The 72089-nt window shown below is 43.1% G+C and overlaps 1 protein-coding gene across 3 annotated transcripts; it reads left to right on the forward strand.

Moving 5' to 3' along the window:
- Positions 1–1427: 1427 nt before the first annotated feature.
- On the forward strand, positions 1428–56376 carry FIE (Transducin/WD40 repeat-like superfamily protein). 3 transcript variants are annotated; one of them, XM_087387212.1, is made up of 14 exons: positions 1428–1901; positions 9472–9537; positions 9674–9796; positions 9886–9966; positions 12460–12552; positions 12649–12724; positions 13246–13325; positions 49025–49096; positions 49183–49245; positions 49397–49493; positions 54680–54743; positions 54822–54881; positions 55048–55129; positions 55738–56376. In XM_087387212.1, exons 1-13 carry the CDS (start codon positions 1719–1721, stop codon positions 55103–55105), a joined length of 1116 nt encoding a protein of 371 aa, XP_087243338.1. In that variant the 5' UTR covers positions 1428–1718; the 3' UTR covers positions 55106–55129; positions 55738–56376. The 3 variants fall into 3 exon arrangements, with proteins under 3 accessions (XP_087243338.1, XP_087243339.1, XP_087243337.1); XM_087387213.1 differs by having other exon boundaries at positions 56080–56375; XM_087387211.1 differs by having other exon boundaries at positions 1429–1901; positions 55714–56376.
- The last annotated feature ends 15713 nt before the right edge of the window (positions 56377–72089 follow it).

The raw sequence follows: 72089 nt of genomic DNA on the forward strand, positions 1-72089 counted from the left end.
GACAAGGAAACTAATGTAGCAATTAAAAATGCACTACGATAGAGCTTAGAAAGCACTGCACCAGCAAGCGAAAGAATACAAAGAGTAGAGAATGCTATATTGAACACACACAGCCGTTTACTTATCATTATCACTTCCACTGACTAGTTCCATAAGAGAATTCATTTACAACAACACAAGCGAAGCTGAAGAGTGCACGCTATTACTAAAGAGACATAAGCAACTTGAAGCAATGGAACCCACAAGGACAAGCATCTTCTTCGATGGCATTGCTAAGTACTTAAAAAGAAAAGATACCATGAAGAACTTATGTCTCGCAACACTTGAGCAACATCAAGAGGCCATAATAAAGAAAGAAAAAAGGACAAAATAATAATATTCAACAACTACAATAAGATGAAAGACCCAGAGAATCACTTTAGAGAGCTGTGCTTGTTGTCCCTTCCATTCAAAGACAAAGAACCTGCCCTGAACGATGAACTATAGACATGACATGACATGTACAACTACAATAAGGACACAATTGAAGGCAAGCATAAATCTTACAACAAAAAATGCAACAACAATATATCTCCTTCAATCGATCGAAATAATGCTTGACCATATTCCAAAATGCACTACAACATATGCAATAGGGGATTTCAACATAGATTACAACTCTAAAACACCAAACACTATGAAGTCTTACAATTCATGGACACCCAAAAAATTGCGTCAACTAATAAACACACTAACAATGATTCATTGGTCCACCATCGACCACATATGGACAAACAACGCACAATATTACGTAATCAATGGAGCAAACTTCATTCATCCACACCAGCTTATAACTGACAACATCTCAAAAAGCACACCTTCATCACCATAATAATCAATTAGGGCAGGCCTTTTGAATGAAATTCAACTTGTTAAAAAATTTTAAAATTGCCATGCAAAGGCAATGCTCATGGTTACTTGTGCTCTCTTATTTCACTGCCCAAAAAGAGTCATGGGCAGTTTCGAATGGGTGCACATTAGCTCTTCTCTTTGTGAGGGAGGAAAAAAAAAGTGAGTACCCACCCATGGGCAATCCCTTTACACACCGCTCACAACGACCACCCAATGATGGTTTTGTAATTTGCAGGACTCTGAAAACACAGGTGATTGACAGATTTGAAGGGTGCCCATTGTTGGGCAGCCCATGGAGGGGCTTGACATGAAGTCCACATTGGACTGGAAGATCTGGTCATGGGTCATGTGCGTGTAATGAGCCCGTTGTTTACAAAAATCCCGTCCTATGGTTGGGTTCACACCACTCGATGGCCATCCTCCAAAAGCTTGTGTGAAGGGTTGCCATCCTACTTGGTCAATAGGAGAGACGGGCTAGGACAGTGACACAAAAGAATTGTGTTTGGCCAATGAAGGCCGCCCACCCATGGCCAACTCCTCCAACAACAGCTGTATGATTGGCCCATTCCATCCCTTGCAATTGCTAAGCCAATCACACGCTGGTGGCAAAAATTAGCAGCCTGATGTGACGCTGGCCCAAGGCCAATTCTCCAATTCTATTTCTTCCTCCATGGGTGAGCTAGTGGTCTGAACCTACCTTATTGGCCGCCCAACCCTCACTCATACATTTTTGAATTCAGTGATTTGTGCTCTCCTGTGGTGATATTGATGCCCTGAGAAAGATATCTACTTTGAAGATCGGTGCTCTCTTTGTCGCATTATTGCTCATGTCTGTGAGGACTGGCCTCGGCACTGACCCTGTCGTCGGCGTAACCTCTGGAAATCGAAAGAAGAAAGAATTCAAGGTCTCCTGTAGACTGCAGGAGGGCAAGCGCCCCATATACGCTGTCTGTTTCAACTTTTTAGACTCTCGATACCGGAATGTGTTTGCGACTGCTGGCGGGAATCGGGTATTTGAACTTTTCGTTAACGTTGTTTGGTAGTAGTCATATAAGAGATAATGATGGAGAGAGAGAGAGAGAGAGAGAGAGAGAGAGAGAGAGAGAGATATTTTTTTCGTCCTATATGTCTTTGACTTGGCTTGGCTGCCGTTGGAAGTCTCCCTCAGCAACCTGTGTGATCCTTTGGGCTTCAGGATGACATTTTGAATTGGAAACTCAAAACGGGAAAGAAGTAGCCTCCCTCTGAAATCTTGATTTTGTTCTTCGATATGAGACAAAATATGTACAGCGTAAGATCAACATACCACAGAGGAGACATAAAGTAGGTAGAAACTGGTTCTTTCGGTAGGACTGCTTAATAGTCAGCTTGCATATGAAGGGCCTGTTGGCTGGCGGCTGCTAGACAGTGCCCGGGGCCTTCCTCCTGGCTGGAGCACTGACAGGTGCACACCTTGGGTTGTAGCTGCCCTCGGCTTTTATTGGTGCAAACTAAGTTTTGCAAACATTGTCTGAATCCCTGATTTTTGAATTAATTCCCTGATGTCAGCCGTTGGTAATGCAGAAGTTCTAGGTCGATTGGTTGCCATGGCTAGGTCCTCTTAGCATCAGAGCCATTCTAGTTCGTCAAGCCTTCTCTAACATGCAGGTGAACTAAACTAATCTCTCATTAACCCCATAGGACTATCTTAGTATTGGAGTGGATCTTAAAGGAGGCGAATCATATTTGCTAACATGCACTAGTGAAGAGTGGCGGTTGCACTGGCATCACTGGTTGCAACTGGCTCCCCACTGTTTTGTGTTTGTTGTATTGATAAATGCCAAAAGACTATAGTTACATTTGTGTTGGATGTCAATTGTCCTAACTAGGCACTACTACCCTTTAGGCCAGTTAGCCCCACCAGCCAATGTCTAGCCGTCTAGCTTCCTGATCCAAGGCAACCTCTTAGGGTAATGCTACAACACATTATTTTCTCTCTCTTAAGAAGAGCTGACGTCCTCAACAACAATATTAGAAAACCGTTTTTTGAGTTGCCTTGCATTTTCCAAGATGACATTCTTTTATGAACCATCTTTCCACTTTACCTGAATATTTTGGATTGTACACTATTCTTTCAGATCGAGAATTCTTTTTGGCTCATGTGGAACTGGTGGTTCAATTAAGTTTATGAGAATTTCTTCTCTAACCAGATTATCACTCTTTCTTTTAAGTGCTAACATGAAATATTGGCTGCACTTTGCATCCTTCTGGTGTGGCCAACTAACTCTAGTTAGCTTTGAAGTATTGTGAATGGTCCACATGACCTAGGAGACAATTTGGGACATTCACTTATCTTAAAGGTTTTAGAGGACTCATGTATTGTTAAAGAAACTCTCTCACCTTAAAATTCAAAATTTCTTTTATGTGGATTCACATGACTTTTAGCTCTGTTCTTGAGGCTTTCTTGTACAATTGAATGTGAGTTGGTTGTATATCTCCATTTATTCGTCGGATTCCAGGTGGAAGGAGCTGGAAAACTTGGCATCCTTGTTTGATGTGATGCCATGTGGCATATCGCACATTGCGTACCAATGCTAACTACTTGGTGTCATGTGCATCGATGGTGCCTTTGTAAGGAATGAGCATACATACTTGTTGAATCAATTGATGATGGTATGGCACGTTGTATTATTGGTTCCTTTTGCATATGGCAGCTCAGTGAGACGAAGTCCAAGCTGATCTGCTGGTTGTATATCTCCATATGTTCATTTAATTTGGGGTGGAAGAAGCTGGAAAAAGACTACTTTGTGTGGAAATTATCGAACAAGGTCTACCAGAAATGAATGGTGAAACTTGGCATCCTCGTATGATGTGATGACATGCGACATCTCGCACAGTGGGTACCAATGGCAATGCTCATCCTGAGGGCTATCATTGAGGAGTTGAGGTCGAGACATCAGAAAGTCTACGCTTGCTTTGTAGACTTTCGAAAGGCCTTTGACATTGTCTCATGATCCCGCCTAATCAGAAGGCTCCATAAGATGCAGATTTCAAAGATTATGAGTTGGGGGGTGAGGAGCCTATATGAGTCCATCGGAGAGAGAGTTCAGGCTCCAAGATGCCTATCGGATTGGATTGAGAGCGCGATTGGAGTGAAGTAGGGATGCCCTCTTTTATCAACTCTACATTGATGAGATCACATTCTTTTTAGGTTGCCTAGGAGATGAGGGATCACTATTGGTTGACCTAATGGTACATATACTTCTATGTGGATGACATAGTCCTCATCGTCTTCCGCAGAGTGATTGCAGAGACATCTGGAGGCCCTAGAGGTGTTCTGCAGAGAGAGGCTTGATAGTCAACCTTGGAAAAACCAAGGTTATGATCTTCAACACTTCTCGTGTATTGCTTCACCGACATAGCTTTACTTACCGAGGTCAGCCAGTGGACAGAGTGTAGTCCTACACATACCTGGGGGCAGTCTTCACAAGGCCAGTTTTCACGATGACTCATACAGCCAAAGCACAACTCACATGAGGGCGGGGTGCTTTGGCCCAACTAGAGAGACAATGCTTCTAGGCCCATTTTCAGGATCCACTGACAAAGGGCTGGCTTTTCGACACCCTAGTGAGGGTGACTACTTTGTACGCACCACCTTTTTGGGGGAGTGATCTTTTGGCGATAGAGTGGAGGAGATTTGAGCGGCTATAGGTGACTATGGGGCGAGGATGATTAGGAGTAAGTCCCAATCCCTCTCAGATAGTACAGGTTGGGTTCGCTATGACACCTCTTCAGTTTGATCCATTTTTTAGATAGTGACATTTCTCCATAGAGTTTGGGCCCTAACCCACTAGAGAGTGGAGTTGACACAATATGGTATGTAGAGAGAGGGGTTGACACAATATGGTATGCACAGATATCCACATGGTTTTCCAGTTGCAATATTCAGATGGACCAGTTCCCTTCTTTCAGTGCAGCATGGAGGCGCCACTCGAGTGGATCCCACGAGATGAGATTAACTGTATCATACGGTATACGTCTCGGACTTAGGGGGGGGACTAGGAGTTCCCTACCAAGATCTAGTTCCATCGCGGCCACTTCTTGAGAGTATCAGAGGATGGGCTCATCATCAGACCCCAGTATCTTGAGGAGAGAGGAGTCTCGCATGCACTGAGGATTGCCATTGGATACTCTCACAATGATTCACTTTCACAACCAGGTCTGTATTGGGCTCTATCTAATTGAGATGTGACGACACAGAGATACACTATTGTGACAGATCAGAGAGCAGCAGGAGGTGGCAGCACCATAGGCCATTGAGGCAAACTGAGCACAGAGGCATGTCACATGCATTTGAGTCAGCTCCAATGCACAGTGGGTTGGATGAGGAGGAGCTAGCTGATATGAGGGTTGCATGGATTAGCTTAGAGAGCCGACACGATGCTACCGATTGAGGAGCACGTGGGCTCAGGGATCTGGAAGTGCCAAGGAGGTAGTAGGACAACTTCTGGTAAGGACAGAGGACCACGGTTTGGTTGGACTCTGGATTCTTTTGTATTGCATTCTTTTACGGACGGAAATATATGTTTTGTTGGTTCTATATTTCTCTCGGAGAATTGTCTATTTATTGGCTTGCACATGTTTGTTTAATTAGACATAAGAAAAAAAGTTTTGGATTTTGTATTAAAAAACTTCTATATGAATTTCTGGGCTATCTATCAGTCTTTCATTGCAGGTACCCTTTGTTTATGTCATTTCGAACAAGCTATTGCAGGGTACTAAGCCGAGAGGTGGGGGGCGCGTGGATCGAGAAAGTATGTAGGGCGGACATCATGTGATCAGGGAGGCTCGATCCTCTAAGAGCGGTATGTGGGGATATACTAAAAAATAGATAGGTGTGATTTGCTCCTATTGGTGGTTGTGAGATGGAAAAGTCAGTAATATGTAAAGTGAAGGTAGGAGATCCCGTGAGATAGTCAGCTAAAGCTAAGCCCCCCCCCATGTGGGAAACAAGTTAATCCGCCTGAGCAGGGCCAGCAATCTAGGCCATTATTAGATGATAAGATCATGTATCCTGCCCATGTGTAGTAGAGCTTGTCCATGTAATGTGACTATGGGCCCGTCTGTTTGTTGAGACTCGAGACATCCAAACCTCGTCTATATCAGCAATCTGGTAATAAGATAGAATCATCACAAAAATCTAGAAATGGTATTTGGCGTGTATCTATTCTTGCATTGAAGTCCCCAACAAGGAGAACTTCCCCGTGGCTTGAAAAATCCATGATGTCCGAGTAGAGAGTTGTGTACCGTGAGGTATAAGCCTCCTCACGTAGGTCCTTGGCAAAATGTGAGGTCTCAAGAGGGAAGTAGCAGATTGCGATGAAGTGGTCCTCATGGGGAGGCCGTTGGATCCAAACCCATAGGAACTTGAGATGTACATCTCGTCTCTCGATGGAGATCGCCCCAGTGAGGGATGATCTATATAGTACCGGCACCCCTCCCAATCCTCAGTCTCCTCTTGTCTCTCGGATCTCATCTCGATATGCTGCCTCCCATGTGTATTCACTGACTCGGCAAAGGTGCTTTGGACTTTGGTGTGTCTCAGTGTAAAAAGCTATGTCTGCACGTATGCAAGATTCTGAGAAATTATATGGATTTGACCATAAAGTACTATTGTAGTTCGAAACAATACAAGTTAGGGTATTGGTGCTCTAAATCTCATAGACCCCGTTGGTGACCTATCAAGTGCCGCCCCTCTTGGACTACCGACAACTTCCCCTCCTTGCGGGTGACATCCTGCTGTTGTAAGTGGGAACGCCTCTCCTTTTTGCGAAGGGGAGGTTGATCATCTACACAGTGCTGCGAGTTGGCCCCGGTGTCTTTGAAGCGAATGATGAGAGGCTGCTATCATTAGGGATCTCGCCCAATGCGCTAGGCCCCCGTGCTCCTGAACTGCAAGGTGGAAGTCACAAAGGCGATCCCATCATCTATGGGAGCAGTAGCTGCCTGAGGAATGCCAACCTTATTGGCCCCTTGTTGCTGCTCCCATAATGGTGTCGGAAACGATGGCCTTCGCAGGCTCCCATTTTGCGACACTTCGGACTTTACCATGCCTCAAGCCCTCCCCTCCAAAAGAAGAGGTGCTACAAAGGTTGATTTTAAAACCAACCTTGCTACCATCGTTCCTATCAAGTCTCTCCCTTGCAAGAAGGAGAGGTGCCACCAAGGCTCAAGAGGTGCACTTTCTTTATGTATAATGTGCATTAAAGGGGTATTCAAAAAAACAATAGTTGTAATTTTTTCATGAAGAAAATGACCATATTTTCTTTATAAACTTATTGGGATTTTTAAAAATCAATTAAAAAAACCCTTCTGTAAATATATTCATATAATAAACTTTGAGCTAAAATACCCAATCATTTAAACTCACATACAACTTACGTGCTTTTAGGTGAACCTCAAACACAAAATTTGGTTTTAAAACTGACCTTTTCTATTATCTTTCATTAATAAGGCTTTCCCTTAGAAGAATGAGGGGTGCCACCAAGTTGGTTTTAAAATTGACCTAGAAATACTACACCTTACCTTAAGCCTTATGCCACCATTGTTAGTTTCAAAACTGAACTTTTTAGTAATCCTCCATCAACTAGGTCTCTCCCTTGCAAGGAGGAGATTTTTTGTATCATCCTCCATTACTAGGGACCCCCCTACAAGAAGAAGAGATGCCACCAAGGACATTTTAAAGCCAACCGTGGCTATCCTCCTCCATCAACAACGTCTACCCTTGCAAGAAGTAGAGGTGCTACCAAGGATGTGCAGGCATCTTGATCTTGCTGAGCACCACCCCCGAGCACATGGGCTACAACTCGACTCATCCATAGATCCACATGTAACTTAAGTGTTCCATACCACTTCACCCCGTTTAGAAGAGCTTTGATGTGCCACCTGTGATTTGCCATGTAGATGGCGAGAATTCTGGCTACGGTCCAAGCCCCATCCATCAGTTGAGGAGCGCTCAACTGAACTGCCACAATAGCATTGGCCCTCCCTCTATATAGAAGGAAACCTCACTATCAATAGCATGACGCTCCCTCCATATAAAGCAAGCACTATATATGAAAAAATTTCTATATATAGCAATCTTGGCTAAAAGTAGCCATCCGGCCCTTTGGTATCCCTTGACCCACGTTCACCTGCAATCTAACCCTAGGTACTTGTGCACATGGCATACTCCCCTTTCCTCAAAGAACTCACTCCTGAGTTCACCAGAAAGCCCAAAAACTCTCTTTGAAGGTGAGTCAATGCCAATAACTAAACTCTGACTATTAGTTTGAGTGTGGTATGCTTTCCATGAGACTCTAATCAAAGAGAAGCTAATGTCAAGCCACAATCTTGATAACCCATTCATGGAAAGTAAATCTCTCAATCTGAACAAATATCCAGACTTGGATATGGTAAAATCTTGGTACCTAAAGGATAATGATTCTGTCAACCCTATTTCTTGAATTCAGCCTTGGTATTCACATAAAAATATTCATCATGCTGAATACCTTTGAACTCAAAATCTAAGGTTGGTATTAAGGAATATTTGTTCTAACAACCCATCAATTGAACCCCTGGAGGTCAAATTATTGGGTTGCAATTGTACTGGAAACATAATATTTATGTCAACCCTAATTCCTGAATTACTTGGTATTCATAAAGAAAATCCAGCAACTGAATACTCTTGTAATACAAATTCTTGGGTTGAGATACATGACATATTTCCCATTGTAGAACTATCAAGTACCCATCTTTCCAAGTATCTTGCTGCAAAAGAAGCATTCTCTTAATCTATGAAAAATAAACCATGTCAAATCTTGAACACCCAGAGAGAACAATCAGGAAAAACCGGTATACCATGAGTTCTTTATTCGTGAGGAAAGAATGCGCGTGTAGCTATCAATGGGCAAAATCTGGACCAAAGATATGGTCCCATGATCCATCCTCTAATTGCCCATAGTTGAGGATAATCTATAAAAATTCAGTTGGCTATATTCAGTCAATGGTACCATTCTGGGCATGCATATAGTCAACTATCATAGGAATAACAGCCTACGTGATCAGAGATTACGGAAATATGCAATCCAAGATCTCTCAAGACAAGATCCATTATTGGATATCTTGTATTAAACTTGTGCACAATAAAATCGCTCCTATCACAGGATCATCTGGTGCTTAGGATCTCTAATCTTGGAACGCCATGATCCAATCAAGGCACTGACAGACCATCATAGTTTCAAGCATAAATAGATGTTCCTTTTCTCTGGGGGGGAAAAAGGTATGGCATTTAAAGCTTATGCTTGGGTACTGATGAGAACATAAGCGTAGCTTTGCTTACTCAGTTTTTTTCTTCTTTTTTATATTTCTCATTTACTCATAATTTTGTTAGAGTCGCTTACAAGCGTCCTTCTTTTCTTTGTTCTTTTGTTCTATTAACAAAATTTAATTTGTAAGATTGGATATATTCTACTCTTATGAAGGTATGTGACTTTTTAAGCTGTCTTGTTTTTTTTACCATGAGTGGAATGTAAAACTAAGCTTGTCGTGTTTATTGTGCAGGTGACTGTCTATCACCTGTTGGACAACAGTGGAGTTGCTGTTTTACAAACATATGTTGATGATGATGTATAAATTACTATCAAAAGTTATAACTTTTTATTTTGCTAAAGCTCCTGAGTTGAACAGATTTTGATTTGATATAAAGGCCAAATCCAGTATAACCAAAATTGGAAATTGAGCACAAGGTTCTTTCGTGCTACAGAAGGACGAAGCATTCTACACTGTAAGCTGGGCGTGTGATGATTCGGGAACTCCTTTATTGGTTGCAAGTGGGAGTAATGGTGTCATCCGGGTCATAGATGCAGGCAAAGAGAAGCTTTCCAAAGTGAGGTTTGTTTTATATTTTGTGTACAAGTAATTATACTAAGCGCATTCTTAATGTCTTTTGCAAACTAATTTTGTTTCTTGATCTAGAGTTTTGTTGGTCATGGAGATTCGATCAATGAACTCAGAACACAAGCTCTCAAGCCTACTTTGGTTGCGTCTGCCAGCAAGGTACAGGATTCCAGACCTGAGACTAGGCATCCCAGTCATTCAACTTTATGTATTCTAGAGTCTTATGGATACATCTGTTGATTGGCATCTTTTACATCTGGCAAATGGCATCGCCATCCTAGTAACGGAGTCAGACTTCTTAGGAATGACTCTTTATTTGTTTTGATTTTGAGTCACGTAATCACTAGTTTCTAAAGAAATCAGTCTATATTCTTTCTTTCTTCTCAAACAAGAACTTTTGAGGAAGGAATACAGAAAGTTCAGACCTGAAAATGGTCAGAATCTTAATCTGATTTGTCATTGCTAAACCCTCCATTTGAGGGGGGTTGTAGAGAGAATGCAGCTCGTTCTATGAATATCTAATCTGCTGCCCCAGACAAATAAAAGAAGGTTCGATCAGTAAAGTTTTGGACTGGGATGATCCCTCCACCCAGTCCAGGAGTTAGGACAGTTTGGGGGTCATGAGAGAAGAGGCACAATTTTACCTTGGAGGACACTAGCAGCAAGAACACGAATCTATGAACGCATTGGCAACCCTAAAAGCTCCTGCTCTTTTTCCGGAGGCATACACCAGTTGATTCACCGAACTCCAACAGGACTCAAGGGCTTATACTTGCAAGATGCAGGACCTACATCTACTACAGCTCGAGGGAGCTCAAGCGTAAGCTGACGGCAATGGAGCAGAAAATCGATAAGATGGAGAAAAGAAGGAAAGGAGGCAGTAGTGAAAGAAAAGATGCTTGAAACCATGGTAGGTAGAATTAGGGAGCTGAAGAACGAGAAAGGCAATGGACTTCCACTAAAATGCAATACACTGCCTACGTCACAGTTGGTTTCTACTATTAAAGCCATAATTCCTACAGAGATGAAGTCAATAACAGCAGAGATAACAGTTGAGGTGGGCACAAAAGTTAACAAAAATGACATCAAAGTATGAGATCATAGAGAATAAGGCAAGAGCCAATAATGCTTTTTTAGAATCAGGGGATTTTTTTGAAGCCGAATTTGAGACGAGCGACGACGAAGTCAGCAATTTCACAAGAAGAATACCTAACATGGATTGGGATCATGAAGACATATGCCATGTTAAGCAGAAGGTAGCACATGCTCAGCTTTCATGCGGTGGCAAAGAAGCACAAATGAAGGTCTTGAGAAAGACTAACAAATTGAAAGGCAGCAAGAGAACTCACTCCAAACGAATGAAGCAAAAAGCCGCGAAACTTAACATATTTCTGAGCTCCTACGGAGATGCTATACACACTCCTTATGTAATCGTTACTTTTTCCCCCCATAGATCAAGTAGACGTTAATAGACCGTTCTTTCTCTCTCTTGCTCTCTCTTAGACACTTATGGACAGCAGCTTGTGCATTGATAAAGGCACATACATGGCTGAGGAGGACCATTTGCCTCAGCCTCAGCCCTCAGTAGGGCATGGTCACAACCTTTTTAAGCATTTGTATCACCAAGTTGGGCTCTCTCAACCCAAACATTCCAAGGTTTTTGGGATCTCCCATTTTTATGTCAAGAACTCAAAGTACTTGATACCAATATAACACACATCAGGCTTACTATTAGCAATGCATACAAATGGAGTACTGTTGACAGTGGAAGTCTTGCATGTGTGCTTTGAGCATATTTCTTGCTTGCTTGCCTTGGCAGTCACCAAGTGCACAGAACAGAATTGAGGCACTAGGGCTAGAGATACAGTTCACCATTGAAGGTCCTGCTCAAAATGATCATAAAGAAGCAAAACATTCTAATATGCATAGTTGGCTCTTCTTGTCATCATTAGAGCAATTGGTTCATACTGTCAATCACAAGAGAAGTTTTAGAGTAGCTTGAATTTAGGGAAAGCTTGCTTTGTAATTGGAAGGCTAAAAAATCATAAGCGGATGTATTATGATGTTATGCTTGAGACACATGATTTGCAGGTCAACCTTGGCTGATCCATGACACATGTGAGGGCCTTGGTTGACTATTCGGAGATCTGGGCATGGTTTAAAATAATCTAGATATATATTCTGGATGTGTGCAATACTATCATGTGTGTTTTTGTTGCCCAGTGTAAGCCTGGAATTCCTATCCTATCAATGTAATATGCAAATTTTCCTATCTCAATACTTAGGACAATGCATCATATGTGAAGGTAAATTTCCCATCTGACAGTGAGCTATTTCATCCTTAATTCTGTTCAAATCATTGCACAATAAATCTTGATTTAAGTTGATGACGGTATAAATATAAAAAGCTTCTCAGCTGCAAAGCCCTTGTACATTAGGTCTAGGATTTATAAATTTATGCTCATGGGCAAACTGGTGGTGTAAAATATGTAGATGGTACAAATTTATGCTGATGCATATAAACTAACGTTGTGAATAATGCAGGCGATACATGCTGTGAGCTCAAATGCTGTTACTGAATTGAAAATACATGCTGTTGAGGGTATGAATGGAATCTAGCTCAAAGTAGTAATTGCCTGTTTGAGTCTGCAGGATGAATCTGTGCGACTATGGAATGTGAATACAGGTGTTTGTATCCTTATTTTTGCTGGAGCAAATGGACATCGAAATGAAGTGCTTAGTGTGGTACGAATTGAATTTTCAAGTGTCTTGTTTGTATTTCGATAATACCTGAAATTTTTCCCTAAATAAGCTACTAAAACTTTGCCACTCTATAAACAGGATTTTCATCCCTCCAACAAGAATCTTATTGCAAGCTGTGGAATGGACAACACTGTTAAAATTTGGTGCTTGAAAGGTGGTCCACATTTGACTCCATCTGTCTATGTTCTGACAGTATTCTTATCTTAAACTACATCTGATGATACTGTTTATCAGCCTCAAGTCATCATGTAGGCTTGACGGCTTTAAGTTTGGGCGACCAATTTTCTGATCGTGAATATTCTTGCTCCTGTCCAGTTTTTAGGGGAGGCTGAAAAGTTCTTAGTCATGGACAATTGCAGTCTCTTATTTGCCTTGTTCCCACCTCGTGTTTCAAAATACTTGTATCTCCCATTCCATCTTAGGAGAGGGTTAAATATTTGAAGATTTATTGGTGGGGAATTCTAGCTAAATGATTAGTTAAATATTTGAAGATTGGATTGGGGAAGTCTACTTAAATCAATAGTGCTTCGTTTGGGATGGTACCCAAAAATCATGAGAAATAGGTTGGAAGGGCAACTTCGTAGAGGAAGCATTGTGTGCTTACTTCAGATTTGAAGCTTGTATTTTTGTAGTTGTAACTTATGGTCAGACGCTTGTTTTTACTCCACTACTCAGATTTCTGGACCTATGTGGAACTGTCATTTGATTGGAAGGATCTGCCATCAAAGTTCCCAACAAAGTACGTGCAGTTCCCTGTAAGTTTTAACTCTCACCTATTCACTCGGATTATTGATTTTAATAGGTGTACCCTCTGACTTCTGATGTATCAGTGTTTACTGCCATAGTATTGAAGTAGCAACTCAATTGTGTCGGAAAAAGGAAGCAATTTCATAGCACAAATTCCTCCCAAGTATTCTTTGAGGCCATTCTTTTCTTTGTAATGAAAAAATGTTTGAAAGATATAATAGAACTTATGATCCTTCATAGATAGCTCATACATTTTTGTTGGAGCCCTTGCATTTTGGGAGTCTCTATGAGTCAGCCTACGGGGTGATATCATTGACTGTTACGCTCTAGCCGAGGTAGCATGACCTCGGAGGAATCAGTCGACATTTCCCTTAAAGGATTTATGTTTGTAATATATTTGTTTGCACTTCATGTAAATGATCGGGAGGGAATTAATGTCAAGGTCCTAGGTGAGGGTTGATAGCACCAGACTAGGTGGATCTAAGGCTAAGGGCCTAATGCAAGAAATGTGCCTAGGGGCAATTGAAATTAAAGTATCCCAAGAGAGGGGTGAAAAGATGCATTAGGAAGGCCCTATGATGATGACATGTGGCATCTAGATCCATCTAGGGAGATGGGGCTTGTTGGAGTTAGTGAGAGAAGAGAATGCACTGTTCACGTATGTTTTAATTCGAAATTTCTCTGTCAGCTCTCACGCTTCAGCAAGGTTGGCTGGGTGGAACAATATTGGTGCTACTCTCATGATCTGTCTGTAATTAGAAGCTAGTGTGTAACATTTGGTATCAGAGCCAGGGCGAGAGGATGAGAGGGGATTCGTGATCTACGATGAAACGAAAGTTGCAGCATAGGCTACTGGTGAAAGACCTGCGAAATAGACGGTGAATTAGTACGTGAAGTGCATCGTGACGAACGGGTCTTTGATCTTTGGTGGCGGATAGCAGGCGTGGAGCACAGAGTGACACGAACGGTCGTCGAAGGACCAGATCGCAAACACGAGATGCGAGGTGGTTCGTGGGTTTAACAGAGAGTTTTGATCGACTCTCACGTAGAGATTCCAAACATACGTGAGGCTTTCGATGCGATACGTGGACTGGACGCAGAACAGCGTGGTGGCTGGACGGTCGACGAAAAAAAAAAGATCGTTAGCGTTACGTAATTAGCCCGTAGGTTGGCGAGGACAGCGTAATCTGAAGGATACGCGATACCAAGAGAGGGGATCTGGTAATCGTCAGACGGAAGAAAGGCCTCTGGAAGGCGCGGCGTCGACCAGCCAATCAAGGGGCTCGTGCAACGGACTCACAGTCGCAGCCCTCTAAGGGCACGTAAACAGCTCGTATGTTGGGACTTCTTTGGCCACCAGTTTCATTTATCTGCTGTAGTTGCGATCAGAGAGCAGGCCGTACGTGGACGCTGCAGGCTTCGGGATGTCTGCATACGTGAAAGTCCAGGGGATCAAATCGGGTAGCGGGAGTGATCAACCAGGGAGCTTTCTTTGACATCCGTCAATTCTGTGTTTTTTTCCTGATTTAGTTTTGTTGATGCTCCGCTTGCGTGAAGAGGGTTTTGTTAATAATTAGTCTGCATGAAGGTTTGATGCTATAGCAGGGACAGATTATGCTTGAGACTATGCCTGTGTGTTTCAGTCTGAGTTGACTTGCAAGAATTTCCCTAGTATAGGGAAAAGCGGGATTTGGGATATATGCCTGTATCAAATGCCTAGTTAGTGTGAATTTGGGATTGCAGGTATTCCCTAGTATAGGGATTGTGTCAGAGTGTCAGTACACTGAATTGCGTCAGTTTGTAAATACAGTTTTCTAGCGGTGTCTTTAAAAAAAAAAAAACACCCATTGACCTGAATGGAAGCAGAAGAAGGGGCTTCCAGAGGGGACCTTGGTGAGTCAGGAGTCCGGCCGACCCAGCAGGTGTCGCGCCCAGTAGCTCACACCTTATCTGGCAGGATTGCATTACTTGAGGATGCCTTGCAGCAGTTATTAGCGCAACAGTTACAGGCCAATGCAGGGCAGTCTGAACTTAGAAGAGTGATACATAGTATGTCTGCCAGACCTTCTCGAGATGAGAAAGGAAAGGCTCCAATGGAACCGGAGTCTAGTGTCCATACGGTCGAGCCTAGAAAGGCTAAAGTACCAAATATTGCCAATTACAGGCCGGAAAAGTATTCTGGTTGGATGAATGACCGTAGTTCTGATGTCATTGAGACCTGGCTACACAAATGGGACGAGGCGTTCGCCATTTGTAAAATCAGAAATGACATCAAGAAGATCCGCGAGGCCACCTACATGTTTAGTGAGGCAGCGGATCGGTGGTGGATTAAACAACAAAAAGATGGTATAGCATCCACTACTTGGGAGGGGTTTAAAAGAGAATTCAGGAAACACTTCTTACCTCCTGACGAAGCATCCCGAGCTTGGGATCAATATAGGAACCTTCGTCAGAGAAATTTGTCAGTGGCAGAATACACTGATAAGTTTCGAGAGAGCGTAATGAAGGTCGATGAACCCCTGTCTCAATCAATCCAAGTGAAGGATTTCATATTTGGATTGAATGATCGGATTAAAATGGAAGTTCGGGCTAAGTACGCGAACACGTTGGATGATGTAATAGCCATAGCCCTGAACTATGAAGATGCCAAGGACAGCAGGCCAAGTGGGTTTGCATAGGTCGGGACCCAGTATGGGTATCACAAGAAATCTGGGTTTAAGAAGAAATGGATTAGTAAAGGGAGTGGTTCTCAACCGAGTGGTCAAGCCTAGCAGGCGAAACCAGCTGAAACTCCTAAATCAAGTACCACCATTGGGGTGAAGAGGAAGGTAACACCAATGGCAGCCCGGGCTTGGTCTAAGTCTCCCTTAAACCCAGAGCAAAGAGAAAAGGCGAGGAGAGAACGCTTATGTTTTGGTTGCCTTCAGCCTCATCAGTGGAAGGATTGTCCACGTAATAAGGATCGTTGGATGGCTGAGATGGTAGTCTTAGAATGCGATGTGGAAATGGAGGGAAGTCCCAGAGCGGAAGAGATGGAGATTCAGCTAGCGAGATCTTCTCAGAGGTCAGTACCTTGTTTATTATGTGTGTCTGTGGCTAAGCTAGTAACGAGTGCACCTGATAACATCTTATCTAAGCCCGCAGCAACAGGGTATACAGCCTTTAATGATACGGAGTTAATTAAAATGAAAGGGCAAGTGGCCAATCATGATGCCATTGTGTTGTTTGACTCGGTGTCAACTCACAATGTGATTAACTCCAAGCTCGTGAAGAGGCTGAAGTTCTAGTTGGAGCTTCGTATTCAGGACTATGCTGAGAAGCTTGATTTTGAAATGACCAAGCTTGCTCATGCAGATATAGCCCTGGGTATGGCGTGGCATTCTACGAAGAATCCAGCCATTGATTGAAAAAAGCATGTATATCAATTCAAGATGAATGATGTGCTTTATGTCTTACGAGGTGAGAAAGATATACCTCAGGGACCGTTGGTTTCCGTGATGGAAATCTGAAAAGCTCAAGAAGAGTTTTTATTCCTTTGTACAGCATCGGTAGAGCCGGTTGATGATTCTTCGGCTAGCACTGATGTTGCGCAAAGTGGTGAGATGGCTAAGCTGGCTAATCTTATAGCAGAGGAGTTCTCTGACTGTTTTAGGGATGAACTACCTTATGGGTTACCTCCAGATCGGAATGCTCATCATAAGATTGAACTGATCTCGGGGGCAGAACGTGTAAATAGACCCACCTATAGAATGAGTTTTACTGAAGAGGCGGAGGTGCGTAGACAACGGAAAGAATACCTCAAGTTGGGGCAGATTCAACCAAGTTTCTCACCTTTTGCTTCGCCAGTGATATTAAAGAAGAAAAAGGATGATACGTTTCGCCTCTGTATAGATTACAGAGCATTAAATAATATCACTGTTAAGCACATGTATCCTATGGCTCGGATTGATGATTTGCTAGATGCATTACATGGAGCCGTGATTTTCAGTAAGATAGATCTTAAGTGTGGCTACCATCAGATCCGGATTAGAGCCGAGGATGTGCATAAAACCGCTTTGAGAAGCAGGTTTGGTCATTATGAGTTTTTGGTGATGCCCTTTGGACTTACCAATGCTCCTGCTACATTCGTCATGCTTATGAACGATTTACTACGTTCGTATATCGGAAAGTTTATAGTACATTTTATTGACGATATTCTAGTGTTCAGTAAAAGTATTACTGAGCATCGTGAACACTTAAGAATAGTGTTCAGTACTTTGAGGAAAGCCAGTCTTTATGTAAATAAAAAGAAAACTATACTGTGTATGGTTAGGCTTGAATATTTAGGATTCATAATTACTCCAGAGGGGGTAGAAATGGATCCAAAGAAAGTGGTCGCGATACTGACTTGGCCAATCCCTCAGAGTCTGACCGCGTTGCGATCATTCTTGGGACTTGTTCAGTTTTATAGAAGGCATATCAAAGGATATTCTGAAATAGTATCACCATTGATTGATCTGACCTCAGATAAAGTACCTTTTATATGGGGACAGAATCAACAAGAAAGTTTTAACACCATAAAACAAGCTGTGGTCACAGGACCGGTGTTAAAAATAGTTGATCCCCAGAAACCGTTGTTCCTGGAAACCGATGCAAGTGGCATTGCGGTAGGAGCAGTTCTCCTTCAAGAGGGAAGGCCAGTAGCCTTTGAAAGGAAGAAGCTTTCTTCCTCTCAAAGGAATTGGCCAACTCATGAATTGGAGTTGTATGCTGTTATCCATGCTTTGAAAACATGGAGGCATTATTTATATGGTTCAGAGTTTAATGTGGATGTGGATCATGATACTCTGAAACATTTTTGTAAACAGCTTGACTTGAGGGGCCGCCAAGCTAGGTGGGCAGAGCTCATGCAGGAGTTTAATTTAACGATTCGGTACCGAAGAGGGAAAGATAATAAGGTTGCTGATGCGTTGTCTCGCATTATGCACAATGAGTTTCACGGTATTAGAGAGTGCGAAGCTACCTGGAAATCCGTATACCAGTTGCGGAGAGTGTTCCCAGACTTTATCATCGAGGACGCTGATGCTTGAAGATGAAAGGAATGTTACGCTCTAGCCGAGGTAGCATGACCTCGGAAGAATCAGTCGACATTTCCCTTAAAGGATCTATGTTTGTAATATATATGTTTGCGCTTCATGTAAATGATCGGGATGTTTGTAATATATTTGTTTGCGCTTCATCTAAATGATCAGGAGGGAATTAATGTCAAGGTCCTAGGTGAGGGTTGATAGCACCAGACTAGGTGGATCTAAGGCTAAGGGCCTAATGCAAGAAATGTGCCTAGGGGCAATTGAAATTAAAGTATCCCAAGAGAGGGGTGAAAAGATGCATTAGGAAGGCCCTATGATGATGACATGTGGCATCTAGATCCATCTAGGGAGATGGGGCTTGTTGGAGTTAGTGAGAGAAGAGAATGGATTGTTCACGTATGTTTTAATTCTCTGTCAGCTCTCACGCTTCAGCAAGGTTGGCTGGGTGGAACAATATTGGTGCTACTCTCGTGATCTGTCTGTAATTAGAAGCTAGTGTGTAACATTGACCCATGGAGGACCATGGACAATGAGGAAACTAGCGAGAGAGCTTAATGCCTTACTGCCTAATGCGTTTTGTTGTTGTTTTTTAAGGGAAAAAAATTGAACCTCTATTAAGTATGACCGAAATGCATAGAATCAGGATAAAATCCTATGCAACCCTCATAAATCAAGTAGACAAAGAGTGAGGCTGTCGTAACCAATTTGGTGGGTGGAAGTGCCATGAAGGCTTTGTAATAGTGGATGTGAATAGAGTGTCTCTTAGATTGCATGACATACGTTTCCATAACTTTTACATCCGCCCTAGGGAAATACAAACAACATAACACATCAGTGGCCACCTTGCATCACTCCACATTCTTATGAGTCTATAACTTTTACACCTGCCATAGGGAAAAAATAAAATGTTCGAGGGGAGGGACTTATTATTGTTTTTCTTTAAAGGACTAGTGGCTTACCTGCGAAGCCATGACGTAGGGGAAAGAGTGGGCGCAATGGTATGTTGCTCTAAAAGCTATGAAGGCATGGAAGGGCGTTGAGAGGTCTAAGAGGTGAGAAAAGAGGCAGTGATAAGCATGCATGTAGCAGTGGGGTCAATGAGGAGGGAAGTATAAATAGGGTAAGGGTAGTCGGGGGAGCAGGGTAGTCGGGATGGGACAAGAGGTGCAACGTAGTTGGGGAGAAACAACATAGTATAGTAGTGTGAGCTTGGGCCTTCATAACCTCGAATTAAGGACCGACCGTCACTGATCCATAGAGTTAAGGTGTGAAATGGCCATTAGATGCCCCATGCACGTTAAAATCACCTTGGATGGACTTTTCTATTATATCCTTGTTCATAAGGTGCAGAGTTACTGACAGTTATACGGAAGGTAACCCATGAGGATGGCTATGAACACAAGAGGAATATTGCCTTAGTCTTTGCATCAAAATTCAGCTTTTGAGCCTGAAGCTGGCTGACAATAATATTGAATTCATTCAAGTGAGAAGCAATGGATACCCCTTTCTTCATCTGCAGCTCAAACAACTTCTTCATGAGGTAAACTTTATTAGAGGCAGTTTCCTTCTCATAAGTGGCACATAATTTATTCCACAAATCTTCCGTAGTCTCCTCATTTACTATTGTGAGATAAACTAACTCTGCAAGATGAAGTCTAATAGTAGACTTTGCTAATGCATCCAACTCATTCCAATCATCCTTAGACATAGCTGTAAGCTTAGCTGCAATTCGTAAATGAATTATGTGTAATTTAATGACATTTGGGTCTTTGTGTGGCCTTGACATCTTCTACTTCCTTGCTCCATTGACTTTTAATCCATATGTGTATTTGTATTTGGGGCAGCTTGGGCACCGGGTGCACATCATTGTATCTGAAAATTAATCATTGGTTTTGCCTCAGCTAAGATTGCAGTGGCAATGTCCAAGTTTGTGTGCAGCTGTTGAACAAGAGCAATATGCTCTGAGTATGGAAGGCAAGATTAGATCAACACAAAAGATGATCCACTGTACTAGACAGATTCGGGAGAGATTCTAAAAAAGATTCCATAAAGGTGGAGATCCATCAAGATGTTTCAGCAAGATGTTACATCCTTGCTATGAATAACTCGGAACAAACGTTCTCTTACCCGAAAAAGAAAAACAAGCTGAAGATATGAAGGCACTCCTCTTTCTTGTTATAGAAAGAAGCTCGAAAACAAAAGTTCGACAGAAATAGTAACAAGGCCATTCTTGCGAAAGCCAACAGTAAGCTTGCCAAGGATAAGCCTCAATTTGATGGAGAATCCAAGAAGATAAGCCGGGATATTGTATGAAGTGCTCCTATTGTGAGAAGCTTGGACACTTTGCAAAGGATTGTCGAAAGAAGCAGCCCGCGACTAGAAAAATAAGGATTTTGACAAGTTAAAGAGAGACCAAATCAAAGGCGACCGGTGTCATCACAGAGGAACTCTTCCTAGTCAAGATTACTGAAGAGTGTTCACCACATGCAGTGACAGATGGAGGAGATGATTGGTGCGCCGATAGGAGAGCCTCAAGCACTTGTCAAAGACAAAGTAATGATTTAAGAACTTGGCTGGTGTTTGTGAGATCATCCGTTACAGTGGTGGGGGGCATTTGAAGCTGCCCAAGCAATGGTATTGGGAGTGTTCTATTCACAAGTATGGGTGAGGATAAGTTATTGACAATGTATTGTATATACTTGATCTATGTAAAATAATGCTTTCTATAAGTCGATTGGCTAATAGCAAGATGAGTGTCATTGATCATTCATTTTCCTTAATTGTACTCCTCAGGTGATTAATCATGTGAAGCACATGACAGTGGCCAAGAGTATATGGGAGCATCTGACGTCCATGTATAATCGAAACTCTTCCATGAAGAGGGTTTCCGGATCCCAAGAAGTCTTCATTGATGCGGGACCACATCAACTGAGGAACGAGAAGCACTCAAGGCATCCTGTACATGTAACCGATTGGCCAGAAAGGTCATTATTGGCGGCAGTGTCCCCAAAGGAACGTTGATGGGCCCAGTAACCGGTTGGCTAATAGTCTTATTGTTGTGACGACGTATACTCCAGCCTTCTAGTAGCATGGGGCAGGCATTGCCAGCAGGCTTTTGTGAGAAGTGCAACGGAAATGAACGGAAGAGAAAGAGAGATAGCATGCCTCACACACACACCACACTAAGAAGGAGAGAAAAGAGAGAGAGGAGCAGGAGAACTGCAAGTGATCTCTAGAGAAAACCCTGCTACAACCAGGGGAAAACCTTGGAACCAACGGGATGCTCGAGAGCTGAGACAAAGAGCTCAATTACCAAGGGAACGGGAGCACAAGGGAGTGGATGAACTGCTCCACTACCTTGCTCCTCAAGTGCAAGTGTGGGCTGGCTCTGTTGGAATTATCGCCATAATTCATGGCAGTGACCAATGTATAGTCAATAAGTGAGTTAGGGGCACTTTTCCCTCATTAGAGGTTTTTTCCCCTAACTACAGTAAGGATCCATAACTACGGTTAGTGGATAGGTTTAGGTTTTGTCACTTGGACAAAATGTTCACCTCTTGTATATTTTCTTATCTCTTCTATTCAGCACGTTTGTGGCTTGCTCTCTATCTCTCCTTTTGCTTTCATTTGGTATCAGATCATCAAGCTTTTGGACCTGCTTGAGCTCAAGCTCCCGGACCTGGTTGCGCCGACCTACACACCCAGCTACCATATATCTCCATCACCCGCTGGAAAAAGGATGTCGTGGTATTGGTGAGATTGTACGTACAACCACAGATGGCACAAATTTTAGAGCTTTATGTACCTGGAATCAAGAAGAATTTGCTTTCAGTGTCCTCTCTTAATAAAAGAGGATTTCAGGTTTTCTGTGAAGATAACAAGTGTGCAGTCTAAGATAGAGAAGATGATTATGCCTTAAGACTATCTGACACACTGTTTCGTGGTCTTTTTCAGCTTGATGTTTTTGAGAAAAGATCAGATGATGCACTTGCAGTTTCTACTCCCACTACTGCTATGTAGAATGAGGAGTTATGGCATGCTAGATATTGGCATATGAGTTATGGCAGCTTAAAGACACTTCAAAAACATTCTATGGTTGATGCTTTGCCTCCTTTGGAGTCACCTCCTCCTCATGCCTGTGAAGGGTACATACTTGGAAAGATGCATAGGTTTCCCTTCAAGAAAGATGGTGCAGTACGAATTGTTCGGAAATTACAGTTCATTCATAATGAGGTCTGTGGTCCCATGAGGACTCTTGCATTGGGTGGTTATCTCTATTATGTCACATTTATTGATGACTACTCAAACTACACTTGGGTCTATGGTTTAAGAAAAAATTAGATGTGTTTAAGCATTTTTGACACTTTGTGGCAAAGGTTGAGAATGACACAGGCCACACGGTTCATATTCTACGCACCGATAGAGGGGGGGAGTATATGTCTCATGAATTTGAGCCTTATTTGAAAGAGAAGGGCATCACATATAAGCTTATAGTGCGGTTTACCCCTCAGCAAAATGGCAAAGCTGAGGGGAAGAATAGAACTCTCATGGAGATGGATAGATGCATGCTCACAAGCAAAAATTGTCTCACAGGTTTTTGGCTTGAGGGTCTCATGTGTGCCAACTATGTTTTGAATCGGGCTCCCACTAAGGCTTTGAAAACAAAGATTCCTTATGAAGTTTGGCATGGGAGAAAGTCTTCAGTGGAACATTTTCGTGTCTTTGGATGTGTTGCATGTGTCTGTTGAGTTTCGACATAAGCTGTCAGACAAGGCACTTAAATGTATATTTGTTGGGTATGGTGCAGAGAGCAAAGGTTATCGTCTCTACAATCCTGCTTCACGCAAGGATTTTGTCGGCAAAGATGTAATCTTCTTAGAAAATTCAGCACATACACAACCTGAATTTAATGTGCTAGCTTCTTCTACATTAGATGATGTTTTTGAGGGGTTAATACCCATTGCTTTGGGTTCCGCTTGTGACATTTTTGCTGAAAATCAGAATTTACAGCAAGCTCCTCATGTTCCACATGCCCCGATTCAGCCACCGGCTGATTTAGTTCTTCCACAGGCAGTAGAAGATGCTGTTAGGCAAGAGATTACAGAAATACGTGTAGCCAAATCTGTTCCCAATTGGTTGCTCCAAACTCTCAGGGAGAGTAAGCTTGATGCTCTTTTGTCTGGCAAAACTCGTAGTATAGCAAGGCACGAAGGGGGGGCTCTTTTTGTTGAATCAGCTTATGCAGATACTCTTCGTGATGAGGAAGAGCCTGACACTTTTGAAGAAGCTAAGGACAATGTGCATTGGATGAATGCCATGCAAGATGAGTTGCAGTCCATTGAGAAAAATCAGACCCGGAATCTTGCCACCAAGCAAGAATGCCATAGGTACCAAATGGGTTTTCAAAGTAAAAAGAAAGTCAGATGGGTCCATTGACAGGTACAAGGCACGGCTGGTTGCAAAAGGCTATGCTCAGAAGAAGGGCATTGATTATGAGGAGACATTTGCTCCTACCTTTAGGATGACCACCATCAGATCAGTTATTGCTATGGCTAAACATTTTGATTGGACTGTTCATCAGTTGGATATAAAACCAACTTTTCTTAATGGAGACTTGTTGGAAGAGGTTTATGTCAAACAACCTCCTGGCTTTGAAAATTTGGGTAATGCATATAAAGTTTGTAAGCTGAATAAAGCTTTGTATGGGCTGAAATAAGCCCCACGTGCATGGTACTCCAAGATTGATGCCTTTCTAACCAGCAAGGGGCTTCATTACAGTCCAACTGAAAGTACCCTCTAAATCAAGAAGGATGGGGGGGATATTTGGGTCACCATTCTTTATGTAGATGACATGCTGCTCACAGGGTCACATGAAGAAAAAATTGCAGATTTCAAACTTGAATTAAAAGCTACATTTGACATGTCAGATTTGGGCATGTTACATTTTTATTTGGGGATCCAGTTTATACAAGAGAGACGTGGCATTATTATGTCTCAATCCAAGTATGTGCAAAAGCTCTTGGATCGGTTTGACATGCAAGTTTGCAAGCCTCCAGCCACTCCCATGGAGCAGGGGCTGAAGCTTACTATGTATGATGCAGGTGAATCACACTCTACAGCCAGGCTGTTGAATGCCTCATTTATTTGTGCAATACATGGCCGATATTCAGTTTGCAGTATCTCAGGTGAGCATGTATATGCACAGCCAAAGACAACACATTGGCAAGCTGTAAAACGCATCTTCAGGTACTCAAAGTCATATGGTTTGATGTTTCCCAAGGGGAGTTACTTGCAGATGCATGCTTACAGTGACTCAGATTGGGTTGGAGATTATGACACTAGGCAGTGCACAAGTGGTAATTGTTTCTTTTTGGGACATGCTTGCATTTCTTGGCTAAGTAAAGAAACAATCTACTGTGGCTACTTCCTCATGTGAAGCTGAGTACAGGGCAACTTTCACAGCCATAGTTGAGTGCTTATTTGCTGATCTTTACCTATCATTGGAGGGTCCTTCTCCAATTCTCAATGATAGTCAGAGTGCTATAGCAGTTGCAAAGAATCCTGTGTTTCATGCTCGCATGAAGCACATTGAGGTTCATTATCACTATGTCAGAGAGAAGTTGTTGTTAAATTACACGGCGCAACGGAACAGAAACTGAACAAAGAATAGAGAGTATACAGCAAACTGGAAAGGAACAAAAATTTCCTTCAATATTGATGTAGTACAGATCATGGCTCCGTCCACCCGTGCGCTCCCACAGTGGAGCTTAGATGGGGATCTAGACAAATACTAGGTGAAGAGCTACTAGCTGGAAGATCTAATACAATGGATTGGGAAGGTCGCCTCTTTATAGCTATGAGGGTGGTAGTCGGATCAACGTAGTCGGTGGAGCCAACCAGTCAACCTAGTTGGTGAAGCCAACTAGTCGTCCATGGAATATTTAAGGAATATTCCATATACCTTCGCCTTAGGGGCTCTCGTCCGTGAACCCCCACCAAGGGGGTCGTTGGTCTCCCTAGGACTCCCTAGTTGGGGGCCAGCTAGCCCCCAGATCCCAGCGAGAGCAAGGGGCTCCCACACAATCAAGACAATGTGCCTCGTTGTGCTACTAGCTTACCTACCCTGCCTAGCCCATAGGCTAGACTCACATAGATCACCTTTCTACCATCAACGGTCTCATTGATAGACCTCATCTGACATGCAAGTCAGGATCCATCCAGTGTCCCGGGCTCACACATGGCTTCTCCTCATATGGGGGCCTTATAATTTGAGCACCTTGGACCACTGCTGGTTACCAGGAGGGTGGGGCATTGAGCATATCTAACAGTTGCATGCAGGGGAGATCAGTATGATCTATGTCTCCACACATGACAATGTTGCATAGATCTTCACCAAAGCACTTCCACGTGAGAAGTTTGAGGCATTTTGCAATGCCTTGAACTTATCTCCTTTTGGTGATTGATCTTTTCCTTGTACATCATCACATTGGCACTGTAAGGGGGTGTTGGAATTATCGCCATAATTCATGGCAGTGACCAATGCATAGTCAATGAGTGAGTTAGGGACACTTTTTCCTCATTTGAGGTCTCTCCCCTAACCACAGTTAGAATCCCTAACTACGGTTATTAGATAGGTTTAGGTTTTGTCACTTGGACAAAACCTTAACCTTTTGTATGTTTTTTTATCTCTTCTATTTAGCACGTTTGTGGCTTGCTCTCTATCTCTTCTTTTGCTTTTAGGCTCTACTCCTCTACCAAGCACGGCACTGAAGTAATGAATGCTCATGTGAGGGGGGGCTATATATAGCTCCCTAGCCTCCTAGTCGGCTAGCATAGGGCAGGGCTTACCAACTTGTTGATATGGCCGACCCACAGCCCTAGGGGGCCGACTCAAACAATCCCCTATATAGGGTTGTTCAAGGCCCTAGTGCATGGGCCAGCCAGCGGACAAAGAGGGCTCTAGGGCTGACTGCTCCTAGCCCTCCACCGGGGTTTGCACCAGCCTATATGAAGGGGCTGTGCCCCCTCTGCCCCTCTAGCCGACATGCACATCGGGGAGCCGGGCTCCCTAGGGGCCTTCACACAGCCCTAGAAGGGGTTCAAGGACACTCCTAAAAGGGAGTCTCTCCTCAGCATTGATCAGGCTGCCACTACCCTAGACTACCCTCACAAGGGGGGCGGGCACATCCACAACATAGGCCCTCACTTTCTACGCTAGCCTCACTCATTGGGCGGGCACACCCACAAGCAAGGCCCTCTCTCTACTTGACATCAGAAGATGTTGACCTCTAATACCCTTCTCAGCTCCTGGATGGAACAGAGACGCCAGGGAGCTAGGTGTGCCGTTGGAACAACTGGAGGAATCATACTCCACCATTGAAGACCGCCACAGATACTGTCGAAGAAGCCCCCTCGTGGCATGAACCACCTTAGCACGATCACTAGAAATTTGAAACTGTTGCTCCCAGGCCGCAGGTGCTAGGTACGCTCCTCTGATTTGGTAATGATACACTGGGTCATCGGGTACAACAATCCAATTGTTGGTCTCGGTACATGACTCCAACAGAGGATCGTGGAACAATAATCCAACTGATACTGCCACCGGTGCAAGGTCTGCTGCAAGAGGACTGCTCCTAAACACTACTAAGTTTAGTAGAATTTGCAGGAAAGTTAAAGTAGTGTAGTATCTTATGTTTAGGAAAAAGGTAAGGGAGGAAGATCATGGGCTGGATCTTCAAGAGGGACTTGTGAGGGGCTGCACAAGGAAAGGAGGAAGTCAATCCTTTTTAGAATTCAGCAGAGTATTGAACTCTTGCTGTATATTCTATTTCAGTAATGAAGTACAAGTCATGAATGAATATGCCAAGTACAACAAGAGCCCTTATATAGGTATGGCCCAGGGAAGTACAAAGCAGTATTGCTTATGGGATTACCTCCTAGGATGCCATGTGGCAACTTATGGTATCCCCTAAAGAAAGGGAAAAAAACACTTACAAGCCAATAAAGGCCTTTCCAGTAACTTTAGCCTAGGTTTAGCCTAGGTAAAAAGTAGCCCTCTGTTACCATCCTCCCTCCTCAAATAGAAATTTGTCCTCAAATTTAAAAAGGATGTAACCTGGACATACAATGCTCCTTGTAAACCTGAATAGCTCAATTCTGGTCATATCAGCTGAACAATGAAGTTTCTCAGTCAAATACCTCCCTGTAGGCATGCTGATCTGTAAATGGATCGTATAATATTCCCGAGAAATCAAGCAACCGGGTGGAAGAGCTAAGATGTCCAATATAATAGATCTGATCATATAATCCAGTGAGAGACATGCTGATCTGAGAGGATAGTGAATGCTGGCTGCAACATGTCCATATATGCCATATAGCAAGAGAAAATCAGATCTGCTCATAAGGATGCAATTTTGGCCATAGAATTCAGCTAAGCAATTGAGGGTACTGCTCCACAATTGTAGATGGCTGCCAAGAAGACTCCTCATCAGGTAGACCTCTCCATTTGATAAGATATTCCATGTAGGACTTGTTCCTCAACACATGATCTCTAAATCCAAGGATCTTCTCAGGTATATACTCAATCTGGCCCTCTTCATCCATAGGAGGTAGCTCTTCCATAACTTGCTCCTTAGGCCCCAAATACTTCTTGAGAAGTGATACATGGAATACTTGGTGTATTCTAGAGGATGATGGAAGCTCCAACTCATAAGCCACTTCCCCAACTTTCCTCAAAACCTTGTAAGGTCCATAATACCTATGAGCAAGTTTAACATTGGTATTACCTTTCAAAGAAGCATGCCTGGACTTACGTAATCTGAGAAACACATAATCCCCTTCTTCAAAATGAAGATCTCTCCTATGCTCATTAGCATAATCCTTCATCCTTGCTTGGGCCCTTACGGTATTATCTTTACATTGCTGTAATAGAGCAGTCATGTGAGCCAAGTCATCCTTGGCTTGCTGGCTGGTCAATGCTTGATCAATAATGGTTGATGGAACATGAGCTTTACAGCCAAACATGGCTTCAAAAGGGCTCATACCAATTGAAGTGTGCTTGGTGGTATTATAACAAAACTCGACTAGATGCAACCATTGGTCCCACGATGCTTGGGTCTCAAAGCAAAAATGCCTTTGATACTCTTCCAACCAGCGGTTAACCCTCTCTGTTTGTCCATCAGTTTGAGGGTGATCTGCTGTACTTGGGGTAAGAAGTGTTTCCATAGAACTGAAAAGCTCTTGCCAAAAATGCCCCATGAACTTAGCATCACGATCACTCACAATTTCCTGAGGGAGTCCATGTAATTTTAAACACATTCTCCATGAATTGCTTAGCCACCTTGGAAGCTGTAAATTGTGTCTTAGTAGCAATGAAGTGGGCAGCTTTAGTAAGTCTATCAATAACCACAAAGATGCTGTTCCAACCCTTAGAGGTCACTGGTAGACCTGTAATAAAGTCCATGCTGATATGTGTCGATTTACCTTGAGGTATAGGCAGAGGTTGTAGTAGTGTTGGAAAGGTCACCTCCCCATTTGTAAGCCCCCAAATGAGGAGAGCATGGGGGAGGGAGACCTAGGGCAAGGTATGCCCAGAGAAAGGGGACAGCCATTGTACGGATCCGTACGGGCTGCTGCAGGGCAGTGTACGGAAGGTGTGCAGGGTGCGCCAAGGTCCGGACAAGGGCTGAATAGAGGCGGAACAGTAGCAGCATGGAGTCGCACTGTTGCAGCAGGTATTGGGCAGGTCTATGGCCTCCAAGCAGGGCTGGCAGGTGGTGGGGTAAGCAGTCCAAAGGGGCTGGGCCCTGCATGGAACAAAGGGCCAGCAAAGGGCCCTAAATAGGGCTGGATAGGTGTAAACAACTTTATCTATAGCCTGAATCTCTTTCCCCGCTATCTCGTTAGATCAATCACGGGCGATGGCATTTGGTTGTTCCACCCAGCCAAATTCTCATGGATAGCAGCTCGTCACATCTATTCGTTATTTTTTTTCATGCTTATCCATGAGACCCTCATTTCCCTAGATAGTTCTCCTTGCCAAATGTCATCAATTTAGCCTCTCCACTTGGTGCACCTTTTTTACCCCTCTCTTGGGGCACATTAAAACCCACTTGCCCCTTGGCATTATTACACATTTAGGTGCACCTAGGCCTTAGCACTCAGAACTACCTAGTCAATGCCATTCCACCCTCACCTAGGACCTTGGCAGTTACTTCTCTTGACCATTTCAATTACACACATTAACTATTACAAAAGTTGGTCATCTAAGAGAAAATGCCCACCGATCTATCCGAGGTCATGCTATCTCGGCTAGAGCATAACATTCCTTCCCTCTTCAAGCATCAGCGTCCTCGATGATGAAATCTGGGAACACTCTCCGTAACTGGTATACGGATTCCCAGGTAGCTTCCGATAGAGGCTGACCATGCCATGCAACCAACACCGTGGGTATCTTCCGATTTCGTATTTGCATTGTTCCTCGGTCCAGGATTCTTGTTGGCTTGCGCCTTGCAATATCCTCTATCTCCTGAAACAAAACCACACCTTCGATTAGTGAGTCACCTGTATGCAAAAATTTCTTTAAGCGCGAAACATGAAAAACCGGGTGCACCTTACACCCCTGTGGCAATTCTAATTTATAGGCTACACTGCCTATTCTCTTTAGAATTAACCACGGCCCACAGTATCGAGGTGATAACTTAGCACACTCTCCTGAAGTCAACGACTTCGAGTGCGAAGGAACTCTGAGAAAAACTTTTTCTCCTTCTTTAAATACTCTTATAGACCGATTTTCATCCGCATATACCTTGGCCCTATCCATAGCCTGGCGGATATTAGCTCTCGCAAGCGCTAGCATCTCCTGCATCTGAACTACAAAGTTCGCGGCACTAGGCACTTTCTGAGGTACTCCAACTATAGTTGGATTGGCTGGTCTATAACCATAGTTCAGCTCAAACGGACTGAACCCGGTAGATGAATGTTTTCTATCATTGTAGGCAAACTCCAACAATGGCAACCACTTGTCCCATGTATGTTGCCTCAATGACACATATGCCCTCAGCATATCCTCTAAAGTTTGGTTGACTCTCCGTCTGACCATCCGTCTCAGGATGATCCCTACTACTCATTCCCAACTCAGTCCTTAGTGTCTCAAATACCGCTGTCCAAAAATGACCGGTAAATCTGACATCTCTGTCTGACACTATGGATCTAGGCAATCCATGCAGACGAAATATGTGTCTAATGAACAAATCCGCCACCTGCGGGGCACTAACAGACTCTCTAGTCTGAATGAAGTGAGCCATCTTGGTTAGACGATCGACCACCACAAGGATAGAATTATACCCTCCTTGTGTTGCAGGTAGCCCTACAATAAAGTCCATGGAAATGCTCTCCCACTTACTTAGTGGTATTTCCAAGGGCTGTAAAAGTCCGGGTGGCTTCACCCGCTCGGCCTTACTTACCTGACACGAGAAACACCGTGTCACATATTCATGAATATGCTTTTTCATCTTTGGTCAAAAGAAATCTCGCTTCACGAGATCATATGTCTTCTCGACACCTGGATGTCCCGCACACGGGCTATCATGGCATTGTCGAATGACTCTCTGCCTGAGATCATTCTGACAAGGTACTACAACCTTGCCATTTCTAACTAGCATACCATCCCTTATGGTATATCTTGCATAAGTTTGGCCTTTTCTGGATGCCAGGTCATCCTTTTTATTTTCCCCGGGTTTTAACACATGAGCCTTAGGCCATAAGCTCTGGACAAACTCGTCCACTGTTTGAGTTTCTCTTATCTCGATCATTAGAGCACTCTCTAATACTGTGAAACTCAGGTTGTGCATAATGCGAGACAACGCATCAGCCACCTTATTATCTTTTCCTCTTCGGTACCGAATCGTCAAATTAAACTCCTGCATGAGCTCTGCCCACCTAGCTTGGCGGCCCCTTAAGTCAGGCTGTTTACAAAAATGTTTCAGAGTATCATGATCCACATCCACATAAAACTCTGAACCATATAAATGCCTCCATGTTTTCAAAGCATGGATGACAGCATACAACTCTAATTCATGAGTTTGCCAATTCCTTTGAGAGGGAGAAAGCTTCTTGCTTTCAAAGGCTACTGGCCTTCCCTCTTGAAGGAGGACTGCTGCTCCTACCGCAATGCCACTTGCATCGGTTTCTAGGAACAACGGTTTCTGGGGATCAACTATTTTTAACACCGGTCCTGAGACCAGAGCTTGTTTTATGGTGTTAAAACTTTCCTGTTGATTCTGTCCCAAAATAAAAGGTACTTTATCTGAGGTCAGATCAGTCAATGGCGATACTATTCTGGAATATCCTTTGATATGCCTTCTATAAAACTGGACAAATCCCAAGAATGATCGCAACGCGGTCAGACTCTGAGGGATTGACCAAGTTAGTATCGCAGCCACTTTCTTCGGATCCATTTCTACCCCCTGTGGAGTAATTATGAACCCTAAGTATTCAAGCCTAACCATACACAGTATAGTTTTCTTTTTATTTACATAGAGACTGGCTTTCCTCAAAGTACTGAACACTACTCTTAAGTGTTCACGATGTTCAGTAATACTTTTACTGAATATCAGGATATCGTCAATGAAATGTACTACGAACTTTCCGATATACGGACGTAGTAAATCGTTCATAAGCATGACGAAGGTCGCTGGAGCATTGGTAAGTCCGAAGGGCATTACCAAAAACTCATAATGACCAAACTTGCTCCTGAAAGCGGTTTTATGCACATCCTCGGCTCTAATCCGGATCTGATGGTAGCCACACTTAAGATCTATCTTACTGAAAATCACGGCTCCATGTAATGCATCTAGCAAATCATCAATCCGAGCCATCGGATACCTGTGCTTAACAGTGATATTATTCAATGCTCTGTAATCTATACAGAGGCGAAACGTATCATCCTTTTTCTTCTTTAATATCACTGGCGAAGCAAAAGGTGAGAAACTTGGTTGAATCTGCCCCAACTTGAGGTATTCTTCCAGTTGTCTACGCACCTCCGCCTCTTCAGCAAAACTCATTCTATAGGGAGGTCTATTTACAGGTTCTGCCCTCGGGATCAGTTCAATCTTATGCTGAACTTTCCGCTCTGGAGGTAACCCATAAGGTAGTTTATCCCTAAAACATTCAGAGAACTCCTCTGTTATAAGATTAGCCAGCTTGGCCATCTCACCACTTTGCGTAACATCAATGCTAGCCGAAGAATCATCCACCGGCTCTACCGATGCTGTGCAAAGGAATAAAAACTCTACTTGAGCCTTTCTGATTTCCATCACGGAAACCAACGGTCCCTGAGGTATATCTTTTTCACCTCGCAAGACATAAAGCACATCATTCATCTTGAATTGATATACGTGCTTTTTCCAATCAATGGCTGGATTCTTCTTAGAATGCCACGCCATTCCCAGGGCTATATCTGCATGAGCAAGCTTGGTCATTTCAAAATCAAGCTTCTCAGCATAGTCCTGAATCCGAAGCTCCAACTGGGTAACCCTTTGGTCCCATACTTCAGTTGAACTTCCATCTGCCATCCTGACTGTATACGCATAGTCAGATGGACTTGTCTTTAATTTCAGCCTCTTCATGAGCTTGGAGTTAATCACATTGTGAGTTGACGCCGAGTCAAACAACCCAATGACATCATAACTGGCCACTTGCCCTTTCATTTTAATTAACTCTGTATCATTAAAGGCCGTATACCCCGTTGCTGTGGGCTTAGATAGGATGTTATCAGGTGCACTCGTCACTAACTTAGCAGCAGATACACATAACAAACAAGGTACTAATCTCTGAGAAGGTCCCGCCAGTTGCATATGCATATGTACCGCATTGGGACTCTCCTGCATTTCTACGTCGCATTCAGATATTATCATATTAGCCGTGCGACGGTCTTTATTCAGTGGACAATCCTTCCACTGATGTCGCTGAAGGCAGCCGAAGCACAATCCTTCTTTTCTAGCTTTCTCTTTTTGTTCAGGGGTCAACGAGGACTTTGACCAAGCCCGGGCTGCCATTGGAGTTATTTTCCTTTTCACCCCAACGGTGGTACTTGTTTTTACTGGTCCCTCAACCGGCTTCACCTGCTTGGTTTGGCCACTTGGCTGCGAGACACTTGTCTTTGAAACCCATTTCCTCGGAAATCCCTCTTTTTTCGGGTACTCATACTGAGTCCCTGCCTGCTCAAATCCACCAGATCTGCCTCTGGCATCCTCATAATTCAGGGCTACTGCTATAGATTCATCTAATGTAGTCACATATTTAGCCCAAACTTCCATTTTGATTTTGTCGTTCAGTCCATAGATATAGTCTTTTAACTGAACCGACATAGGGAGAGGGTCTGTTATTTTCATGACACATTCCCTGAATTTGTCAGTGTACTCTGCCACTGACAGACTCCTCTGACGAAATTTCTATAAGCATCCCAAGCGCGGGATTCTTCATCAGGTGGGAGAAAGTGTTTCTTGAATTCAGCTTTAAACCCTTCCCAGGTGGTTGGAGCAACTTGATCCTTCTGTTGCTTTATCCACCATCTGTCCGCTGCCTCAATAAACAGGTGTGTGGCCTCGCGGATTTTCTTTAGATCGGATCTAATTTCACAAATGGCGAAGGCTTCTTCCCACTTGTGTAACCAAACCTCGATCACATCAAAGCTGCGCTCGGTCATCCGACCAGCGTACTTCTCCGGTCTATAATTAGCGATATTAGGCACTTTGACCCTTGCGCGCTCTAAGGAATGTATACTGGGCTCTGGCTCTGCTGGAGCTTTGCCCTTATCAATTCTAGACGGTCTAGCCGACAAGGCTTGCACCATCTCCCTGATCTCATTTTGACCAGCATTCACTTGAAGCTGCTGGTTCATAATCTGTTGTAAAGCATCCTCTAATATCGAAATCCTACCAATCAAAGTAGGTGCTGCATGATGTGACCTCTGTTGTGTAGACAGCACTCTAGACTCACTAGGATTCACCCTAGAATCTTGTCCTTCTGCCTCCATAGTTTCAAAAGGGAAAATAGTTTTTTTTTTTTTCAGTCTTTTCTAAAACCCAAATAACCAATATATACACCCTTCACTTCTGTTCTACTTTCCTGGTTTTTTTTCTTTTCGACGGTGCATAAATAACAGGACCTATGAAAAACAAAAAAACTGCATGGAAAGAAAGGGCTCCCTGATTTCTCCTCTTCAAACGATTCGACGGATCACGTCACCTCTGTGCTGTCTAAAGTGATACCAAATGTTAGGCTCAGCCTAAGCTTTTCTCTCTCCTATGCTCTCAGCAAAGTCACACAGGTGCTGGCATCAATTTGAATTATGCACGTCGCAATTCTGCTCAGTGGTTGATCTCTTCAATAGCGGTTACTACAGCATAAAGCTCATGATGAAGTAATCAGACGTTGCGGAGCCAAGGCTGGCGTTGCCTCACGAGAGAAACTGGACAGCCCAGTGGGTGGAGGTCCAAGCCCGAAATGATGGCTCAGCAATAGACCTGCATCTCCAATCCCAGCATGGCTATGGTGCCGAGGATTCGTCTCCACCTTCTGCACCTTGACATTTATCGCCATCGCACAGTTACCCATGCATTTGCACGGTCCTGCCTCCACTTCAGAGTCGCCCTTTATTTGCGCACGCAGGGATGCCAGCAGTTGCTCCGAGCCTGCTTTCTTACACTTCCAACTCCCTGCTCGGCTACTGATTGCTCGACGATTCACTCTTCTTGTCGACGTCTGCTCCTTGACCCGTCACCTGCGACTGTTTTTCCACGCTAACAGCCCGTCGCATGTTAGTCGCGTCACCTTGTTCATCGTGAACAGATAGTCAAGTTCCCCATGCTACTCCTGTTTAGCAGAAAGCGGTCCCGATTCTGCTTCGCCTCAAAACTCGAAATCTTCCACCTCCTTGGACTGCTTATCCCCTCGACCAGTCGCGATTTCAAGATCTTGAAATCGATTCTTCTCTGCCCACAACTACAGCCACGCTTCTTTCTCACGATCGTGATTCGTTTTTCCCAAATGGCTCTGATACCAAATGTAAACAACTTTATCTATAGCCTGAATCTCTTTCCCCGCTATCTTGTTAGATCAATCACGGGCGATGGCATTCGGTTGTTCCACCTAGCCAAATTCTCATGGATAGCAGCTCGTCACATCTATTCGTTATTTTTTTTCATGCTTATCCATGAGACCCTCATTTCCCTAGATAGTTCTCCTTGCCAAATGTCATCAATTTAGCCTATCCACTTGGTGCACCTTTTTTACCCCTCTCTTGGGGCACATTAAAACCCACTTGCCCCTTGGCATTATTACACATTTAGGTGCACCTAGGCCTTAGCACTCAGAACTACCTAGTCAATGCCATTCCACCCTCACCTAGGACCTTGGCAGTTACTTCTCTTGACCATTTCAATTACGCACATTAACTATTACAAAAGTTGGTCATCTAAGAGAAATTGCCCACCGATCTATCCGAGGTCATGCTATCTCGGCTAGAGCATAACAATAGGCAAGGCAGCCAACCAGCCAACCAACTGGTCGGTTGGTTCGGGCTGCTACAGACCAGCCAGTTTGCCCAATTAGGGCTGGCTGGTCGGTTGGTTTTGGAGGGCCTTGTGCCCTATATAAGGAGGGCCTTTGTGCCCTCATAACTGATTCTCTGGAGCAGTCAACCACCAGCAGATTGAAACAGTAGGAGGACCTTCCTTGGGCCTACATCCAGGAGGTGAAGGAGGCACATAGAAGCTGCAGACAAAGCTGCGAAAGGGCTGCCTACCTAGGCTGATCTACAAGTAGTAAGGGGGAGAACCATTCTGGACAGAAAGTCTATAGACGCTCGAGGTGGACCACGCGGGCTCAAGTCTAGAGATAACTGGCAGATAGGAGAAGTACCCTGTGGTAAGATCAGAGGACCATACCATTGGTGGGACTCTGGATCTATCTCTTTTGTATTGTATCCTTAGCTTTGGACGGAAATATATTATTTTGGTGGTTTCTCTATCTGGTTGGTTCATTGTCTATTGATGAGTCTGCACATCTATTCTATGCACATAAGTTGAAGAAGTTTGTGATTCCACACCCCACACCACACTGTGTGAGCTCTTGGGCATTACTATCAGTCTTCCGCTGTGCATACCCTGTGTTGGGTCATTTCTAACAAGGTTGTAGTAGACCAGCTGGTCTCAGATTCAACTCCCTGTTTTGTTGACAGGGCTTACAGCTTTGAAACATCCTTCCAAATCCCCTTCCAGTAAAAACTCTGTTTTAGCTTATCATACATCTTGTTGAGGCCTATATGCCCAGCCATAGGAGATGAGTGAAATTCCTGCAAGATTAGCAGCTTATAGGAGGAATTTTCAGTAAGAAGTATTCTGTCATACCACAAGAGCCCATTGTGCAACTTGAAATTGGGATATTGCTGACAGTTGGGATCTTGCAAGTCTTGGAACATAGCAGCTGCTTGAGGATCATTGAGATACTCTTCTTGAATGCCATGGATCCAATCTTTATAAACCTCAGTAATAGATGACAAAGTACAAGCCCATATCCTGGAAAGAGAATCTGCCACAATATTTTCTTTGCCCATCTTGTAATCTATGTCAAAGTCATAGTTTTGCACAATGGATAGCCATCTCCTTTGCTTGGGTGATAGAGAAGACTGAGATAGAAAATATCTGAGAGTCTTATGATCAGTCTTGACCTTGAAATGGCTGCCATAAATGTGGTGGTGCCACTTTTTGATTGCATGAAGTATTGCCAACATCTCTTGGTCATAAATGTGGAAACTTGACTCCTTGTCATCCAATTTCTAACTTTCAAAGGCAATAACTCCATGACTCTGCTTTAGGACAGCTCCAATGCCCCTTCCACTAGCATCAGCCTCAATTATAAAAGGTTGAGAGAAATCAGGACATATGACCATTGGAAAGCATTCTTTTTGAGAAGATCAGTGAGAGGAGCTGCCAATTTGGCAAAATGCCTTATAAACCTTCTATAAAATGATGCTAGACCAAGGAACCCTCTCAGCTGGGTGATATTCTGAGGTATAGGCCAATCCTTTACACACTTTAACTTGCTGGGATCCACCTTAATGCCACTACTGCTGACAATATGGCCCAAATATTCCACTTCTTCAGCCATGAAAGTGCATTTACTTGATTTGGCATACAACTGGTGTGTCCTCAATACTTCCAATACTTGTTGGACATGCAATAAATGCTCTTCTTTTGTTTTTTTGTAGATCAATATATCATCAAAGAATACCAGCACAAATTTATAGAGGAAAGGCTGCAATACCTTGTTCATTAGGGCCTGGAAAGTTACAGGTGCATTGGTTAAACCAAATGCCATCACTTTGAATTGATAAAGCCCACGTTCAGTCCTGAAGGCAGTTTTATGTTCATCTCCCTCCTTCATCCTTATTTGATGATAGCCTGACCTTAAGTCAATCTTTGTGAAGTACTTTGCCCCTCTAAGCTCATCCAGTAGATCATCAATTCTAGGGATAGGAAACCTATTCTTAATTGTCATTTTGTTCAAATCCATGTAATCAATACACATTCTAAATAAGCCGTCCTTCTGCTTAACCAATAACACAGGAGAGGCAAAGGGTGACTGAGTCTGTGTAATAAATTCCTTGCCAAGGAGTTCCTTTATTTGCCTTGCCACCTCTTCCCTTTCAGCTCTAGAAAGTCTGTACGGAGCTTTGTTGATTGGCTTAGATCCTGGCTCCAACACAATTGCATGATCCACATCTCTCATGGGAGGAAGATGGTTGGGGAGATCAGCAAATACATCAGAGTATTGCTGTAATAGGGACTGCATGTCTTTGCATGTCTTTATCCTCCACCAACAACCCATTATCCTCTTGAGACTTGGTCAACTGAATAGCATAGACTCCACAAACACTTTTGAGGTCTCTGGCCATTCTTCTTGCAGAAATTAAGGACAATTTAGGAGATTGGTGACCCATCAAAGTGATGTGCTTACCTTCATGCATAAACTTCATATACAGCCTGTTAAGGTTCATAGAGAATTCTCCCAAGGTTCTCAACCATTCACAACCAGGGACAATGTCAATAGGTCCCATTCCAAGACAAATAGATCTCCATGAAAAGTATAGTCTTGAGAAAGTTGCACTTGAGCAGCCTGACAATATTGCTTACTGTGGGAATGCTGACCATTAGCCACCTCAACTTTGATCCCATGATCCAAAGTGGATGGGCATAACCTCACTGTTTGAAGTGTCTTTGCATTAATGAAGTTATGAGTGCTCCCATTTTCAACCAAAATGTGGACTGCTGTGTTATTGATTGTCCCTTTTAACCTAAGGGTTTGAGAGCCCTTGCAGCTCATAAAAACATCATGAGATATGCTGTACACAATTGATTGTGTATCTCAATACACTTTATCATCATCAACAGCATCATTTTCATCAGAATTTTTGATCTCATCCTCATAACCTTCAACAACTTCAATGTTACATTGTTTCAGTGTATTTGAGCACCTTGGCAAACTATCATCCGTAAGCATGGTGTCAAACATGGATAACCCATGTGGATCAAAGGGAAAGGTGGTCCCGAACTATGATCCTCATCATCATCAAGGCCTTCATTAACACAGTCCTGATATTCATGAAATTCAGATTCTGCTGCAGAAGTATTAGGAGATAAATCCTCATCAATCTCTAGAATCAAGCTCAACTTTGCTTCTGTTTTTGCTTTGCACACATTCCTATGTTCAGGGGTCCACTTCTCACCACAAAGGTAGCACAATTTCTTCTTCTTCCTGTCATCAATAATTGCTTAACCAACTTGTTTCTTTTATCACCTAGATCATCCTTTGGAGTGGGTTTAAAGGATGGCTTTACATCTGTAGCCTTGTAAGCCCTAGGCTGTCCCATGCCACTACCATACACTGTGGGGAACCTAGAAATAGAAGAAGTTGTAGCAAGTGCAGGAAGTTTGTTTTCATCATTGGAAACCCCTTTGACCATAGGCTTAGTTCCAAAGTGACCAATACCCAAAGTCTTCTCCTTTCCATTGTATTTGGGTTCATAAAGCTCTGCCAACTGCATGGCCTTCGTAAGAGAATTGGGCTTTTGAGCTACAACATCTGAAGCAATACTAGGGTGCAGACCATGGATGAACTTGAGCATTCTAACTCTTTCATCAATACCATGAACAAATAGAGTCAATTTTCAAAATTGTTTGATATAAATTTTCACTGATCCTTGCTGAGTAAGATCATACCACTTACAAATATATTGATCTCTAGTAAAAGGAGATATAAAAGTTTTAAGCATTTGAGCCTTGAATTCATCCCAAGCATTAAAAGTTAACCCTTCTTGCTGTAGATGCCTCCACCAAGAGTGGGCATAATCTTCCAGATGAAGAACAGCAAATCTGATTTTACCTTGATCACCCTTTGGATATAGAAGGAAGTAGTCGTCCATCTTGCTTAGCCATTCCTCCAATTCCTCAGGAGAGGTAGAATCACCTTTGAACTTAGGAAGTATAATCTTGTCTTTCATATCTTTGTCTTCATGAACAGGTCCTTTTGGTTCAATAGATTTAACTATTTGTATATATTGCTGGAATGTCATTGCTGCCCTAAGGTCTGATGGTAGCAACTTATATTCATGGAATTTTCGGCACAACTCTTCAGCTGCTGAACTGTTATTATTAGGAATCTTACCATGTGCTGAATCCTTATCCATATGAGCTGTAACTCCACTAGAGTGATAGGTCCTTCGGGCAAAAGCCATAAAACCAACCGGTTCAGTTACATGTATAGGATCATCATCATCATTATCTGAACTTGAGTCTCCATCAATTTAGGGATCCACAGGTCTCTTCCCATCATAAATTTGGCTTCTCTTTAACTGGTCAAACCTTTTATTAAAAGTGGCAGACATGTTCTGCATCTTTTGGTCCATCTTCTGATTATTGGTCTTAATCTCATTAGTTAACTCCTTGAATATATGTAGCATTGGGTCCATACAACTCTTTATGATCTGCCCTTGGTTAAGGGATGCTTGTACTTGAGGAGTTGCTGCTAAATCCCCTTGAACATTGCCAACATGAGGATCATTGGGCTTGCAGGTCAACTTTCAGAGAGAAAACTTGAAATTTCCCACTTGATTAGGCGATCCTTATGCCAAGACTGAACTAAAGAGCCAATTAGGAGTAGAAATTCGTAACATTACACTTGGATGGCGAGAAATTGCTAGACTTTTGGCAAATGACAATCCTGCGCTAGCTGTTGCAACTGATTTTCAAAATTCTCAGTAACAAAAAACCAGATCACTATCACACTTTGTCAGTTGCATTCATGGAGCTAGGCGACCATCTGCACTAAAGCTGACCCGAAATGGAGCTGTACATCTGAAGTTCGCAGCAGTTCCTCCAAGCCAGCCAGTTGAAATAGCTCATAACTCCTCCAAATAGTCTCGGATTACCACCAGACTTACGGAGCAGCCTTATGAGATTAGTGCGAACAGATCAAGCCAAGAACGCCTTAGTTTGGTGCAGGAAAACAAAGATCGTTGCTTTCTTCAGTCTCTTGCGCCAGAGAGAAAATTCACTTCAATGTTGACTAAATACTCCACCATTTTAGGATTCTCACACATAGAAATGCTCAGGGAAGCAAGGGCTTTCCACTGATGGAAGAAGCCCCAAATTCTGAGCAGTTTGAAAATCAGGGTTTCTCAGAGCCTGCCATGTGGCAGCTCACAACAGAGAGCACTTCTGGCGCTGAATTTTTACACAGAGGTAGGCCCTAGGCTCAAGAGTAGACGCTCCAAATTTCAAAATAATTGGATAAAGAATTTCCCACAAATTCCCACGAAAAAGGCTCTGATACCAATGCAACAGGACTTCTCCTAACTAACAGTAAACACTACTAAGTTTAGTAGAATTTGCAGGAAAGTTAAAGTAGTGTAGTACCTTATGTTTATGAAAAAGGTAAGGGAGGAAGATCATGGGCTGGATCTTCAATAGGGACTTGTGAGGGGTTGCACAAGGACAGGAGGAAGTCAATCCTTTTTAGAATTCAGCTGAGTATTGAACTCTTGCTGTATATTCTATTTCAGTAATGAAGTACAAGCCATGAATGAATATGCCAAGTACAACTAGAGCCCTTATATAGGTATGGCCCAGGGGAGTACAAAGCAGTATTGCTAATGGGATTACCTCCTAGGATGCCACGTGGCAACTTATGGTATCCCCTAAAGAAAGGGAAAAAAACACTTACAAGCCAATAAAGGCCTTTCCACTAACTTTAGCCTAGGTAAAAAGTAGCCCTCTGTTACATCTGCTTCCCTCCATGGGCACCTATATCACAGAGTGAGATAGCCCCCTCTCAAGTCCAAACTGGTACACTGTTGCCAAATCAGTGCTCCAATGACAACGGGCATATAACAGCTCACAAGGATCAATCAACTATGTCTGGATACCCGCATTGGCAATATGTTGACGCATCCGGATCTCCAGCAACATCAGACAATAGCTGTAGCAGAACACTAGGAGACCCCCTTTGGATCTGCCAGGTCATAACGTCTAAACAAAATAGAAACCGGTAACATACTACCACCTGAGTCAGTGGGACCAACTCCTCGTGGCTTGAGGTCCTGCCTGAAAGCGTGCCTCGATAAATGACTCCGTGCTTGGTGCACCTGAGTGGCATGTCTTGCTGCCACAAACAAGCAAGCAATCCTCCATCTGGATTCCAAAAGCCTGTTGGCAGCGCCTACCAAGTGTACTAAAAGGCTGGAGTATACGTGGTCACAGCAGTAACACTATTGGTCATTTGGTTACTGGACCCCTCAAAGTTCCTTTGGGTACACTAACGCCAATAATCCATCAAGCACACTAGCTCCACCGTTAGAACCAATCTCAACTCGGCAACAAAATCAATCTCCACAACCTTGTGAGATGCCAAATATTAGCAGAATAGAGTATCATCCGAGCAACCAATTCACTCTGGTCTAGGTCCTATACAGCTCTGCGGACACTAGTTACAGATTGAAGGGTGCAAGGTAGACATCATCTTTGCGGGCATACAATCCACTCTTCAGCCATGTTTTCAGCAGTACTCAACCTACACCTTTCTGGTCACATCGTTTGCACGTACAGGATGCCTTCAGAGCTTCTCGTTTCTCAGCTGTCAACTGCTTTCTACCTGTCTGATCAGCTGTCAAAGCCTGAGGCTGACTCTCATAGGTACGATCGACGAAGCACTCCTTTTGGTCAAGCACCATGGGGACCAATTCCTCCCAGGTCAACTCATTCACCCTACCACTGGTGATCAAGAATGAATAGAAGGCCCCGTACTAAGAGGATAATTGGTATAGTAGAGTAATGGCCATATCCTATGATAAAATTTGCTTCCTCGCTTGGAGGATCTCTCGTTGAAGTTCTTGTAACTTGTTGATGTGGTCCCGCATCGATGAAGACTTCTTGGGATCTAACAACCTCTTCTGGACCTTCAGTGAAACCCTCTTAATGGGAGATGTTCGGTTATACATGGATACCAAATGCTCCCATATACTTTTGGCAACAGTTATGTGCTTAACGGGGTTAATCATATGAGGAGTACAGTTAAGAAATATAAATGATCTCACCCTTGCATTGACACGGTCCCACAGCTGGGGCAGAGTCTTGGCCTCCTTCTGTGCTAGGATGCCAAGGTCTTGTGCAAGGGGATCTGGCTGGGCAATACTTATCAAGACGAAATTGTCAGGTTGTATGATTGTAACACGCACTCCATCATCACCCACCAAACGCTGTAATTGAGCCCATCCTGTTGCCGGTCAACTGGGAACGTGGGCAACACTTGAATTCTAGTCTTCAAGAAAGCTTGCTGGTAGGGCCTGCCAAGTGTACTAAAAGGCTGGAGGATACGTGGTCGTAGTAGTAACACTATTGGCCATTTGGTTACCGGACACCTCAACGTTCCTTTGGGGACACTAACGCCAATAATGACCTTTCTGGCCACATCGCTTGCACGTACGGGATGCCTTCAGAGCTTCTCGTTCTTTAGTTGTCAACTGCTTTTTACCTAGCTATCAAAGCCTCAGGCTGACTCTCATAGGTACGATCGACGAAGCGCTCCTCGTGGTCAAGCACCATGGGGACCGATTCCTCCTAGGTCAACTCATTCATCCTACCACTGGTGATCAAGGACGAATAGAAGACCCCATACTGAGAGGATAACTGGGACAGTAGAGTTATGGCCATGTCCTTGGATGATGTCTGCTTCCCTGCTTGGAGGATCTCTAGCTGAAGTTCTTGTAACTTGTTGATGTGGTTCCGCATCGATGAAGACTTCTTGGGATCCAACAACCGCATCTGGACTTCCTGGGAAACCCTCTTCATGGGAGAGGTTCGATTACACATGGACGTCAGATGCTCCCATATACTCTTGGCCACTATCATGTGCTTCACGTGATTAATCACCTGAGGAGTACAATTAAGGAAAATGAATGATCTTACCCTTGCATTGTCACGGTCCCAAAACTGAGACAGAGTCTCGGCCTCCTGTGCCAGGATGCCAAGGTTCTAAGCAAGGGGATCTGGTCGGGCAACACCGATCAAGATGAAATCTGCCAAATCGTATGATTGTAACGCAAACTCCATCATCACCCTCCAGACGCCATAATTGAGCCCATCCAACTTTTGGTCAATCGGGAACGTGGGCAACACTGGAATTTTTTGTCTTGTTCTCAGCCATCTCGGACAAAGTCGCCATGTCGGAGTGAAGAGGAAGCTGAACTGCACGAGAAGGTGGATGGGATAGAAGGGAACGGAGGGTTGAAGAAAGGAGAAGGCTCAAGAAGAGGATGAAGGGGCTGACAGCCCAATGTACCTTCACTCCTCGCTTTCCGTCCCTCGGGAACACTTCCTCTCTGATCTGAAAACACCCTTCAAAGTCACCCTTTGCTGGTCACCTGAACAGTCCACTCCTTGCACATGCTCCTCCTCAAAGACACCTCCGAACAGCACCCTAATCCTCCTCTCTGTGTGTTGGCTCAACACTCCCTCCGCTCCTCGGGTCTCAAGCCAACCGTGGATTTGATACCATGTGAGAAGTGCAGCGGAAATGAACGGAGAAGAGAGAGAGAGAGAGAGAGAGAGAGAGAGAGAGAGAGAGAGAGAGAGAGCACGCCTCACACACACACCACACTGAGAAGGAGAGAAAGGCACAGGAGAACTGCAAGTTATCTCTGGAGAAAACCCTGCTACAACTGGGGGAAAACCTCGGAACCAACGGGCTGCTCGAGAGCTCAGACAAACAGCTCAACAACCAAGAGAACGGGAGCACAAGGGAGTGGATGAACTGCTCCACTTGCTCCTCAAGTGCAACTGTGGGTTGGCTCTGCTCCTCTGCCAAGCACCACACTGAAGTAATGAATGCTCATGTGGGGGGGGCCTATAACCCCCCAGCCTCCTAGTCAGCTAGCATAGGGTAGGGCCGACCAGCGTGCTGATATGGCCGACCCACAGCCCTAGGGGGCAGACTCAAACAGCCCCCTATGCTCCACTTGCTCCTCAAGTGCAACTGTGGGTTGGCTCTGCTCCTCTGCCAAGCACCACACTGAAGTAATGAATGCTCATGTGGGGGGAGCCTATAACCCCCCAGCCTCCTAGTCAGCTAGCATAGGGTAGGGCCGACCTGCGTGCTGATATGGCCGACCCACAGCCCTAGGGGGCAGACTCAAACAGCCCCCTATATTGGGCTGCACAAGGCCCTAATGCATGGGCCGGCCAGCTGACAAGCAAGGCTAGGGCGGGATCTGCACCAGCCTATATAAAGGGGCTGTGCTCTCTGCCCTCCAGCTGACCTGCACATCAGGGAGTCGACTCCCTCAGGCGCCTCCACACAGCCGTAGAAGGCGCTCAAGGACGGCGCTAAAAGGGAGCCTCTCCTCAGCACTGATCAGGCTGCGACTATCCTAGACTATCCTCACAAGGCGGGCGGGCACGCCCACAACATAGGCACTCTCTCTATGCTAGCCTTACAAGGCGGGCACACCCACAAGCAAGGCCCTCTCTCTAGGTGACATCAGGAGATGTTGACCTCTAACAGCTTTTTCGGATCCAGAGGGAGGATTGCTTGCTTGTTTGTGGCAGCAGCACCTGCCGATCAGGTGCAATGGGAAGGGAGTCATTTATAGAGGCAGGACCTCGAGCCACGAGGAGTTGTTCCTGTTGACTCAGGTGTCAGTATTTTACTAGTTTGTATTTTGTTTGGACTTCATGACCTGGCAGATCTAGAGGGGGTCTCCTAGTGTTCTGCTGCAACTCTTGTCTAATGTTGTTGGAGATCCGAATGGGTCAGCAGATTGCCGGTGTGGAAATCCAGACACAATTGATTGATCCTTGTGAGCTGTTATAAGCCCGTTATCATTGGAGCACTGAAGTTCGTCGATCTGGTGACCGTGTACCAGTTTGGACTTGCGAGGGGGCTATCTAGCTTTGTGATACAAGTGCCCATGCAAGGAAGTAGACCTTGCTCTGGTGTTAGTATTAGTTGGATTATTGTTCCAGTACCTTTTGTTGGAGTCATGTACCAACAGTACCAACAGTCAGTTTGTTGTACCAGATGACCTAGTGTACCCGTTACCAGACCAGAGGAGTGTACCTAGCACTTGTGGCCTAGGAGGAATAGCTCCAGGTTTCGAGTGATTGTGTTGAGGCGGTTTGCGCCAAGAGGGGACTTCTTCGATAGTACCTGTGGCTGTCTTCAACGGTGGAGTATCACACGATGGATTCCTCTAGTTGTTCCAATGGCACACCTAGCTCCCTGATGTCTTTGTTCCATCAAGAGATGAGAGCGGGTGTTAGAGGTCAACATCTCCTGATGTCACCTAGAGAGAGAGGTCCTTGCTTGTGGGTGTGCCCACCTAGTGAGTGAGGCTAGTGTGATGAGTGAGGGCCTGTGTTGTGGGTGTGCCTGCCCCCCGTGAGGGTAGTCTAGGGTAGATTGGTCACCATGTGTCTGCCCATACTTGGAGTGTGGCAGCCTTATGTAAGGCTGCAGGCAGTGGCATCCTGGTCAGGGTTGAGGGCATAGTTACTAGGGAACGGGAACGTTCCGGAAATTTGGGTGTCGGAACGGGAACGTTCAGGGAAGGGGGAAACGGGAACCGGAACGCCACGTCATACACGACACGTCATCATATGACATAAAACTATGTTAGAAAATGAAAGAAACTTGTTAAACTTTCTATATAAGCTCTAAAATACTCATTTAAAACTTTCAAAGAGCCTTTTTTTGGGGGGGGGGCCGTTCCGGTTCCGGTCTGCGTCCTGGAACGGCGTTCCTGGCATTCCGGATGTTGGAACGCCGTTCCTTGGTAACTATGGTTGAGGGGCAGGGCAGTCGGCCATGTAGGCGCCTTGAAGTCAGCCCTGAGCAGCCCCTTGGAGGCCTGCCAACCATCTAGGGCAGTGGTTCGGCTATATGCCCCCCTTTGGTCGGTTTTCTAGGGGGGGCTGGAGGCTATTTATATAGGGCCCCCTTCAGCCCTCATTCTCCACTCATTGGAGCAGCATAGCCAGCCCTGTAGAGCAGTTCTAGGGCAGGGTTGTGGAGCAGTTCATCCACCCCTTTGTGCTTCCACTTGGTGAGGTTGTTGAGCTGTCTAGTGGAGCTCTCGAGCAGCCCGAGGCTTTCCCCTAGTTGTAGCGGGGCTTTTGCCAGAGATCACTTGCAGTGAGGAGGAGAATTCATAGTAGGTGAGCTGAATGCATATTGCAAGAAGAACGGTGTTGGCTGTATTTTGTCCAGCACTGTTGGAGTTAGTGCTCTCTACGTGGAGTCCCACTTTCCCAGTTCCGTGGATGGATATACTGGAACTGTACTGAGTTCTTTTTGAGGCTCTACTGGCTGTTATTTTGCACATCAGTGTGTTTTATGTCGGCTCATTTACATCATACTGTTGGGTGTGTTTTGGAGAGAGTTTACATTTTTTCCACTGCGTAGAGGTGTTACAGTGAGCACTTGACTCCCCTTCTTTTTGTGAAACTCACTCAGGTCTTCCGAGGTTGGGATGACCTCATTATACTTGGCAATATATTGGTTTAAAGGGAATTTTCATTTATTTAGGAAAATCTCATAGTCTCTAGGGTTTTCTTAGCATTCTGTGGTAAGAACTCTTCGAGAAATATCTCAAAGTTAAAGAAGGTACTAAGCAGTTGGCCACTATCATGCGAATTCATCCATAATTATATGCCTTGTTACCCAAGGACAAACTTTGCTTTGGCCTTGCAACTCGGACGGGGTGAGCTTAAGTCTATGAAAATCTCAACTTCTAACAAAAGTATATAATATATTTATTTCTGTCTTTCTCCCTTATCGACTCTTTATAAGAGCTGCCTTGCTTGTAAGAGCAGAAAATGAATTGACCTCATCATGAGGCAACAAGGGCATACTATTAGGCGGGGATGTCATTATGGATATGTTTTTAAAGCTGAACTCCAGATCTAGGTAAAACATTTCACTTTCTTTCCCAAACTATTATTGTGAATAGTGAACAAAGTCATGATGGAATACATTTGACTACTAATCCTCAAATGTTTTGGTGACTGAATTTATAAGGGTTCATTCTCATCATTCTCCATCTCATCTACGCCAACGTCAGGTTCCTCTTTTCATAGAATGATGCTCCATCCCTCTAAACAGAATATCTCACTTACGATGCTTTTTTTTGTCTTACTGTGGTACCAATTGGGCCAAGGAATATGCAATTGTTTGCAGACTTCTCCCTTACCACTGTCCACATAATTTCCTGCTAAGGATGAAACTTTTAAGCTGTTTCAGTGTCACTTCCCATTTGTTTCCATTCAGGTTCCTTTGAAATGAGTACCACAGGTCTGGAAAATTGTATCAATTTAAGGGGGGTTTGGACAGCCTGTAAGAAGGCCCTCTCTTTTGCATTGTCTGATTTTGGGTGCTTACAATCGTTTTCATGTGTCCAAACTATACAAAATTTTGTATGCTGATGAACAACCCTGTGGACTATGCACAAATTGGCATCCTAAAAGCGCATCAAATGCACTTCAGATGGGAGGTGGCAGGATTGTTGTCTTTCCTTTTTCCGGCAGGACATTGGAATTAGGTGAACTTATCCTTTTCAGAAGCTTCGGACCCTGTATTACATTGGATCATGTATAACAAGATCTGTCTACTGCTTGAATGCATGCACATTCCCCTTTCTTATCCTAAAATGTGGGCCGGTTTGGAACTGCTACGCTTATTTCCAAGAAGTGTTGCTAGCTTATTTTGGCACGTATTTCAACTAGTTGATAGAGGCTCAAATGATTTAGTACAACTTCTCACATCTCCTGATGTTTCCAGGAAGCCTGTCCTTTTTGCTTTTCTTTGTTTTTATTTTTGTTTTTTTGGGGGGTTGGGGATTGGCGTAGATGCTATTAGGATGTTTTGTGCAACTTTATACTTAAAATTGGCACTCTGCATTTTTTTGTCTGAATAGCTCTTGGCAAACTTGGGCTGGTCTCCAATTTTATTTTAAGTTTCTGTTAGAGTGTGTTACGACTTTAAACTAACAGGATTCACAATCTGACTCATTGATATTTCTTCTGTAGATTTTTACTGCTGGTGTCCACTCCAATTATGTGGACTGTAACCGATGGCTTGGGGATTTTATTCTTTCAAAGGTATGAATAGTTCTTCTATCTTTTTAGCTGTGTAACAAAAGAAGGGAGCGTGATGCTGAATCTCAGAAACTGATTGTTTGATTCAGAGTGTGGATAATGAGATAGTCTTGTGGGAGCCATTGATGAAAGAGCATGGTGGAAGCAATGACGTGAGTAAAATTTTCTGTTGTGCTGTTGAATGGCAAAAGATAATTTAGAGTGGTTGGTGTTTCTTGCAGTATGAAGAATTTAAATCATGTGTTGCTGCTCATAATGCTGTGAAAGAGATCGTCCTATTGTGACACTGGGGGGTTTGTACAGGGTGCTGTTGATGTGTTACAAAAATACCCTGTTCCAGATTGTGACATTTGGTTTATCAAGTTCTCGTGTGATTTTCACTTCAATTCTTTAGCAATTGGTAAGTTCATTGCTGCAAGTCAAATACTATTTTTTTGTTTTCTCTTCTAAACTTGAGCAATATTTTTTGAAGTTCCCAGTAGTCCATTTGACCTTCTCTGCGTTTCTCCTCTTCTCCCAAAAATTAGCAGTGGTATAAACATTTCATGTTCTATTATGCAATATTGGCAAATCTTGAAAAAGGACCAAGGTATTGTCAATTGCAAACTAATCCATCTTCTTGACTTGGTGCAAAGCCTTATGAGAAGAAAGAAAGTTTATTAAATGTCTTTGAAAGACTGAAGGTTCCATGAGATTGAACAAACTCGATCGATCAGTGAGGATAGAAGAGATGATCTCGGCCGAGAATGGCTTTGATTCTGGTGAGGGCCGCTGCCATCGAGGAAGGAAATCAATAATAGAGTTCTGCTCTATTGCTCCTGAAGGCCCTTCTCTCCCCCTTTGTGTCCTTCAGGAGGTAGCTCCTCGTCTTACAAGTGCCACTGTCACTACGATAGTTTGTCTCCCCAAGTTAAATAGTAAAGAGGGACGATACGGCTACCAATTGGTCTTTTTAGCTGTGCTTGGGGTATTGGTTTTAGAGTTTTTGGCTGACTTTTGTGAAAACTGATGGGTATTGCTTTTAGAGTTTCTGACTGACTGCCTATCAAAGGCTAGCATGGTAAGGCAAGGCTTCAATAAGGAAGGTTTGTGTAGTGTAGGGAACAACTGGCTACTCCCTAGGCTAGATTTTTTTGTTTATCTTTTTGGTTGAGGGGCAGGCAAACATGCTTGTATGGTTTGGTAGCAGATTGGGTGTTGTCCCTGTCAATAGTATTGGTAATAGAAGTAGAGTTGGTTTTATGGGATGCTGCAGCTGTGGGATCAAGGGCAGCTTTAGATTTCCACAAGAGGATTTAGTCTTGCTAGGTTGTCTTTGGGATCTGGGTAGATGAAATGTAATTTTATTTCTAATAATCTCTGACAGTAACAATTGATTGATTCCAATGACCTCCCGGTTGGGCTATACCCACCCCAAGAATGGATAATGTACTCATAGGTTATAATGTTGAGTCTACACTAACATTGCAACGTGTGTCACCAATATATAGGGTCCCATATGATTTGTAGAGTTTAGATTTATAATCTGGCTCCACTTTAGTGGAGTTGTTAAGTTTCCCATAGATTGATGCAAGAATAAGTTTTTGCACCATACATGTGGTGCTATGCACCTGTTGCTCTGTCTAGGGTTTAGAGTTTTCTACATAAACTACATATTTTAAAGAGTGTGCAAGTCATCTCAGCTTTCTCAATATTTCACCAACATAATGTGCTCTCTCCGCTCTGATAGATCTCACAAATGGTATAAGAACTATTCTCCTAGGACAGTCTCGCATAAGCATGTGCGCCTGTGAATTCTTGGACGTGACTTGGAGAAGACGAATAAGTAGAAGAAGTACCATGGGCGAAACTTGTTTCGAATTGGAGGGTCACAGTTTTTTGTGGCTGCTTGGGATCTCTCCATCTCACAAGCTTGTAGTTTGAACACTTCGATACATACTCCGAGGTAGAATTATAGAAGCTGAAGCATCTTTTTCATAAGATCAATTGGGAATATTGTTGGAACATGCAATCATAATGACGGAGGAAGAAAATTACTAAAATATTCATACGGTCGGGCGAAGTTGTTCGTACATGTGACAGTACAGCCTACATTTTTCCCAAGATAGGTGGCAGGTGACAGCCTACGTTTTTCCCAAGATGCCACGTTTTGGGCGTTTTGCCGAAACGTTTCTAGGCGAAACGTTTCGGGGAGTTTCGGTGCCCCGAAATGTGTTTTTGGGTTACACTGTTTGTGATCCCCAAAGAGTTCATGAATGCGATCTTGAGCGAAGCTAGGGGACTACTTCGTTCAGGTCTGCCCCTACGAATCAACGGATGAGCACGATCCGAAAGGCTTGCAAACAAGTACCGCACAAGGAGCAGACCAGCCTGGGAACCGTGCTGACATACCTTAAGGTATGTCATAGATGGATTTGAATTTTTAGTTAGATGTTTGTCTTGTCGTTTTGTAGAAAATTGTCAAATTCCCAGTGGTCTGTTAGATTATTGATCAGGTAAGATTATGTAAGATTACTAATCTTTTTTTGCTTGGATCGTAGTATCATGAAGCACAAGAACTGTTTGGACATGCACTCAAGATTCATAGCGTTCACGGCCACCCAAGGTCTTTAGAAGGAGTGGACACGAAATGGCACTTAGCCGACTTCCTTGCATCCAGTGGGGCGATCGAGGCTCAAAAAGATCAATACTCTTGAAGAACTACCGTTGATCTAATATATAGACCTTAAGCTATCAAACTAAGAAAGTCAAGGGCACTTGCATTTTCTCTGTGCATTTGCCGATTCTCTTTCTTTTGTAAAATTGAGTCCTTGGTCTCTTAGAAGAGTTTGTATATTATATGTACATGTAGTTGCACCGTTTGCCTTGGATGTCTTGTTAATAGGGCCCATTGGTAGATGGAGGTTGTCCAGGCGGGCAGAACCCAAGCCAGAAGGAGGTGGTCTGGCAAGCTCAATCCCAAGCCCGTTAGATTCTTAGCAGCATCATTAATGAGCCCATATATAGCTAGTTCAGATAGTTCTCAATATTTCTAGGTAGTCCTAATGGTGAGGAGCTGCATCTTTGTGAGGAAGATGTTTGATTTTTAAAGCTTTCTTTCTTACTAGTGAGTATAGTTGTAGTGACATTCGATTCTAGAATCTAGAGTCTAGTGACTTATTTCTTTTGTGGTATTGCATTTAATATCTTATGTGGTAGTAAAACTCTTGTCATGTGACCCGCCTAAGTTGTAGCTTCAGCCCCATGGAGAGGAGTAGAAGGCAACATCAGTAGTTTCGGTTTCTCAGACTTGTTTTGAAGGCACCAAGGCTCCCAATGGGACCCTTGTCTAGCTTGCATTGAGCTCAAATTACTCATGGATGATATGACAAGAATCTCTCCCTAGACGCAGGATTGTATTCATAATTCTACTCTTAGTTTGACATTAGATTCTTAGGTGCGGTAGACAACTAAGATTCCCATTACATGTGTTTTCTCTCACGATGTAATTTGGATCTAGTTTCATGGGTCTCTTTGGCCTTCTGTACAAAGTGATGACCGCAAGAGAAAAAGGATGGTTCAAAGATGCACATAACTGGTTGGAAAGGTGGGATTTCTGAAGCCAAGGTTTACCCGACAAGAAAGGGGCCATTAGGGAATTTGTGCAACTGGAAGTGGTGGACACTTAGTATAGAGGATGTAAGGGGAGAATTGAGTTTTACAAGAAAGAAAGTTTACTCGACAAGAAAGGGGCCATTAGGGAATTTGTGCAACTGAAAGTGATGGACACTTTGTGTAGAAAATGTTAAGGGGAGAATTGAGTTTTACAAGAAAGAGATCAGCCCCATGTTAACATATAATGAGCAACAATATCTTAAGGCCAATATCTCCGTGTACAAGAGATAGGCTATTTGCAGATTTAGAGTCAGCTTCCGTGACTTGGAGATAGAGACCGGCAGATAGATAGATAGACACACCCAAACAGGGGTCTACATGTTTATAATTTTGTTTCATTGTCTCAGTAACTTTAGACTGAGCTGGATAGGTTTACTTACCTTAGTGCAGATTGTTGTTGCTTTTCTTGTCTAGTAGAGTTATTTCTAGAACTATTTGGACCTTGTATTTTATACTTGTTTTCTATCCGGTCCCATAGATTCTAATAGATGTTCCATGGGCAGACTTCAGTACATTGGGCTTTTAGTTGTATTGCATGCAGTGTCTAAATTTTACTACAGTAGGTTTGTAAACCATTGGGTTTGTGCATTAGCCTCTCATTAAAATCATTAGGTTTCATTAGATATAATTCTTGTATAATCCAAGTGGAATACTCCAACATTATGATCATATTTTGATCATAACAAGCGTGTAAAGCAAAAGAGCCTAATGATTATTCAACTACTATGATGGCTAGGATTGAATTGTCAATGTTGATTGTAATCATATTCAATCTCTATAGTAAATCACATTCATACCTGTGTGCAATTGGCTCATGTTAGCCACCACGGTGTCTAGGAGTGACTAAATCTAATTGTCCATCTTGATCGTCATCATATTCCAAACATTTCATTTGATGACAAGTGTAGAGTGATGAGAGCTCACCTCACACATGAGCAAGCCTTGGGACATCTAACTTCACATGAGGCACAACAGATCTTACGCCGAGTGATGCAGGGTAAGAAGCGGGCTTTCCTTATACGCAGGATGGATGAGGTGATCGGATCCTTTCGAGGCAGGGACCCTACTATTGGTTGGGGGCTCTTATTGGAGGGGAAGCCGCCTATCCCCATCATAGACCCAGATGTTGGCACACATATGCATGCTCTCTCTATGATGTCCAAGGCCAAACACCACCGATATGTCCTCTTTGCCCAGGCCCACTACGTGTCATCTGTTCACTGCACAGAATGTATGTGCTGCCCTTCTCTGACTTCATAACCGGAGATCACTAGTAGAGGCAGTTGTAGAAGAGTTGCTGCAGAAGGAGCTGCAGGAGAGGCTGCTGCTGGGCTGTGTAGAAAAGGACTGCAGAGGCAGAAGGGCCTGCTATGGGAGCTGCTGCAGAGGAGTATGCACCAACAGGAGGGGGAGGAAACTGTGCGCAAATGAGGGAGGGGGACTGTTTCTTTTATAGAATTAGGAGGGGCAGCTTACAAAATGTGGGAGAGTGCCAATTAGGCATGGTGGCTGGCTCCCTTGAAAATTGGTGGGCTTCATGGGGGCTGGAGTTCCTGTAGGGATCTTATTAAGTTGTAGAGATTTAGCTGAAAACAGATGGGGTTGAACTAGAGTGCAGACTCTCTTCCTTTTTTTTCCTTTTCCTTTTGTGTGTGTTTTTTGTTTGGGGGGGGGTCTGGGAATAAATCTGTACTATGTTTTATGTTTTTCTTCCCTTCACTTGTACAAGTGGCCATAAGTTCTGTCCTATAAACTCACGAGATGTCATGTTCCTTTTCTATTTCATAAGAGTAGAGACTCGGCATGCTGTTTTGTCTTATGTGATACTAGATGGCCTTTGTTAAATTTTCTGCTTTGTTCCCATATCGTCAGAGATATTTGGACCCATTTTTTAAATTACAGTTAAACATGTGTTCTGTTCTGTATATGCAGGGAATAGGGAGGGGAAGATTTACGTTTGGGAGCTTCAAACAAGCCCTCCTAACTTGTTGGCCAAGTGTGTGCTTCTCTTGCTTGGGTATGAAATTGAAATTCGATTGAGCGAACCTTTACTCATACAAGATCTGTTCTGCAGACTTTCTTACTCTCAATTGAAGTCTCCAATAAGACAAACCGCGATGTCTTTTGATGGAAGGTAAGCAGCTCAGAAATGAATGAAACACAACAATTGTTGATTGTTCAATCAAATTATACAGTGTAAAGAAGGGAGTGGATTTGCAATTGAAATATTTTGCACGATGCATTGTGTGAAATATCTTGCAGTGCTATGATCTTTTATACTGTTTGGATTTTGTGCGCAGTACCATACTGTGTTCTTGTGAGGATGGTAGCGTGTGGCGATGGGATGCTGTCCCATAGGACTAGCTTTGTCCGTGTACACAGGTAATTTACATGTGTAAAAGGGGGTATAACTTTTAGCTACAATCATCTGGGCTTTGTAAAATTTTTTGCAGCTGCTTTGGGTGCCATTTCAATTTACAGTCCCACTAACTGTCCCTATTCACAGACTTGGCAAGTTGTTTGTAATCAAGACATTCCCAATGATTAAAAATGCTGATTTTCAGCTGAAAGAGGGTCAACAAGAATACTTTTTATAGGATTGAGAAGCTTCCCTTTTAATAGAGCTCTCCAGTTACTGCTTTGTTTGTTATTCTTATTTTCTGGTGGTAGAATATGTGAAACCCCTCAAAGTAACCTTACCGAGTGGCCAAAGAGTGCTGATTAAGTGAGACCGACAGCCATGTATGCATCACCCTTCTGGCAAATGCACAGCTATTTGCCTAGTTCTCGTCTTAATGAGGGTGAACTGATATAAAACCACAAATAAAAACATGAAAAACATGACACTCATATTAGGACCCATCTCAGAAAATTTAGTGCCGCATTTCTTGTGAGGAAAATGAGTCATAAAATGAGATGCAATGTAGTATCGCTTTGAAGGCTGATGGTTTTATTTTATGGATAAGGGTGCTTCATCTAACGGGTCGGAGGTTTTCGATGATCAAGGGAGGATGCTTACGGAAGGCAATAGTGCACAAAATACAGGCTTAGAACGTTCCTCAACAGCATTATTTTTCTGTTACAAATTTTCTTTAGCATTACCATCCAGAACTTTGAAGCAAAGTATTGTAAAGAAGTCTGTGTAAAGAAGTCCGAACACACCAATACAGATGTGGCTCTTACATGAGGCTTACTTTAGCAGATCTTTGCAAGCAGGAAGGTTTATAGTTGTAATTTTTACACTTCTTGCTTCTGTCGTTCACTTAGCCAATGTGTTCATTTAATAAATTATATTGCCCTTTTGCATGCTTCATCTAATGGGACTTCCCGAGGTTTTCGATGATCAAGGGAGGATGCTTGCGGAAGGTAATAGTGCACAAAATACAGGCTTAGAACGTTCTTCAACAGCATTATTTTTCTGTTACAAAATTTCCATTACCATCCAGAACTTTGAAGCAAAGTATTGTAAAGAAGTCTGTGTAAAGAAGTCCGAACACACCAATACAGATGTGGCTCTTACATGAGGCTTACTTTAGCAGATCTTTACTAGCAGGAAGGTTTATAGTTGTAATTTTTACACTTCTTGCTTCTGTCATTCACTTAGCCAATGTATTCATTTAATAAATGATATTGCCCTTTTGCATGGGTCCAATTTGTGCAGAAGCAATCTTCTCACTAATTCTTTGGTTATATGAGCCTAACCAACTGGTGTGATATTTGAGAAGATGCTCCTGCTCAACTCCTCACCCCTTTTTGCCACCATTGCTAGTGTTGAGCTGCTTGGTACACCCTCCTGCCGTGGTCATTTCCTTCACCCTCCTCTCTCCCTCTTCATTCCTCTTTGTTCTCGTTGCTGTGCTATGTCACTTTGGACTCCTCCAAGTCGATTCATGTTTTGGTGTTATAGAAGCACTAGCTGAGAACAGCTTAAGTTTGGAATTGCAGGCTTCTCTGTGCAGCTGGTCTCATGGCAGGTTTTGGAGGGCAATGCTTCAGGTTGGGGTGGCCTAGAGTGAGGCCCAGTTTCCTTTTAAAAAACTTGCTCGGACTCTATGCATGATAAGTCCTCAACTTTAGAGCAAACATCCGATGGGAATAAAGCCTTATTGTCAGAGCTAGACTGATTTCAAGTTGTTGAAAGAAGCAGCGTGACTGACGATGATACATCCATGAATTGAAGAACTTTAGTTGCTCGGGTGAGACATGGTGAAGTCTAGAATGCTAATAAATGTTGAGTGTAATGCATGTAGTTTGCCATGATCGTGTAGTTATTATTATGTTGCTTTGCCTATGCCATTACAGTTTAGTAACAACACAACACAACACAACACAACAATAGTAAGTTAATATTAATATGAATAAGGAGAAGCTCGGAAAAGAAGAAAGGCATTCTTGATTGGCAAACACTTTGCATGTGCACTATATTGGGGTCCAACGCGGTAGACAAATGGTATAGTCAACATAATGACATCTTGAATGAGGAGAAGGGTAATAGAAGGAAAGACATCTTATGTACTACTATGAATGAGGAAAGGCATCCTTGACTTACAAAGACTTTTATATGTGCACTTAATTTGGCGCAAGGCCGTAGATGAACACTCTCTCTTTCAATATAGGACTTCGTCAAGTCCCTAGCGTTACTCCCTTGCTTTTCCATTACTAGATAAACTAGGCCTAAAATTGAAGGCCTAGCTTCGCATTAATTTCGAAGGGCCCCATGCAACCTAGGACTTCAATTGTAAAGATCACAAATTTTTAATGGCCTTCATATGGTGCCCAACATTAAAACTTAGATCTTTGAACTAAAATTCGAGGTTTTCATGTAGTAATCTTTTCTTATCCATCGTATACTCTCTAAACTAATGATAGAACAATTTATAAACTTTGTAAATAGTGTATCCGTAATCTTTAAATGTGATTAAATTTGCAAAAAGTCCATCGATGAGCTAAATAAAAAGCTAACTTGTTTCACATTTTCTTGAGGTAACAATAATCACTAGTGTTAAATTGATGTTCGGTCTAGTAGCTATCATAGCATACATAAGACTCTTGATCGTTGATGAACAAGGAACCTGGTCATCATGGTTCTCTCCTCATTTGATTTAGGACTATCTGTCTGACCCAGTTTTACATATGGGTCTAAGCATGGCTAGGTGACATGCTTTTTGTGCTTTATGAAAGCACATAGTACATTACTTATAGCACAAATTATGTACCTTAATATATGAAAATTTTTAAATATCAATGTTCTTCAATGAACTTACAATATTATAAGAGTCAAAAAGCACATTTTATCATTGCATTAATTTTTTAAGGTTTGAAATATGTGTCCTATACCACTAAAAGCATTATATGTCTCAACCTATCTTTCCACTGTGATAAATGGAGAACCATTCCCTATGGGGAGTAACATGGAATGAAGCACTAGAATCCAAAATCCAATCCTAGGAATATGCATCATCTGAAGTGGTAAGCAAGTCTACAGGTAGAGTAGAGATGAAGAGAATGTCATTGTGACTATTATCAGTGACTGCATTGATCGCCTCGATCTTCATTTTTTCTTTGTCCTCCCTTGGACCCTATTTCTTATTTGCACCCCAATTTGTATTATTTTTTAAATCCTTTTTCTCTATTTTTAGCTTGTAGTGTAGCAATCCTTTTTTCATGTGGCCCTTCTTGCCACAATGGTAACATTCAATGTTCCGTGCCTTGGATTTGCTACAAGACTTCCCTCTTTCTTGGGACTTCCTCGTGAATTGTGATATACCCTTTTGCACATTTAAGGCTGCATCTTGCTTGTTGCCATTCATAGACTTCTGTCTGATCTCCTCAGCCAAGAAGCTACCCACAACATCATTAAGCTTCAGTACTCCACCATGTGTAGAGTTACTGATAGCTGTACAGAAGGTATCCCATGAGGATGGCAATGAATACAAGAGGAATATTGTCTTAGTCCCTGCATCAAAATTCATCTTTTGAGCTTGAAGCTGGCTGAAAATAATATTGAATTCATTTAAGTGAGAAGCAATGGAGACCTCTTCCTTCATCTGCAGCTCAAACAACCTCTTCATGAGGTAAACTTTATTAGAGGCAGTTTCCTTCTCATAAGTGACACATAATTTCTTCCATAAATCTTTCGTAGTCTGCTTATTTACTACTGGGTGAAAGCATGTTAAGGCGGTATAGTATTTTTGTCCGTCAGCACATCTAAATCTCCACTATTAAAGCATTTCCAATGTTATTCGTAAAAATCTACAAGTTCTTGTACCACTAGTTAAACTACAAAGAGTCTTAAAAGCACATCATTTGTTTTGATTTTTGTTCAATTGTCACATAATAGCATGAATAATAGTGGTGTCCCAGACACCTCTAATTGTGCCACCTTAACATGCATAGACCCTACTATGAAATAAAATGACTTTGCAAGATGAAGTCTAATAGTAGACTTTGCTAATGCATCCAAATTATTCCAGTCATCCTCAGACATATCTGCAGGCTTAGCTTCAATTCCTTTTTAAACATGTAAGAGGATACCATGATGCAAATGAAATAAAATCCCAAATGCTAGTATCTGCAAGAGAGAAATCATACCAAATACAAGGTGCACTCAAATACGTCTGCCTTAATAAAGGACAGTGTCACCAAAACTCAAGGCTCAAAGCATCAAAATGCATCTAACTCATGTGCATATACTATGCATCCATATGAGCAAATTTGACCCAAAAGAAAATGTCAACCTGTAATGATAAAACAATGGCAAACCCAATGCCAATAAGAGCCAAATGCCTCAAGCATAAACACTATCCATGGGCATAAGCTTAGGGAGAAATCAGTTCACTCAGGCTCATAAAACTACTCAAAGGCTCCAAAACCACCCAAAAATTCATTTTTTTACTTCTAAAACTACTCAAAGTTTGAAAAAACGGCTCCAAAGACTTCCAAAACCATCAATAGGCTTCCACAAGGTTCAAATACCACCTGGGCAGCTCAAACAAGCACCCACAGGCTTCCACAAAGCTGCAAATGCCCTCACACAGCTTTATGGATGTAGAATGACCTCCAGGGCTCAGCTAGACTACCCACAAGCATCATATAGACCACCCAGGTTCTGATACTAGTTGAGAGATCTCAACAATGGAAGTGAAATGGAAGAGGGTGAGAGAGAGGGAGAGCCTGAAGAGAGCCACACAAGTTTTGGTGGGTGCAAAACACCCTAATCTTCTATGTCATCCATATATATATATGTGTGTTTGAGTATTGTACATAACTGAGGTTAAGGTATAGTGGCCTTTAACCCCCACAGAGATAATGCTAAGATTACACATGCTGAGAATATTAGTGCCGAGGATAAGTCTTGTGAATGGATAAGATACTGGCATATTGCCTGAATGTCAATAGTGGTAATCGTAGTCGAATGCCAGTCACAATCATCTTTTGGCAATTTCTTTAATATATTAGAGACAATATCCCCAAAACTTGCCAAACTGAGCATAAGAGGATATGTTTGTGTCCTTGAGTGGGATGATTCCAACATTCTCAGATCGTTCAATAGGCTCTGGATAGCACAAAAAGACAACTATCATTAGAGGATGTCCAAAGTAGAGTACGTAACATTCTCACTCTCCACTTAGTCACCATTTTGGAACCCTTGGATTTCCTATGATCCAAGGGCTCTAGAGACTTTGCTTATAGAATTGTTGATCCTTATCATATCTATGGACAACTATCGAACATGTAAAGAGAAGTCACAAAAGGCGAATTGGAAAATCTTCAAAGCACCAAAATCACAACTTATTTGAAAGAATAATATTCAAGATCCAAAAGCTGGGGGAAGAAGACTCCAAGGTGATCAAACTAGGGCTACGCCATCGTACATCAATCGGTCTAATAGGGTGTTTGAAATGAAAGGCCTTATAAGCAGCATTGAAGGAGAGTCCACAATAGTTGTGAGTGGATTTTCAGCTTCAGTAGAGACCACAGTTCGATTGCTTGTAAAGAACCATAGCTCCACAAACGTGAGGATGATGATAAAGAAGCAAAAGGAGAAACAAAATAGACGATGAGCACCTTATATATGCCACAAGCTTTGCATCCTTATGCACTCTCACATATCTACATTGCCCTATGCTCCAAGATAATTCAAGAACTACTGTGCCTAGGTGCCTATCTTTTGAGCAACCTCCTCGGAGATTGATTTCCATGACACCCATCTGGAGAAATAAGGAGATAAGATCTTGGAATACAATGTGGATAACGGTGGTGGTCACTAGAGAAAGCATAGTATAAAGCACTAGGCAGTCTATCTTCCTTTAATCCAGCTTCTTCACCCAAAACATAATTTGAGCTTTAACAAAGGAATGATGGCTAGCACTGTATTTCTACTCAAGAGTAGATGGAATCTTGAAAAGAGACTGAGGGTCATTTAATATTTCTTTGCGAGAAGAGGAATGCTTTTCCACCGCTTTCCATACATTCGGCAAGGCTGTCTTTGGGCTTTTATGTGATTGCATGGCATATTTCCTTCTATAGATTCATTTATTCCAAAATCACCAAGTGCTCAGGAGGAAGAGGACGAGGCTGATGACTTCATGGCAATCAAATTTTGAGGCTTTGTTGTTGGAATCGCCTCTACTAGTTGCCTCATCGACTGCGCTGATCTATGCTCCCAAAAGGTTCCAGGTATTCCTCTTTTCTTTATCTAATCCTTGCCCACCTAGAATCCATGATGCTACCCATGTGGTAGTCTCTCAAACCCATATCAAGGCTTATAGATGGGAGGTGACCTTCCATATTCCAACACCCCCTCTGACTGACCCATCTTAGCCCCATACCAATTCATCGATGAAGATGCTCCAGTATCTTCCTTGTTGTAGCCGTCTAGAATAGTCTAGCACCATCATAGTATTTCTCTGGCTTTTCAACCAGTGCCTCATGATCCATCACACCGAGTTCTACTTTTGCACACCACTCTAGTACATAGGTCCATATATGGGAGTGCCTAGTGGCACCACCACCAGCAGTCATGAACCCACATCTGAACTCAAGCTCTCCAACATCCCACAACTGTCCCCCTCATGATAAGTGAACAGCTTGAAGTCCTCTAGGCACCAATCTCTCAGGGTCTATTTTAACCTGTCCTTTGTCTGGCGAGGTCTACAACCAAACAACACACCCAAGACATCATATACCAAGCATGAAATCTAGTTTACCTAGACCGTCAAGCTCCAAGTGTAGTTCTATATTGTTGTCCCCCTCTAAGTCACAACAACCATCTGACCTTGAGTCCTTAGGTCCTGTCAAAGAATCCCCCTCTTCTCCAATAACACTAGCCAAGCACCACACTCAGCGATGTCCATCACCTTCATAAAGGATCCTGACTCCTCGTCTGACCAATCCTCAATGTTTGATATCCTGACAGTAACATCGGGGTCCATGTACCTAATCTTAGTAGCACATGAATTTGCCACTAAGAAACATTTCCCTACCACAGCTAAGCTGACTCCTTTGAATTTGAGCTGGCACCCTTCTTCTTCTGATTATCCTTCTTCTTTTTTCAATCTTTCATAAAATTTCTTGGCTCATCGGAGTAGAAGCACTTCTTCTTTTTCTTTCTCTTCTTCTTGTTTTCTTCATCTAAAGAGCCTGCTCCTTAATCATATTTGGGCTTTCCTTTGCCAAGATTGTCCTTGCCCTTGCCTTTCCTCCTATCTTGAGCTATTAGGGCCTTCTCATCCATATTATTACCGTGGTACTTCTTTTCCCAAGCTTCTTGCTGTGCAGCAACCAAAACGGGCTCCTCGAAAGTCACCAGCACCATCCTATGCCCTACTGTCATTGTAATCACAAAGCTACGATAGCTCCAAGGGAGCATTCCCGGCAACCCCCTTGCCATCCGGTCGAGTTCATCCTTTGACCAACTACTCCCAGTTGAGCCCACATCACCTTCATCTTGGTGATGTGTTCCTGTATCGATTCCCCTTCATCCATGCTCATGCCATACAGCTCTATGTTGGGGTCCAAGATTCTCACCTCATTGTTGAGCTCATACATATCCCTCAATGTTGTCCATGCCTTGAAAGAAGTGTCTGCCATCAAAATGTGCAATAGCACCACATTCGCCATTGTACCCACAATGATAGCCAAGGCTTTTGCATCCCAAATATGCCATGCTCTCACTATAAGATAGGGTCTGTTGGAATCAGCACCACTATCGAGGTTGATCTGGTTGGAGTAGTCACAATGGCTTGAGGTATCACCTCCATCCCCATTGCAATACCCCACGACTGCCTCAACGCCACTAAACCTTTATTTTCCATAATGGGTAGTTAGTCCCATTGAGCTTGCTTGTATCACCAAAATTTAGGATCTAGTATCTATTGTCCATGATAATGAACTGAAACAGGTAAAGAGTGTTGTACACCTGTCTAAACCCGAGCCTCCCACCTGGTACAATCCTTTGGATGCTTGCGTGATTCACCTGAGCCTTCCTCTTAGATACAATCCTTCAGACATCAAAGATGATTTCTCTGAGCAATGAATCAAAGTTGTCCTTTAGTAAGGTCCTTGACTTCAAGCTCCACTCCCTAAAACCTTCTGTTAGGGATTTGATACCATGTTAGAAAACTAAAATCCCACCAAAAGGTATCCCACAATGGAAGGTTCATAGTTTAGCTGAAGAATTACATGCACAAGTGTTTCACTATGAAATCAAGCTTCATCAAGTCTGCGTATTTTACAACATTCATTGGGCTCAGAGACAAATATAGAAGCAACACTTTATATTTCCATCCGTCCACAAACTAGACAAGATACAATACCAAAAGGTTCTCCTACCAATGCTTGGCACCTCTAGATCTTTGAGCTCACGTGCTCCACCTCAAGCTTATGTAGACTCTCTATCTTGATGTCAGCACCTTACTGCCTTGGAAGATAACCTAGGCTTCCACAAATCATGAGCTAAGTCTATATATCCCATGACCCTCCTTTACCTCTTGATTATAGGCCCAGGAAAAGGTTTTTTTCTCTCCTTTCTACCTTGTGAAGGCTACACTATTGGATATTGAAATGAGGTCTCAAGGGCCTCCTTTTATAGGGATCAATGCCTGCCAAACAATCTCATATGGCAGCCCCCTTATTGGTGGCTAACTTGTATTTCTCCCCATTGACTTTTTGGATCCATAAAACCATGGCCTCCTAGCCCTCCTTTCCATGTCAGAACCTAGCCCTTTTGATTTTCCTAACCCCAACTTCTTCCAGGGCTTGTTGCAGGCCATCATCTTGTCCACAATCTCCACTAAAGGCCTTGCCACCTAGGTGCCTGTGCCTCGGGATAACCCACGTTCTTAATACTCTCGATTCATCTCTTGTTAGGCCAGATCTAGGGTTTGATATCCCTCCCAATTTTTTGTATGGATGCACCATTTTTTATAGTCTTCTTGCCTTCCTCTAGAGCACCACTCAGCCATAGATTTGCTCTAGGAGTTTCTTCTACCAATCACCCCACCCACCGTGCTTATCTATGCTTCCAAAAGATTCTAATTATTTATATTTTCTTTGTCTGATCCTTGCACACTGGCATCCATAATGCTACTTGGTGTGGCTATCTCTTAAATCCCACGTTCATCCCCCCTCCAATGCTCTCCTCATATGGGGGCTTATAGACGGGGAGTTGACCCTCCGTATTCCAACACTTGGATCAAATTTATTTCATTGTCTTCAACTTTGGGTGGGTCTTCAAGACTTGGATCTTGAGGTGGTTCCCCAACAAAGGGTTTTATCAAGCTAATGTGGAAAGGGTTGTGGATCTTCGAGTGGGGGCTAGAAGGCTCGATCGAATTGTGACGTTGTTGATCTCCTACAACACTTTGAAGGGTCCATAATACCTGGACGAGAGTTTTAGGTATATTCTCTTTTGGCCCACCTTAGTTTTTAACTTGTTTAATTGTACATGTTTGACTTCGAAATCCCTTTATCTTTTATTGGTGAATGCTATTTGTTTTTCTTGAGCTTTTTGAATGGTTGTATGGATTGCTACATAAGCATAGTCCTCAATGTATTCATTAGCAGCAAAAATCTTTATTTTGCATTAGAGGAGTTGGTAAGGATCTTCCATAAATAATCTCAAAAGGGTTCCTTCTAGTGGAAGAATGAACGATGTTATTGTAGGAAAACTCTACAATAAGGAGATACTTTTCTCACATGGTTTATTGATCATGAACATGAATTTCAAGCAAATCCAAGAGGATACTGTGACACCAAAAAATAATATTTTCCAATCTTGATTTTGTCAATATCTAAGAGGCTTCACAAAAGCAATACTTGTGGAATAATCTTGTGGAGCCCATAAGATGATGCGATAGGAGATATGAGAACCAAGTAGCATGATGAAGAAGCTGGCGACGAGGGCGATGGCGGTAGCTAGTGTCCATTACGATTGTCTGATGATGATCGCTCATGTATTAATAATTTAGTAGTGTGGTATGTGAGTATGAGTGGAATGAATAAATACCTTGGTATGCGAATAGAGTGTTTGAAGTGAAATATTATTGGATTGTATTGGGAAAATAGAAATGATGATAGGTGTTCATCTCTTCATGTAGATCTCATTCTCATCTTCGATTTGAGATGGAAAGCTCAGGATTTTACTCTTCTTGGAGCTCAAGATATGCTCTTTTGAGTGTGCTTATATGTTTCCTTGAGTGTTCTATGAGAGATGATTTTTGAGAGATAGAGATAGAGAAAGTGAGAGCATTCACTCTTCGAGAGAGAGAAAACGAGAGTTCCTTTTGTGAGAAAGAGATTTCCGTTTCCTAGTTCGAGAGATAGAGATGCAGTTCCTTTGTATCTCTGCAATGTCTTTTTTTGTGGGATTTTAGCATTGGAAAGAGTAAGGTTCAAAGGCTTATGTTGTGAGAGTTCAGTCGAGCCAAATGCCATCAACAACAAGCGCTCATGGGTGACCTACTACGAGCAAACAGCTCTCATGCAAGACAAACAAAGTCCCGACTCTGCATAAATGTCCCGCCGACTCTGCTCCAACCTCGCCTACGACACATATGCCACAACTAGTGGCATGAGCAGCAAACGGGCAGCCTCTTCCTCCATGATCCTCAGCCTCCCGCGATGCGCAGATGACCACTACAACGTGCTTGACAACGGGCTTGATCAACCCAAATGGCACGCCAACAAAATGCTCTAGCCCTGGCTCACGACAACCACAAAGCAGTCATCATCAGAGGGGCCTCCAGTCTCTCAGCTTCTCCTGCGCCTTCAACGGAACGGCACATCACTCCATAGCATCTACACAAGAAGCACAATAGAGCTCCTGGACTGCCAACGCAACCTCCACACATCAAAACCCGACTCCATGCAAATGGATGACTCTGCAAGCGTTGCAAAAGCCTTGCCCGGCGGTAGCGATGCTCCTTCGACGACTCTCCAACGAGCCGGCCACCTTGCAACAACAGTCCCAAGACAATGACCAATCGAGCTCTCCATCAGCTCATAGCAGGGCTGGCAACAAAGCCCAAGCCTCAGCTATGCAGAACGCCTTCAAGGGATCACGGGACATCTGAAATGCCATGACCTGCATCCAAATGAACCTCCACGAAAAACCTTCCTCAAACCTCCGCATCTCCTTTCACGACGCCATCCTTGCAAACCTTCATTATCCAAGGTGACAACTTGTGAAACTTAGTTACATTGAGCACTAGTCAAGGTTATGCCACGTCGGAGATTGGATTGAATGGAATCAGGTTCACTTAACCATGGTTCGGCTCGACCAAGGTTAATCTAGTTGCCAGATGGCACCTCATTGCCACCTCATCATCACGGGCCACATCACCCTTTCTAAGCAATCCATTGCCACATTAGCCAATTGGTTCCCACCGGTGTTAGTCCCATCGGATCTATCATCGGTATACACATTCACACATCTGACACCAGTTCAGCTCTCTTGGCATTCGACAGGTCATCACTCTATGTGACACTTGGTAGAGTTATCCCTCTCTTGGATTCAGGATTGTTGCACATCTGCATGGACAAATGCCACCCATGTATATTCACATTTCTTGACTATTTTTGGCATTGGTTCCATGCCTTGTATAGCCTCTTGGCTACTCCCAACACAGGGTTTCATGTTTATGTTACAAGCTTGATCCTTGGCACACAACATTTTTCACATGACTTGGTTTTGATCATCTCACATAATTCCTCGAGTGGCAGCTCTCACACAGTGTTCTCATGGGTAGACACTCGCGCCGGTACACGGGTAAGCCTCTTGCATAGAGCACTAGACCACCTCCATCATGGAGCTATTCGCATCACACAGTTGATGATACACCAGTCATGACTCCAGATGAGATCCATGAGTGGAAAGAGAGCCTTCTTTGACCATTTATTACCACAGGGTACATACCAGTTTATGACACAGACTCGAGCTTCATTGGTCTCGAGAGATTGGATGCAGATGCTTCACATGTTAGCATGGATCAGCCACAGTTTCTGATTGTGCACACTTCTTGGTAAGCCCTCATCATGAGGCACATTTAGCAGTGAGCCCTCAGCATGAGGCAAATTTGATGTTAAGTCCTCAGTATGAGGTAGTCTCATCTACATCAGCACAAACTGATTCTGGTGATGTACCACCATCACCTTCATGCATGGATCCGACTCCATCTTTTTCCATAGATGCATATACTCGACAATGATCATGCAGTTATTCAACAGGTAAGTCCTCATTACGAGGCATTCAAATCTTCTACCGCATGCACAGATTTATGCCCTAACGCATTTCGCTCCTCAAGTGATTCCATTCCAGCATCCATCATTGATGCTTTCACCTCTGACACGGAGCTTATCACATCTATGGACACAATTTTCTTCAGTAGTTTCCAGATCAACACATCGGTCTATAGGACATTCTAGTAGCATCTTAATCATGTTGCATTGCACCCTTGGATTCAGTGATCACCACCTCATTCGATCAGCAGATTATTCCTCAGGCACGAGGATACATATGCATCATTGTGGTCCTGTCCCAGTGCAGTGGACATCTTCAAGTTCAGCCATAGTGCAACGTGGGGAGACTATGTGTTTCAGCATGTGCTTATGGCTATCGTATACAATCCATACTTGATGCACATCAATGGTTGAATCCATGATTTTAGATCAGAGTCCCTACATCAATATTCAGTATCGCATATGCCTCAGGGACATTATGTTTTCATTGTTGTATTTCAGGTTTCTCCTTCTTAACAAGCCTACAACAGCCCCGCATCATATGACATAGATTTCTCTATTGCAGCATACCTCACACATTACTGTCAGTTCTTTTGGGTTGGTGACACCCTTGTATGTCACATGATTTCTCCATCGCTACATTGACTAGCCTCACATCTACTGGATACCTCTTCTTCCATGGTGACTTATGACATGTTCAGCACACAACCATATAATCAGTTCTCCACACAGTAATCTTTTGATTATCTAGTCTTTGATCCAGGTGGACTTGACTTTCTGCACATTTTGTTCCTCTCCCTTTTGGCCTATCTTCTGGGTTTCATTTCCAAAGGCGAAGGATGACCCACAACTTAAGAGGGGGAAATGCACATCTTGATAGGACCACATAAGTTGTACTCATTGTACATGCTTTCGCTAACATAGTCATTGTGCTCACATATGCACATACTACTCTAATTTCCTTCAGTTTTCTTTTCAGTTTTGGATGCTATCATATGCACCAAACAAAATCCACAAACATGTCTTGTACATGCACCCTCTACTTATCGAGTGTAATTTAAGAGGGGGTGTTGAGGATGGTGTAAATTGCACCATCTACATAGGGCATAGGGGCAAACCCTAACCCTAACCCTAACCTTAAGGGGTTCACATGTATATCTTCATGTTCATGTTCAATACACTTAGTGTATAGGTAGCTATATCATGTGCACTCCTCTCTCTCTCCCTCTCTCACTTTCGCTATCAAATGAGTCATGTATTTTGAGTGGTCCAAATGACTACATGGATTCAATAATACACTAAAATAATATGAAGGGCACATGATGCCATCCACATCGAAGACATGTGGAGGAGTGTAAAGTCAAGAGGAATCATTCTAGAATTCCTATGTGGAATATGGAGTGTAGAGTCAAGAGTAATCCTTCTAGAATTCCTATGTGGAATATGGAGGATGTTGACATGTGGAAAAAAGAGTCCCTATGGGCTCCAAAGGGGAGACTCTTGACTTTCTCAAATTTTAAAGATTCATGAAGATCTTGTGATGGGACACTTGTTAAAATGTCCCAAAAGGACATTTGATGGTGACCCATGCCCTTATGTCACCAAGGGTTGAAGGAATCTACTGGCGAGAAATGTAACAAGGTGAAGGAGGGTGAGATTTCCTCTATAAAAGAGGCCTCTCTCCTCCCTCTCAAGCATCTCATTTCTCTATTTATAGTTATTCCATCACTTTATATATATCTTTCCCTTCCTTCTCCCCCTCCCTAGGACATTAGGCTCTCCCTTTGTATCCCTTTCTTCACTTTGGATGTCTTGAATAAAGTTTATGCTTTCTTTGCCCCATCCTTCTCTTATCTCTTCCCAGCTTGCTTCAAGGCTTAGTGTGTCCACATGACGAGTGCTTTTCTAAATCTGTTATGAGTGCATTTGCTACTCTTATAGGCAACCACAATCCACTACAAATCACTGAAGCTCCTCTAATGCTGAGGAATATCCCCACCTTCCAAAGTCGGCAAGGGACAATTTTGACAGCATCAAGTAAAAAGGTGATAACTTTTGTGGGGGTTAAAGGTCATTGTGCCTTTACCTCGGTTATGTACAATACTCAAACACATATATAAATGAATGAAAAAGAAGATTAGGGTGGTTCTGCACCCACCAAAACTTGTGTGGCTCTCTGTCTCTCTCTCTCCTTCTTCTGTTCTTGCTTCCGTTGAGAGCACTCTCAACTGGTATCAGAGCCCGAGTGATCTAGCTGAGCGTGCGTGAATGCTTGGAAGCTCAGTAGCTCTGTGGGAGGAAGGAGAAGCTTTGTGGGAAGCTTTGTGGGTGACTTTACTTGCCTCCGAGTGTGCAAAGACCTTGGAGGAACCTTTGGAAAAGTCACTTTGGCTTTGCAAAGTGGTTTTGAGAGCCTGTTAAGTGGTTTCAAAGAAAAAGTCGTTTTTTGAGCTTTTCCTTGTTCCGTTCGATGACAGAGACTCCATATTGACTTGTAGAGGCAACTATTGCTTGCTTTTGGTGTCCACTTCATTTTAGGAGCTTGGAAACACCTTCATTCTTGAATCTGGGATCATTTCATTGGATTTCTGACTCACTGTGTCAGTTCCTGCGTTTTTTGCCCGGGTGTTGGAACTCAAGTTTGGAGCAACCATTTGCAGATCTGTTAGTTCCAGTGGACTCAAGAGGTCCTAAAACTTCTATGTTGCTCATCATTCGCACTCCGGTGGAGTTTACAAACAGCTATGTTTCCAAAAACGTTTTTCAGTCCGTGTGTTGGACCCAGTGATTGAGACCACGGTTTCCAAAACCGTCTGTCCCATTGCGTTCTGGACGCCCAAAAACCCCTACCTGTCAGTTCTTGCGCAATTCGGTGGAGGATTTTCAGAGTTATATATCTCTGTGTATTCGATTTCGTCTCTCTGTTATGCATTTTTCATTCTAAGGTTTTGAAACCTTAGATTTATGCCACATGGCAGTGGATAAGTGTTGACTCCCATTTCTCACTCATCGGTTGGGATTTTGGAGTTCTGGCAGAAGAGAGGTATTTGCAGATTTTCTTGCTGAGTCCGATTATGCAATGGCGCCCATGTTTTGAGGCATCTCAGGTTCTATTTTCAGTAGCGGTCATTACTGTGGGACTATGATTTCTTGAGCATACCTTATGCAGATCACTTTCGTTGCAGAGCAGTGTGCGCTCGTTTGTGGTATGCATTGGGTTGCAGTGGATGATTTATAGGCCATTTGGATGCATTGCGGTCCTTATTGGATGCGATGATAGGCCCAAATTGCCTTGTGGGATGCTATTTTTTATGCACGCTTTGCACATGGATGCTATTTTATGCTGAGGGATAGCTTTGACACACTGTAGGTGATGCACTGATAGTGCTATGCTCTCTTGGATGAGATATTATTGACGCATATGCCAGTGGACAGTGTTTATGCTTGAGTCATTTGGCACTTATTGGCATTTTCTTTTGGGCCAGATTTGCTCATATGGATGCATAGTATATGCACATGAGTCAGATGCATCTTTTGATGCTTTGACCTTTGAATTTTGGTGATATTTCACTCTATTGTGGCATACACATTTGGGTGCACCTGGTATTTGGTGTGATTCTCTCTTGAGGCACTAGCATTTGGGATTTTGCTTTATTTGCATCATGGCATCCTCTTCCATGTCTGAAAAGGAGTTTTTCAACATTAAAAAGTTTGATGGGACAAAATTTTCTTTGTGGAAAGAACAAATAAGGGATGTGCTTATTCAAAAGAAGCAGATTAAACCCTTGGCAGGGATTGAAGCTAAGCCTGCAAATATGTCTGAGGATGATTAAAATGAGTTGGATGCATTAGCAAAGTCTATTATTAGACCATCTTGCAGAGTCAATTTATTTCACAGTAGTAAATGAGCAGACTACGGAAGATTTGTGGAAGAAATTGTGTGCCACTTATGAGAAGGAAACTGCCTCTAATAAAGTTTACCTCATGAAGAGGTTGTTTGAGCTGCAGATGAAGGAAGGGGTCTCCATTGCTTCTCACTCGAATGAATTCAATATTATTTTCAGCCAGCTTCAGGCTCAGAAAATGAATTTTGATGCGGAGACTAAGGCAATATTTCTCCTATGTTCATTGCCATCCTCATGGGATACCTTCCATATAGCTGTCAGTAACTCTGCACCTAGTGGAGTACTGAAATTTGATGATGTTGTGGGTAGCTTGTTGGCCGAGGAGATTAGACGGAAGTCTATGGATGGCAACAAGCAGGATGCAGCCTTAAATGTGTAAAGGGGTAGACCACAGTTCAGGGGGAAGTCCCAAGAAAGAGGAAAGTCTCGTAGCAAATCCAGGGCACGAAACATTGAGTGTTACCACTGTGGCAAGAAGGGCCATATGAAAAAGGATTGCTACAAGCTGAAAAGAGAGAAAAAGGATAAGAAAAAGAATGCAAATTGGGGTGCAAATCAAAAGGAAGAGAGTCCAAGGGAGGACAAAGGAAAAGTGAAGATCGAGGAGATCAATGTAGTCACACATAATAGTAGCAATGATGTTCTCTTCATGTCTACTTTATCTGTAGAGTTGCTTACCACTTCAGATGATGCATATA

This window comes from Dipteris shenzhenensis, chromosome 16, assembly GCF_047967505.1.
Source record: "Dipteris shenzhenensis isolate YYH24624 ecotype China chromosome 16, Dip_SZ_1.0, whole genome shotgun sequence".
Taxonomy (NCBI): Eukaryota; Viridiplantae; Streptophyta; class Polypodiopsida; order Gleicheniales; family Dipteridaceae; genus Dipteris; species Dipteris shenzhenensis.

Bases quoted from the DNA above. Each gene is read 5' to 3' on its own strand.
- FIE (XM_087387212.1), top strand. From the start codon at position 1,719: ATGTCTGTGAGGACTGGCCTCGGCACTGACCCTGTCGTCGGCGTAACC. The intron at 12,725-13,245 runs GTGGTCCACATT...TCCACTACTCAG, and splicing joins TAAAATTTGGTGCTTGAAAG to ATTTCTGGACCTATGTGGAA. The intron at 49,246-49,396 runs GTGAGTAAAATT...GGGTTTGTACAG, and splicing joins AGCATGGTGGAAGCAATGAC to GGTGCTGTTGATGTGTTACA.